The following is a 72,089-nucleotide window of genomic DNA, read 5'->3' as shown; positions in this document are numbered from 1 at the left end:
TAGTATTGGTCTCGATGTTTTATTCGACTTCCGAACACCAAATTCGACCCTTTGGAAATTTAAACGTTAACCTTTCGAAAATGGAAAATACAACCATTTGGTCTATACACTCAAAACGAAACCTTTTTCTGAAAATAAAGTCTTGACATAGCATGAAGTTCTATGCATTGTATGTTTTTTCTTTTAGTAAAAAGTCATGATCCAATAGCTCATGCATTTATTATTTAATAATCAATAGTTTTCCGATATTCTCGTACGAAATATACGTATACATATATCTTCTATTTCGGTACAAAGGTGTATAGTTTTTGATAAATTAAAAAGAATTCATTCACACTATAATCTGTTGCGCGATTTTTCAGCACAATTAAATGTTTGATTGGTTAGCTGCTTATAAAAAAATATTGTTATTTCCTGAAGGACAATTAATTTTAGCACTATTGCAATACCATTAAGTTGTCATTTAGTCGATGCTTAGTGATTTATGATTCTTAAGTGTTACAAGAATCTATGTTAGAACGGCACCAACAATTAAATGGATTTTGTAAAACAATTTAACAACTATTCGGTGCAATAGGTTACTTAAAGGATACTGATGAAATACATAGAACAAACTCTAATAGTACTTATAAAATTGCTTCCTGGAGATCGTTTACAACTATTTACGTTAGTTTGAAAATATCATTCTAAAAGCAAACAATTTCACAAATAAATAGCCATAGCTTTTATAAAAGCTATTTCTACAAATAAATAAACATCATAATAAAATAAAAAACATAATTTGTCATATTTTACAAAAAAAAAAAAACTTTTGTAGAAATAAACAAATATTTTTTTATTTTTTTGCTTAGGAAATATATTGTATTTTGAAAAGTACTGCGTTTTCAAGAAAATCTTGTTTAATTATATAGGTATACAAATATTTATATTAAGTACACAAATGCGTGGAACTTCAATTGCTATTTCAACCTCATCATTAACAGATTTAGTATCATCAAAATTAAACTACTGTGTATGCTGTATGTTTATATAAAATAACAAAACTCGTTAACTCTTTGGGTGTTTATCCAAACTCTTGCTCTTTCAAAATTACGTTCTATCTTTACTTTATACGTATCTTTCAAATTATAAACATTTACTTTGGCCCATATACAGTACAAATAAATAAAAAAGAAAATTTCCACTAACATTATTTAGGTAAAAATTTAAAACAAACTTCAAATTTTCAAAGTCGTTGTTAAAAGGATTTTAAAATTGAATGGATGTTCGTGTTTCTGTTTGATTCTTTTTTTATCTTACCGCTGGCCATTAACTATTGGCATCAGTAAAAGCGCTGTGCTAATAATATAACAGTAAATTTTTACATCACGGTTACAGGTACACGAAAAACATTTTTCCTCTATTTCATTTTTTTAAATTTACTATCAGTTTCCTCGGGAGAATTATGTAATAACTGATGGTCATTTTTTCAGTAATATTATATGACCGCTAAAAAAAAAAAAAAAAGGGTGCACGAAAGATAGGCCGCAGTTATATAAAAATATATTAAACAAAATATATATATATATATATATAAATACACTTATTTCATTAATTATTCAAATTGAGTTCAACTGTTATCCCAGAAAATGTATATAAGATTACATTGATGACTTCTGTAATCTAAAGTAAAAGATAACACGATTGTTAAATTGATAAAGGTTGGTTTTATGATAACGAAATATCTTTTTAAAATTTATTACTTGTTCACTTCTTAGATATTTATTTGAAAAAATAAATTTTATCTAGAAAAAAATAGAACAATAATAACATTGTTGTTTAACATAAATTTTTAGCAATATATAACTATTTGTTAGATTTTACTAATATTTATTTTTTAACATAAATGCGAATCTAAAAGGTTTAGTTAAATATTTAATAAGTTATTTATAGTTTATTACTATATATAGAGATTTCATACTTTTCTGAGTAAATAAAATTATTTTTAAAAACTTACTAACCCGAATGAGTAATTCATGATAGGTTTAAACTGAGTTTTATTTATTGTAAGTTAATTTTTCGTTATTTTGATTAAAATTTATCATATTAATTACTTTCGTAAATTTAATATTTGTAAATTTCCAGTCAGTTGTCGAATGTATTTTATTATCGCCATGTAATTTCGCAACGTTTTGATTGGAAAATAAATATGTTATTACCCGTACAACATAATAATATATTTGCAAGCGATTTCCTACTGAAAATATATGTTACTTATACTACATTTTCAATATGAGGTCGATTGGGGTAATATGAGACATAAATTGTTGGATTCTGAGTAGCAAATTGAATATTGTTGAACCTCGGCAATTGAAATATATAATAATATTATCTACTATATAAAATTGTTCCCATTCAATATTGGTTTATACAAGGATTGAATTTTGTAATATAAACATTTTTAAAATGTGTAAAATAACACCAAAGTTGATTTTATAATAAATATAAGGTACATTATACGGATTTTCAAGTCATTTGATAATTTATTAAAAAACGTACGTCCCTTGTGTGATTATTTTTTAAACCCATGACAAATTATCATTTAAAGTGTTTATCACTCTTGTTACTTTTTCTCATAAACTGTCATTCAACTAAAAATTTGAAAAACTGATTCCAAAATCAAATCAAATTCAGCATATTTTGTATAAAGTTTTTTAAATATTACATTTTTATGACAAACAACCAATTTAGATTTATAAATAGAAATATATTAGATTTTAATATATATACTAAAATTAATCAATTGACGATTCCAACTATTTTCAGGGGGTACATTAAATCTTATAACTAAACACCTTCATCTAAGAATATTATTATTATTATTATTATTATTCTTTCTTGGAGAAAAAATTTAATTTAAAAATGTTATTAACAAAATACTCGGTCAGGTTAAAAATTAATAACAGAAACAATTTACAAAGCGTTTATTAAAATTCTATAAAAAAAATACTAAGAAATCACCGTAAATATGACAAATGCTTGTCGTTTTAGAATAAATCATTTATGCCTACGAAGTAGAGTGACTAAAGTGCATTAAAGTTAGGTGATCATGAGGAAGAGATGTTAAAGGAGAAAAATGCAAATACTATAGTCCTTGTTCAAAACCAACAATGATGAACGATATAGGAATTAGAGCGGTACATTAAACTCATTTGAATACCCGAATGGACTTAAAACCGTCCACAACCATTTATTATAAAAACCATTGTCAAACTATTTTTTATATTCAACGTACACTGATTTTTAAAAAAATGAAATTTATATTTTTACGCGTGTGTTAAATTGAAAGAGTGAATGCAAAAAAGTGTGATCGGAACGAAATCAGTCTAAAGACATTTTTTTTTTTACTCTCTTCGTCTCTTATTACATTTGTCGGCATTTTATTTACTCTACTCTTTAACCAAATATTATATTTCTCATTCGGTTTCCATTATAATATGTTTACGTTATACTGTACTCTTAACAGTTTTAATACATCCCTACGTGGCTTTATATTTCGAAAATTTATTGAGAAACATTTGTCATTGAGTGATATATCTCAATGAAAAACTGATATTATTAAATTGACTATTTACACAAATTTGTCAACACTCATTCCATCTATTAAAAAAAACGTAAATTTTTCGTAGAAAATGAATCGTAATTTCATGAACACTCTTAATTCATCGGAACCACTCAGAATCAAAACTTTGATGAGTATTTATAAATGATGCTTCGTGTAAATAATAAATAAATGATAGTAATACATTACTGAGACCAAGAGTAAAAACCGTATTTTTATTTTTTTAATTTACTTTATTTGATAGGTAGTTTGAATTTATAGGTTTGCAGTTCAACAAAAACAAAATCATACTAAACATTTTTTTCTAGCCATTTGTTACATAAAATTGATCATTTAACAATTGAATACTGTTGCAAATTAGAAAAAAAATTTTAAAATACTAAATTCTACTCCTAAATTAAGTATAGAAATAAATTAACTACTTTAAAAATATGTTATGTTCAAATGATCTTGTTTTTTTATTCTACACTGCTAGTCATTAACTAATAAGTGCTAATGTACAACTCGTATTTTCATTATTATAACTTTTTTCTAATTTAGATTTCAATTATAAAGCATTTTTTAACAATTTATTATATTTGTTAGCCCACCCGTACTTCATTTTATTATAAGAAAAAATATATATTAAATTTTATAAGCCTTCAAAACTTAAACATCAATTTTGAATATTGTCAGTATATATTAACAAATTTATTATCAAAAATATACGATTAAGTGAGCTGTGCATTCATTAAGGTTTATCGATACGATACAGTATACTATTCAAATACGAAGTGATATATTTCTTCACTATAGAATTATTATGTTTACCAGAAAATTAATTCAAGTTTTTAGCAATTAATATTTGTTTCAAATAGCTTCATACATTCACACTATTCAAACGATACTTTATTTATGAAGTTACTTTAATTCTTCTTCATCTTTCTCGTCTTAATCCCAACTACTTGAGGTTGGCCACCCTTATTCTAAACTTCCACTTGACACGATCTCCCACATCATCTGTCCTCATATCGCATTCAATAGCATCCCTTTTTTGGTCTTTCTCTACCTTTTCTTCCTTCTATAATCTATAACTGTTCTTACAGCTTCCTATTCTTCTCTCCTCATAACATAACCAAACCATCTAAGTCTATTTGCTCTCATCTTATCCAAGATTGACGCTACCCCTATATTCTCTCTTATATGCTCGTTCCTTATCCTATCTTCTCTAGTCACTCCAATCATCCATCTAAGCATTCTCATCTCTGCTACACTCATTCTCTACTTTACTTTCTTATCAACCACCTAACACTCTGAACTATACATCATAGCTGGCCTCACTACAGTCTTGTAGAATTAACTTTTCAGCCTCATTGGAATTCTTTTATCGCATAAGACGTCATACGCTTCTCTCCACTTCAACCACCCGCACTTAATCCTGTGTCTTACATCTTCGTCAATACAACCGCTCCTTTGCACAACTGACCCTAAATACTTAAAACTTTCCACCTCTCCAATCACGTCCTCACCTATTGTCACTGATCTCCTCATTTCACCTACCTCGTGTTCTCCTTTGTCAAACTCGTACTCTATATACTCTATCATACTTCTACTTATTCTTAAACCCTGTTCTTCAAAAGCTGATCTCCACACCTCTAGCCTTTGATTAATTTCCTCCCTATTTTCTCATATTAACACTATATTGTCAGCAAACAATATGCACCATGGAACCTCTTCTTGTATTTCTCTAGTAATTTCTATGGAGTTATTTTAATAAATTAAAAATTACGTATTTTATTAGTAATAAGTTTGTTAACATCGGAAATCTTAATAAATATTATTAAGATATCTTAATTAATATTATTGAAACATTTTCCGACATCTAAAATTAATTTGCCTAATCGAATTTTTTTCAAAATTATTCTTTGAATTAGCAACCAATTGAAAATTTATTGGCTATTGGTATAGCTATATTAATATTGGTCGCTTCATTAGCGTTTAAAAGAATAACCCTTCTTAGTACCATATTGAAATTGCAGTAATTTTTTTTTTACCCATATTTCATATTCAGGTAAAATAACATTAAAACCATTTTTCAGCTATTTATTAAACAAATTAGGATAATCAATATGTAATTAATGGTTATAAGCAATATATCATTATTCTGAAAAGCTTATCTTTTTTGTTTTAAGTTTGTATGAAACCGTAAAAACTTTCGCAATCATTTATTTATAATTAGGATATCGATAAAATGATTAATGAACTTTAAGATTGATTAGTATTTTTTTTCTTAATCCTTAGAAAAAAAAAATCCGAAAAAAATAGTCGAGATCTACCATAGTGGGAAACCGACATAACAAACTCTACTATAGTCTGATATTTGTGGTTGTATAAAGAAAAAATTGAAACATTTTAACCAAAATTAACCGAATACTCTCTGAAGACAAGTCGTTTAGACAATCGTTTTTTAATGTTATAGCACACATCAAAATCTTTAATTTAACAAAAATTGTCAAACGTTGCAAAACATATTCAAAATTGAGTTGGAAAATAAAATTTGTATGCGTGGGTGGTTTTACTTAAATCCTCCTATACTTTGATTCAGTAGCATATAAAGAGGGAGACAAATGAAACCCTTCCCCATTGACAGCAATATTCATCTTTAAATTAAAGTGGTGAAAAAAAAGAAAAAAGTAACAGTTTTTTAGATAAATACAAATATATAAAATTTGTTCAGATTAAAAATTTAAATTGTAAAATTTTAACTAACTTGCTTTTGCATTGAAGAGTTTACTTAACATTTATTGATACGTTGAGGGTTCACACCCTCCCCTCTCACCACACTAACACACAGAAAATTAGTACCAGCTAAAGTTAATACTTGCAAAATTTTATAGCCAAATTAATATTAAAGGAATAAAAAGAATTATATACTGTACGTGTAATTCGCGTAATTTTATAATAATCAATAAACTAAATATATTTTTCTATGCAAATTTAAACACTGATGATGATTTTGATACGTATTTTTTAATTTTACTAACGTGTTTTAAGGGGTAAAATTTATATCGCGATTCATGAAAGTATTACTTCTTTATTGTAATAAAAGATTGGAACTACATAGACTTAGGTCTTTTAGCGCCTTGTACAAGAATTATTTTGTCTCCAGTACAGCCACACTCATTGATTATAACTAAATCCGCTGGTCCTATTTTTACCCTAAATAAAATCCGAAAAAAATCGGTTGCCTTCCCCTATTGTAAATTTATATGCTTGTCACAAAGTTATCAACATTTATTTCCTGATGAATAGAGAAGACATAAACAAGTATTTTCTTCGAAACTTAATTTATTACTACTAAAATTCAACACACGATGTCATTGTGATCAACGTCAACAACATCGCTAAATAAAAATACGCCGTTCAATTCATAAATGAACATCATCAACATCATTGGAAGTGCGAATTTATTTATTTTTCCTATTTAAAGGAATAAATATATTACAATGTGTATTAAAATCAATACGATAAAAAGTTATTATTTAATTACAAAACAAAGAAAGGAATAAACTTACTCCTAATTATCTACTCACTTTCGAGTTTACTTAAGAAATGTATTAAAAAGAAAAAGATTATAGAACCCAAAATATTTCTATATAAAATGTTCAACTCGTATAACATTAAGAACAAAGTGTTCAAAAAATTAGAGAGATGAATATTCAATTCAGTTTAGGTTTAGTACAAGAAAATTCTATACAGAAAAAATAATTTTTGAGATAAATGCATTTTTATGTTTTACTATTGCGTAACCTTTGATAGGGACAATTTAGTGAGCTCTGATTGGTTTCATCTAACAATGTTATCTCTCTACTTTTGATTTTCTATGTTACAATATTTTTTCTTTCTGTAACAATTTCAAACTTTCAGGAGCTCATAAAAATTTATCCCTGAATTTTAATGTTATAAAATCTAAATAATTACACTACATTATATTATAATGTTATTTAATTTTAAATAAAAACAATTTTTATCATACATTGGACATTAATAATATCATCCTAGTAAAATAAAAACGTATACGTTAATAATTGAAAAATGATTAAATTTGCATGATAAATGTGCGTCTCACAAAAAAATAATTTATAATAATATTAACAGCCCATATCTGTAATAAATTCTATCAACATAGTTAAAATCGTCATAGGTAATAGTCAACCAATATCTACAGTTGTAAAAGTAATATTTTAGAGTAAATATTTCTATTTTGGGATAGCTTAAAGTATTATATGTCCCTCTATGCGACATCAAATTCGTTTTAGTATAGTGGACTACTTACTGCGTTTAAGTTTACTTTTATCTTTGCTTTTTCCATTTTTCTTTTTTGTTAGTTATAATATTATATAATATTTGACATTTAATAAAATATAAATAACTCACAGGTAAAAATGAAACAATGAAAAGACCATGTCTAACAGTATTGTTAGAAATGTTACTAACTTCAAATACCTGTAATTCGGTAACGTAGGCAAATGGTTAACTGTGGTTTGCACACGTACATAAGTGCTGAAGGACGAAGAATCAAACCGTTTTATTTATTTTAAGGGCCTTTCTTTCGATAGGTCCTTTTTGAATTGAACTTTTCATTCAATCGATTTCAAAATAATCAGTACCTTTTATGATTTCATCTTGGTTATATAATTTTTGGTTAAGCGTTTTTTTTATCTTCTTTTTTATATATATATATATATATTGATTTTAAATATAAATTCAGACATTAAAATGAGAAAAAAAATTACCTGATTTGTCTTGCTGACCACTTGCTGCCGAGAAAAGTAAACATTTAGTGATGACCACTATCAGCACGTACGACAGATCCATTTTTAAAGTGCGTTGTGATTATTTCCCCTAAATGTTGTTAAGACATTTAAAAAGCTACGAGTGGAGTTACGATGAGGAGGGGAATCTGTGACATTTTCATAATAGTTACGATAGATTTCCTTTTGTGGCGACACAAAGAAATCCTGTGCAATCAACGAACGCCAACGGCGCCAGCGGAAAACTAACACGCTGATTTTCCTACCGCCAACGAAAAACGGATTTCCCGGCACGTAAGTACACACCGTTTTTTGGTCGAAGGGACGCAAGCGTAATCACATGTACAAGTGAAAATACATAAACGCAAGCGCGTTCCAACATCGCTGACGACGGTTGACGCTAATTTTGTTAAGAAGTTTCGACAAACCGTCATTTCAGAAACATTCGATTTACTATCTATTCATGAAGATACAATAAAGTCAATCATTGCTTTATTTTTTTTCTGTAGACGATTACCACGACGTTTATATATAAAATCTACCATTTCGCCACTCACTAATTTAATTGAAAAATCTAAAGCTTTGAAACGTCTCAAGATTTTTAAACATATTTTCATTAAATACTTGAAATGGTTTGCTTGCTTTTTTAGCTCTTATGTTGATTACTAAAATAAGTTTGTAATATTTAAAGTATTTTATGATGTAAAAATAAATTATTTTTAAAGAGTTCGACTGACTCTAAAATATGTATAAAAAAATTTACTGTGTAACAATCCTTTTGTTTTATAAACAAAACTTACTAGACCGATTTTACTCAATGATACGTCAAAAGATCACAAATCGTATGTAGTTGAAGAAATTACCCCATAAATAGTAAACATTTCCCAAAAACTTACGATTTTTAAAATCAATAAATTTCGACATTTTTTTCATTTTTTTTTTCTGAAAATTGCCATAACTTTTTGAAAAATGAATTTAAAAAAAAATTTTTTATATTGAAATCTTAAATATTTCCCTTTAATTTGATATAAATTGTTGAAAATCTGACCCTTTACCTGACCACAGGGGGGGATTCAAAATAGCAACTTCTGCACAAAAATTTAACTTTTTCAACTTAAGTTTTGAAAATGTTCCGGAAATACTCCGAGCTTCAAACATATGTTAAAATAAAGCTAATATTAAGTACTATAAGTTCAAAAAAAAAAAAATTCGTCCCGACGACTTATCTTCTATGTGCAAAAGGTTGCCGTAGTTAAAAAAACATGCTATTTTTGTGTTAAAATTCTTGGTATTGTATTTTAATTCTAATTGACATAGAACATAATGTTAAACTTATTTCAATTTTTTTAATTTTAACATTTGAATCAGCTTAAATTGCCAGTTTTATCAAAAATCGAATGCGATGATCGTTTTCCGATTGTTTGCCCGTGGTAATGATTTTTCCGTAATTATTTTTGAGTTAGAATTTTGCTCTTCAATAATCCACCAATTTCTTAAAATTTAACATTTTTTACATTTAACAAATCTACAGATTTGCATCAAATCGTTTCTTATGATAATGATTTTAATCACTGTCAGATATCATCTATACTAGTCCCAACTATGCCAAGCTCACACTGTTTGTTTTTGTTCATACCATTGGCCAATGCATAATCCAATGTGAATAATGGTCTAGAGGTAAATTACCCTCGTCGTATTTATCTGACAATAATGGTCCAGTTGTCACTATTAAAAGAATTGCTGTATATTTTTTAATATCGTAGTACACTTCAAGAGCTTTAATTTATTCAGATTAAAATAAAGAAGACGTTACCGAACATTTTCAAAAATTTAGTTGAATAAAAATGTATTATATTACGTGAATGATCTACTTCAAATAATTCTTGAACTTACGTTTTCACCTGAATATTATCCCTAGTTACAGTGTTTAAAATTCAAAAGGGTAAGTGTATTATTGAAAGAGCAATAGTAAAATGAAATATCGTCAGTATGTTTTTCTTTTTTTTATCATAAAGTATTCTTAAAAAACTTTAATTATTTATAGTTTTGAAGAACACAGATGTCCTAAAAAATTTTTGAAAATTGAAAACTAAGATTTTTTTGCGAAAATTGCGTTTTTTTGCTTTGGCGTTTAATTTTACTCAGTAGAAAGGTCGTTAGAACCATTTTTTTTATCATAAAGTACGTTTCAAGAGCTTTAATTTAGTTTACATCTAAAGAATGCAGACATTTTGGAAGTTTGAAAAATAGAAATGAAAAAAAATTATATGTTTCAGTAGTCTCTTTCAAATTTTTCCTGCCAGTTTTTCTTTGGATTTTCACAAAAAGCATACTAAAATAAAGTTTATTGTTTCTATTACATTGTATTAAAAATTTATTAGAATCAGAATTTTCAAAGTGATAATTATTTTAAAATACAGAATATTTGTTTTTGGTAATGCTATTTTTATGTTATCATAATTTTGAGATTTTTTTTTTTTTATTAAAAAAATTGAGTTTTTTCTTTAATTTTCGAAGATTATATCTTCAAATAGATTGAATTCGATTTATTTTGACGTATAGATCATAAAAATCAGTCCAGTGAGAGCTGAGAATTTATATGACAGACACAAAAAAAAACGCTCATCACGGTAAAACAAATACCTTGATTAATAAATTGATGTGAAGATGAGATCTTCACATCAAAGCAAAAAAAAAGTAATCACTCGATTTACCCAATATTGATGTGAATTAATGTGAATTTAAGTACAATACTCAATATAAAAAAAACTATCATATAAGTCGTGCCACTTTACATAATTAATTTTAGGCATAGTAATCAAATCAATCTTTGATTGTTAAAAAACATAACAATGAATTTTCACAATAAATCACAGTTCTTTGTAATTAGTATTTAAAAGTTTTATCATAACAAAAATAATAAACTTAAAGAAACAATTGAATTTTTAATAATGAAATAGTACATTTAAAAATTTTAAAAATGCTGTTATTTAAAACATAACTTGTTCAATAGTTCATATTTCTTAACAAAAATTGTAATGTTTTGTGGAAGTAAAACTTATAGCTTAACAAATTATCGACAACTTTTTTGTTAACTAGCTAATAAATTCTATACAATTAATTCTATCACATTTATAAAATTGATTTTTCAGCATTTTAGAAAATTGATTTCTTTCTTCTACAATGCCTTTTAATAACTAACATATAAAATAACACTATTAAAACACTGCATGAAAGTATATATGAAAGCATACAAGTGTTTATATCTACTTTCCATTCATCTTGTTCATGTACATTGAAATCATTATGTACCACATGTACTGGTCGACTATCCCAAAGATTACTTGGTGGTTCATTGGGAAAATTGTTGATTGATGTACGCAGCATATTAATGTCCGAATATATATTCTTAAGATAAAATAACACTTCCTTTTCATTCCATTCTAAGCTATTGTCAAAATGACATTTTTTACAATGTTCTCGAGTAGGGAACTGTACTTTAGGAAACAAGGGGTCTTCAGTCACGTCACCAGAAAGTCTTTTATTTACTTGATTGTGAGCTTTCCAAAGCCACAACACTGCATCATCAAATGTTGAGACATTGCCATGCATTGTAGTAGTCATTTGCATAAAATGTTCAGAGCATTCAGTACATCCAAAGAAATGTTTAACATAACCAGAAATACCATCTAGTATATCAACTCCAGAGAATTCATTTAAGTTCATATTTGCTGCTTGTACAGTTAGTGTATGAAACAGAGTCCATAATCCACATGGATATTTTCTATATATATGTTGACTTCCCCTGCACCCAATCCATTCACGTTGTGTCGTATATGGATTTAATTTTGACTCATAACTTAATATATTTTCACTAAGATCATCTCCTTTTATTTCTTTTTTATAAATAATTTTTTCCCATAACATTTTAATAAATTTTTTACCTTTTGACTTTGAGTTAGAAGGAAAAAATTTACTAAGTATTTCAAGATAATTTTTTAATGCTGACAATGTTTCACCAGATATAATACTTCGAGAAACTATTTCATGAGTTAAAGAATAACTTAATGTAGCTTCTAAATCTGATAAATACACAACATCAATATTATGATCTAATATTTTTTCTCTAGTAGGTAATAGACCATTACTTTTAGTAGAGACATCCAAATATTTTGGAAGAAATTTAAGTACATTATTTAATTTTTGATTTATGTGTTGGACCATTTCATTTTTCTTTGAACTACTAGTTAAAAAAATTAAATTATCGTTAACAAGTTGATACAGACTAGGATATTTTTTTGGTTTCATTTGATCAATTAAAATATCATTAGTACTTAATACTGATATAATTTTAATTTCTTTCATTGCACAATAATCAATGATTAATTCATTAGCAAGTTCATTTTCTGGAACATCTACAACTACAAATGTAAACAGAAACTGTTTATCTGACAAAAGTGTTCCTTTTTCAAATGGTTGAAGGTCACACAAATAAGTTATATTTCCTGATTTTTGACTTTCAGCAAGACTTTTGGTTAGTGCTTTTTTCATTTCATTTGTCTTAATAGATCTTAAAAAATCAATTCCAATATCCCCATACTTAGGATGTGGAGGAAAATATCGCACAGTAGGATAAGCCATTACTTCATAGTCACGACATATTTGACTATTCTTGGAATCTGAACAATCAATTGCACCAATTTGTACATAACTACTCCAATCTAAATCAAATAAATAATATTAATTAATTTTTTATAGCCTTAATATAAACATTTAAAAAATTAATATCAAATATAAGATATCACCTATTTATTCAGAAATTTAGAATTAATATTCATACACATAAATTAACGAATGGACACAAAAATTTATCCATTCTTTATTATTATAGTTATATTCAACTAATTATTTCTCCTTAACAACAATTAGTGTTTAATATATAAAAAAATTACCAGAAACTTCAAGTCCAAATTCTTTCCAGGTACTCGCAAATCGTATGCAATGTCCACAATATGCATTGTAAAATTCTATCACATATGATATGTTACCATTTATCAATGTATTATTAAAATTATTGCTGTCCAATATAACTAAATCATCAGTTTCATCATAAAGTCCTATTACTGCACCTTGTACTATTTGAAATGATAGGATTGATACAATAAAAACAATCCAGTTTTGAAGAAACATTTTTGTAAACAAAATCATATAGGCAAATGCCAAAACTGAAAATTTACATTAAATCATTATTTACTAAACAAAAGATTTAAGAAACACTCACAGAAATTAAAATATATTAAACCAACACAAATTAAGTGATTATACTTCAACCAATGTACAACTAACAAGATTTAAAATAAATTATTCTTAATCTAAAATTTTGAAACTTAAAAGTCCATCATACTTATAAAAGTTTAGTAAATAATTAAATGAATACAATTTATTAAGTAGTAAAAGTATTTATTATTGTTTTCTTTAAAAGTAAATTCACTGATCAACAACGGCCAAATGTATCTAGCAATAGCAATATTTCTGCGAATCAAATACAGCTCTACAGAGACCTCTATAATATTAATATACCACTTAATTTTACACAGTATGACGGTATAATAGTCCGATATATTTAGTAAAGTTTAACAAATTATACTATATTCTTATATATTTTTAAAACACTAATAGGATTTCCATGTGTGATAAGAAAAATGAAACATTGATAAGAACAGATCATGACTGTACTTCATGTAATACTTTCATATCCTGTTACTTCAGTTTACCTGAGTATCTAAAGTACACTAGTAAGAATAAATTTCTGACTAAGTCCAAATTCTAATTGTGTGTGAGATTAGATAATTATTGACTAGCTAAGTTAAGCTTTAATTATTCGCATAAACCTAGTTAATAGAAGTATTGTATTTCGTAAATAACAACTGTACTCTAAAAAATAACTAGAATTCTCAGAATTGGTTATAAGATTTATACATAAATAAGTTTATACAGTATGTCACCTATAATTTTTTATTCAGTACCTATTTTACAGTATTCTTTTTAAATCATTTTTACACTTTAGGGCTACAATAATAGTATAAATTATAATATTTTTTTTATTTATTTAAAGAAATAAAAAAATATTTAACTTAAGAAATTAGATTAAACAATTTTCAAGATTTTTAGAACATTTTAAAGTTTGTGAACATTTGAATTTTTAAGTTTATTTCACGATCTCATTAGTATTACTTTATTACAACTCAAAATAAATATTGGATATTGAAAAATTCTTAAATAAAAACATACCAAATTCATCCAATTAATCTAAAGTGTTTTATCAAAGTGAGTTACATAAGTTGCAATCAATATATGAAAATCACACTCAGATTTCAATAAAACGCGACATAATAATAGACAAGTACATCGAAAATACGTTGAACTGTTAACGAATCATAACATTTTCAAATAAAATATTATTGATAAATCAATTAATGAGAAATTAGGCGGACAATACAAATTATTGAAAATTCAAATGTATTATTATGATAATTCAGACAAAATTTATTTTCGAATTGAAATTAAATTTTTAGTAGTAAATAATTGAAACTATTTTTTTTTTTACTTGTGATAAAGTAAAACCAAAGAGGTTTTATTACTAAAATGATAATATTACTAGAAGTGTTTTTCATATTTAACAAGTACTCGTTCATTCAAATTATGATAATTTTCATAGAAAAAATTGTACCATTAACTAATATTTAGTATGAACAGATTTCGTTCTCTTCTATCCTTTTCTTAATAATAATACAGACGTTTAATATTGAGAAAAGAAACTTTAAAATGTTCTAAAAATTTAACTACAAACCATTACTAAGAAATTTTCCTACCTAGTTTTTACTTAAAATCTGCTCTACGATATGGGGCTATGTTAAAACTTCTTTAAACTGATTTCTTAAATTTTTATTATTTTAAATAAATTTAAAATATTGTAATTTATACTATTATTTTAATTCTGAGGTATAAAAATAAAAAAAAAATCTGTTTGTATACAAGGTATGCCACCATGATCTGACATTTTTGAAAACTTTAGATCCAGCAAATATTTTGCGTCACTTTTTTACAATATTTGTCTTTAATAAGAAAAAAATTAAAACTTTTTTTTATTTAAAATTAGCCACTTGTTAGTTTTTTTCTTAGATAAATTTTTGATGGGTCAAAAATAATTTTAAAACAGTATATATAAAATTACAAACTTTTTAATACATGCAGAACCAGTGGAATGCACAAAAGCTTATACTAGTTGGTTGTGTTGAGTTTACCACCCCCGCTACATACCCACTCTATACTGAATGCTCAGTAAATTTTTACTTACTTACGAAACTGTAAAATTATTTAAAAATAATAATAATAATATAAAATTTAAAACAATTTTTCTTATTAGAAACAATTTATAATGAAAAAAGAAAAGTAAAGCAAAATATTCGCTTCGATCGAAAGTAATTAATGATGTTAGAATGAGACATCATTATATATTTAAACTTGAGTATACCTATAGGTTTTACTAATACTCTTCACTTATATACATAGGTTATCATTATTTTTAAATTTTTTTTTATATTTTATATTCAAAATGTCGTTAATTTTTCTTAGCTTGTAACTAGTTATTTATTTTTAAATCTTTTTCTAAAGTTCTACGTTTATTGAATGGACCAAAAATTAATCATACATAGACAAAAATAAAATATGCATAATACTTATCACATACGTACTTGGAAATAGAAGTAATAGCAATTATTGATTACTTAAATTATTTTATTATATTTTTTAAACTAGTGGCATTTTTATAGTCGAAAATATGTCCAAAAAATATTTTTAAAATTATTAATTTACTTAAATGATAATATATTTGTGTAATCTAAAAGTATAACGTGTTTTGTATTTGTTATTTAAAATATTATATTTGTTTGGTGTATGTATATTAACAAAAATATGTATATCGTTAAACAAAAAGAATTAGTTTTTAAGAAAAAATTAAAAATCATTTATTTGTTCATGACTATTGTTTTATTAATTATAGTACGTACATGTTAATAGTTATAAGGATTTTAGGGAAACATTTTTTTTTTTTATTAAATTGTTTTCTAAGATAAAAATGTAGTAATTTATTATGGGTCTTAACTTTTAACCTTTATAAATTTAAATGCATTCTATAATATTCCATATATTCTAAAATTAACTACTCAATCCAATTTAAATTATTTTATGGGTTGCATTTAAATTTATTAAGGTTAGACCCATTATAAAATATTACATTTTTACCTTAATATAGAACACAAGTAATATAAAAAAAAAATTTAGCCTAAAATCCTTATAGTTGTTAATTTTTTTTATACATATAATCTATTATATATACATGCATAATATGCATGCAACTATATACTATATCAAACAATGATCATGTACAAATAAATTACTTTTTGTTTTTTTTATTACTATTTTTGGTAATCAGACATAATTCTAAATGCGGTTGTACATTGTTTGTACAGTTGGGAAAGTTTTTTGCGTAATTGAAAGAAAAATTTTGGGCATCTGAAAATTACTAAAATGATAAATAGAAGCAAGTTACATGAATACATCTTAAAAATATTAATATTTTAATTGAGTTTTAGAAGTTCGATGCTAAGCTGATTGTTTGGGTTTTTCCATGTTTTTTTTTTTTGTACTTGTTCATAAAAATTCTTATCTCTCGACCGATTTTGTTGATCTATGCGTCAAATGAACTCAATTTTAAAAATTTAGAAAGACATCTAAAAATTACGCCACCATAAAATATGGCTTTTTCATTTTTTTTTTTTTTTTGAATACTGATAATGATACAATTGTAATATAATAGAAAGTATTCTTCTGATCTATGGTGGTCATCGGTGTAGGGTTTTAAGGGTACTTAGCTTCACTAGAATTGAATCATTACTCCAAATGTTATATTAACTGTAATTTATTTTGATTGTCAATATTTTAAATATGGTTATCTATTCGATTTTAATTCGAAAAAAATGTAAAATATTCAGCCAAAAGATGATAATATAAATCGTACTGAAAAATTGTGCAATACTATTGTTTTCTTATTGGGTTAATAATAGATTTCTTGTTCGATACAGGTTCTTAAATTACCTTTTGTTAAGACTATACTTTACAATGAATGAGTAGATAACATAATAATTAAGATATATATTTTAGACATGTGGTTTTTGTTGTTCAATTAAGACGTTTAGTTCAAAGTTCACCGGTTTTTCAGTAAATATTAAAAATATTGAAAATAGACATAGATGTATTTAAAAAATTAATTAAGGTATTTTATTATGCATTAATAAATTGATTAATGTTATTAATGAAATATTGATGTATGACTAATAGGGGTGTGGGGGCCAAACTCTTGCTGGTCACTTTGTAAGAATTATTCTAGTCACTCCGAAAATTCAACCAAATGTCCGTATATGCGCTCCTAGTATTTGCTTTTTATAAAAGAACGAAATACAGGAAGGATTTTACCGTCAATGTAAAAAAAAATTGCTTTATGTTCATGTAAGATTGTGATTGATTTTGTAACAGAAGAGTATAGACTAAGCAATTACAGAAATGTTCAATATTTATATATTGTGTGATAAATAAAAAAATTTATCAAGTGTTTAATATTTGAGTGAAATTTTAAAACGTAGCAATTGTAAAATTAGAAATATACAAAATCTTGTTAAATTTAATAGATATACATCGAAATGTTTATATGGTAGTGGTGTTAATCACTGTCATATATCATATATAATTGTCCTAACTATGCAGCGATCCCAGTGTTGGACTTTTTTCCTTGGTATTATCATAATAACGTGTTCAAATTCTGAATAGAAGAAAAAAATTGTGTAATTATTTATTGGTCAATAAATCAGTTGTATAGCTAGAATTTTTTTTCGATTGTGCGTGGGAGAAATATATTATTAAAAAAAAATTTTTTTTTGCTCAATATACATTATAAAATACAATAATTCGGTCATGACATGAATTTCTAAGAGGGGGCGGTTGCAGTTTCATTAGTCCTATTGAGGTAAATAATTATCAGCATTTTTTTTTTTCTAAATTATTAATTTTATAAAACACCCCAAAATATGGTCGTTAAAGCCCAATTTTATCCTCAAGTGACCGTGGTTTCATACTGTTTAAAATACAAAAAAAATTAGTTATAATTTAATGTATCCCCAAATTACATTTTGATAAATAATTTCTACTGTGGTTGTAACCGTTTTATGATAATTCAATATATACTAATAAGAAAATACAAATTTTTAAACAATGACATGTAGTAAATTAATATTTTGTTCATTTATATATTATCTATAAATAGGGGAAGATGGGGTAAGATGACGAATTCAGTATTTTTCAAAATCAATCGCATGTAGTGCAACACATGCCGAATATCATAAATGGTATACTTTGTTACTCACCAGTACCACATATACGATAAATATAATCTTATCTGAACTAGTACTAACACATGTGCGCGCACGTTAATATTAATTGTGGTTAAATATTCATATTTTGTGTGTTTTGGCGTAATTTTTGAACATCAAAACTTTCGGTAGTAATATGCTTAGGAAAAATGTTCAAATTTCTCTTTGAAATATTCTAAAAGTATTACTTAATACCTAATAAGGACCCGTCCATGTTGTACTTCGGCAAATAGAAGATGGACACTATACTGATTTGTCTATATTTGAATATTGGAAAATAAATTCAATATTTTATTGTGACACGGGTGCCGGCGTTTCTGAATTTTCGCAATACCGCAACAACTTTGTCAGCCATCACTCTACTTTTGCGAATAACATTAGTTCGACTGATTATGACGGTGTACGATATTTCGATGGTACAAAGTCCAATAATGACAGTAATACTGTGTAGTCTTTCATAAGACGAATTAACGACGTCGGGGTGTACGCCGCCAATTTCGGTACACGATAATCCGATACCGCACCAGCTTACCGTCGCCATTAACGTTATTCACTTTCTAAGGTCAAGTGCCAAAAAAAAATTAATACGAATACATTTTTTTTCATAAGATGTATTTTGTTTAAAAATATATAAAATAGGGGTGCCAAATACAAGATTGTCCTAAGACGCCAACGACAGTTAGCACAGCACTGCATGCCGGACACCGTGTCGTCGACGTTAGCGATTTTATGCGAAGAGAACAATTTATTGCGTTCGTCTTTTCGGTTTTTAAATAATCTGTTGTTGTTCATTAATAATAAACGATTCGTATGGTCTCTACTATCTAAACCAGTACCGCCGACTACATTTAGGAGATGTAGTCGTTAAACAATTGTTTATCGTTATTTTAATTAAACAGTCGAATTCTAAATTTTACAATTTTTAAACAGTTTATTGCAATATGAAAATGCAGAAACTAATTGTGATAGTGCCGTTCTTGACAAATGCTGAATTTTGAAATATTTGTTTAAAATTGAAAGTGTTTTTATAATTTTTGAAGGTGATAACCAAAAACGGAAAGAGTTATTTAAATTATAAGGTATCTTATCTGTTAAAAAATGTGTGTCCTTTCCTATCATAAATTTCTAAATACGCCCTTGGTTACTATAACCGAAATAGATGTTTTGATTGTATTGGTATAATTGTTGGATCTGATTAAATTATATATATTTTTCCTTAAAACATCAATTAATTAATATTTTGCGTACATTTAAAGTTGGACTCGTAAAACTATATCGAAAATTATTATAAACATCTGTGCTAAAAACAGCTGTAAACAATAATTTATAAACTGCCGTCTGACATTTCAGATTTAGTTCCTTCCCATATTTATTTAAAGTAAATTATTCTATCTGTTAGCTTTTTAACGACATGCTTCAATCCCATTTTTTCTTCAACTTATATTCTTATCATACATAAATAAATTGGGACTATGTTCAAAATTGATATGTTGCTCGCTAAAATTTATGCTGATTTAACTGTGAAAACAAAATTTCAATTTGATTAAAATAAAAAAAACTCCAACTCACTATTTCTATCATGTTCAAAATAAATACACCAGATATAAAATAAAACATTATAATTTAAAGTAATGACTGGAGGTGAAGAGAGGGGTCGCTATTTTTATTTTAATTTAATTTAATTTAATTTTTATTTTTATTTTAACTCCATTGTTTGTTGAGTCCATGCCTTTAGTGTAAAGCTCATACAAAATTTATTGTATGTAATTCTGTTTTCTATTAATAATTAAATTTTTAGATCAGATTTACAGGGATCATGATCATGATAATTTCAAATAAATATTTTAATAAATAATGAAAATAAATTTATTTTTTTACCAGAACCCTTCAATTTTGGGACACTAATTTAAATATAATTTAACAATGATATAATTACCAATACATTGTTTAAAAAATCACAATAGTTGTTCATGTAAAAAAATACATTACTTATGGTAGTATAATAATAATAATTATACACGGGTAGTTCTAATTGAATGTTAAAAGTATAAATATTCAGAATAGTTTATTGATAGTATTTAAGTTATTAAAATACTGAATTACACTACATATTATTAAAAGAATAATTAGTCCTTAATGTATTATGTAGATATATTTTCAACTATTTCAATTCATGGACACAGTTAACATTTAATACTATTCAATAAATTTAAAAATGATTCTTATATGTTATTGAATTATTTACTTCAATAATCTTTGTGATCATTTACAAATAGTTCATTGAAAAGTATATCTTATATATTTTAAAGCTCAAATTTTCTTAGTTATTTCATTAATTTAAACATATTTAATCTATTATGTTAAAAAACATCATTAAATATATATTCAGATAAAACAGTATAATATTTTTTCTATAAATATAGTTTAGAAAATTAATTATAAATTTATACGATACACTATTTAATTAAATTGATATTAAGAATAATTATACAAGATCAAACAAATTTTCAAAGTTTCTATAAAGAAACTAAAGTAGGCACTTGCATTATTAATTAAATTCTTCAATGTTGATTAAACAAAATTTATTTGATTATATAAATACAATATTTCTTTAAAATTAAGGTAACTTTGTAAATGTAATAGACAAGTTATATAAGTGCACCAAAAGTTAAGACACAGTGGTAATATGAAGTATATTTTTATTTTTAATAAAATAATTATTTTTAGAATTTTATTACTAATTCTTTAAATAATTAATATATGTTATGATGTAATATAATTTTTATACTTGTAAATATTTAATCATAATAGTCATTTAATTAAATAAAAATCAATATTGTTTTTAATGTATATAATTAAGTTTTTACCTAGTTTTTGTAATTTTAAAAATATTGTTAAGATATTGGTTAATATTTTATCAATATTGACTTAAGAAATTAACTAGGATTCAAAATTAGGAAAAAATAGTTTTACAATTATTGTAATTTAACAACTAAAATTCAACAGTCTTACTAATTAATTTTGCCCTTTAAAATATAATTATCTAATAATTGGAATGTTTAGAATTAACAACATTTTGGCAACAAAATGAGCAACAATTAAAGTTTGAGCAAAGTGTTAGACTCAATTTAGCAATTTATAAACATATCTGTGGTTAAAATTCAGAAAAAAGATTAAAAAAACCCTATTACACATAAAGAAAAAAAAAATAAATGACTTTTTACTTATTATAAAATAATTGTCTACTTAGTTTCTATTTAAAAATGATGGTACAATGAATTAAAATAAATCATAGATATTTGATTAACTACTATGATTAACAGTTAACTATAAATAACAGCAATAAAATATCTTCATTAAGAACATAAATAAACTTAAAATTTATAATTAATATATCTAATTAAATTACAACTATATGTTAAAAAACTATTATTTTTTAAAATATAAAAATTCAACAATGTTACGTGATTGGGAGTAATTTGTTCTAATATAATAGCACAACCATCCTACATCCAGTATAATTCTTTTATTTTTGCTTATTCAACATAGATATATTTTGTCTTATTATCCAGGTAATCGTGATTCAGTGTAAAAATCTGGTTCATCTTCATCATAAGTCTTATCAGGTAGTTCATTACTGTCCAACTAAAACATTTCAGTAAGTTATAAAGAAAAAAAACATAAATCATAAAACATATTATAATGAGTAACACTTACTGCCCGCAATTCTTTAAAAGTAAACAATCTATCACATAATTGAGATCGAACAGGTATCATCATAATTAAAAAAAATGGAAATAATAAAGAAAGTGATGAAGACTTAACTATCCACAGAGTACATAAGCACATTAGCTGTATAGCAGTAAATAAATGCATTTTATATGTTTGAACCTAAAATAAAATTTAGGATTAAAAAATGACGATATATATTTTTATATACACAGTGTGTCAGATATAGCTTCAGGATTTACATTGCATCCTAATTATATTATAAGAAACTGTTAGCAATATTCTAACTATTTTGAATATATGTATTAATTCGATTTCAAATTACCCAAGTTGTTTCCTTACTTTTAGGTTTTTTTATGCGAGATAGACTTGCTGTTCAATAAAGTGTACTGGTGTTCAAAAAATTTTACAAAAATTAAGTGAACATATAGTTTGTGACGTATTTATAAGTTAGAAAAGTTAGGGAAGGTATGAGATATGAAGCTAACAAGACTATCATACAACAGCTCACACCTTGAAATACAAAAGATATTTGACAGTGTTTTTGGAAACTGATTTTTTTCTAACATGGAAATCACAGAGGGCGGCATAGGTCCGATATTATTTTTGATACAAATTTCGCAGGTTTTAAAATGAGTGACATATTTTTTTCATTTAATAAATAATAAAAATTATTGAGAATTTAAATTCTGAATTTATTTCTACACACATCGCACATTTTTAAGAAAAAAAAAATTACTAAGTTTCAATGATTATTAATAAAGTTGGTGAAGCAGATTAGGTATAAATATTTTTATTTTTAATTGTAAGAAATATTTTATGATAAAAATAATCGTAATCCATACCTCACTCCCATCTTTAATTTAAGATATTATTATTTGAATAAATAATTAAGTATAGTAAGTATCCAGTATAGTGGGATTGAAGAATTTTTTTTGGATTATTATTGATTTGTTATTTGATAGTGACAAAATTACTATTATAAAACACTTTGATGTGTTTTTGAAACAAATAAAAAATAATATTTACCAGAAATTATATAATTAATTAATCATAAATTACATTAAACAAGCTTTTTAATTTGAAATAATTTAGAATTATGTAATTACTTTGTTTTTATTCAAAAAATTACAAAATAAGGTTGGTTGATAACAACTTTTGGACTAGTATAAAGTAGATATAAAAATGAAAATAACTTCTCAAGTATTGGTCTAAAAATTGTTATTGACTAGAATAGAATATTGAAAATATTTTAAATATTATACTTATTTTGAGAGATATTATGTCTCTAATTTTTTGCAACATCATAAAAAATTTTGATATGATTTTTACACCCCTAGAATACTACATTATAATAAATTGATTATAGATTGGATTTTCAAGAAATGTATGTTGTCGACAAGAAAAAAATTCAAAATACTATCAATAAAAATTTTGCAACAATTAGTCCAGTTTTCAAACATTTATTTGAATATAATGAGAAAAATAAAATGCCAGTAGAGTAAAATTAGTAGTTTAAATATCAAATCTAAAATAATTTGAAAATTGTTTTCAACTAGTCAATTTCTGAATTATTTTATTTTCAAAAGTGTAAGCTTCTTATTTGCCATTTAAAAAATAGAGCTGATTCTTTTATAAAGTATTTGAGGTAATAGTTGGGCATAAAAATACTTAGGACAATAGTTATTAATATGAATAAATTTAGCTCAAGCTGTTCTAAAATGTTATTTAAATCTTATGAATAAGTTATGATTTTATTCATAAGATTTAAATATTGAACCTTAATAAATATAATAATAAAAAAATACAATGTAATTATAATAATTTTAATTTATAAATAATATTTAATAAAAATATATTATTTATTATTATTTGTATAATATTAAAAAATGCAAAAAAAATCTTATCAAGATTATTTTAAGACGTATTTAGTGGCTTATATTGAAAGAATCACACTGCGTTGTGAAACTATGTAGAGTGTATACAAATAGGATAAAGAATAACTAGTTAAGTATTAACAAATTTTACTTACATTTCTAACAAAAGTAGCATCTGAATGATATTTCACTGGCATAAATATTAACTTCAAACGCTCGAAAAATTGTATACCATCAATAGACGATATTCCCATATATAAAAAGACACCAAAAAGAACAGCCATTGGAATTAATCTTAGTAAAGGTGCCATAAGTACAGAGCCACCAACCATCATCGATACCAACAATGAACTAACTCTTTGCTCTAGCAAATAAATTAAATTTATAATATTTAGCTGTTTATCTTGTAATAGAATTAAATTTTAGACATTTATTTTTTAATATTTATAGGTTTAAAACAAAAAATTATCAATCAAAATGTATTGCGTACTCAGCATTTTCTAACTAAAAATTTAGTGAAAAAACAAATAATTTAGTAATAGATAACTTATAATTTTTAAGTCCTGTGTAGAACACCATATAGAGTCTGTAATTCAATTTAAAAATGAAAAATAATAATACCTTTAACTTCTATTATATGAGGTTTTTGTCCAGGAGCATGTGTTTGGCTCATTATAGTTAAAGCAGCAACATGAGCTACAGATCTAACAGTTGCTGCACTCATCCAAGGGGCTCCAATTAAACCACAAATCATGTTAATAAAATTTACAAGGACAATGTCCAAATGGAATCCACTACCTTTTTTTAGTTTTCTTTCTTTCTTATTAATTATTAATCTACAAATACAGCAAAACCTTATTATTCAGGATTCTATTATGAACATTAATGATGAGACAGGGCTATATTGGAATGTATTACCAGACAGTACCAAAGCATCTAAGGTTTTAGAACTTTTGGTTGGTTTTGGCACTCTAGTATAACCCTGTTTATCGTCTGGGAGAAGCGCATAATGCACTGCATACACTCTTCCGGTGCGAGGCGTGGACCAGCGAACGGGATGAATTGGAATCCCAACCCAGGAAGGGTGGTTTCTCGTCCAAACGTTCACTAAATCGATAATGAGCCACAAAGAGGATGCAGAATGCCTGAGGCAGAGGCTGCTTCAAGGTCCAGGATGACTTACGGCGCTGGTTTCAATTGGCGCCGTAAGGATTTTGTGTTGTGTTTCTATGTTTTAATGTATTGTGAGTTATTTTTTGCCAACCCTCGCAAAATCCTGACCCCACCTCCATGTGGTGCTACTTGGGCAACGGACCCCACTCAAGGGTCTACCTATGGGGAGGCCTCACCACATTGTGAATTAGCCCGAAATTAATCAAGAGCTGATTTGCAACGTGGTGTGGCCCCCTCCCGTAATCCGGACTCCAGAGTGGGAACCGTTAGGAAAGGTTGGCAAAATAATTTACAAAACACAAAAATAAGAACCAAAGGCACCGGTCTAAACCAGCGCCTCAGGTTCTCCTGTGCTGGGCGCGCGTGGCTGGCTTTGTCTCAGGCATTCCGCTTCCTCTTTCAAGACAGATTCGGCGAATGCCTAAACGAGCTTACACGCCTCCAGGCTCCTCAACATCAGGTCTACCATGGACCCGACTCGGAGCATGGACTCTAGACGGGACTCTAAAGAGTCCTGCTCCTGGGCCCATGTCTTGCACTGGAAGAGGGTATGCAGAGCGCTGTCAGCCTCTCCCGGGCGTTCCGCACAGTGGTCGCACAATGGTGCGGCTGCTTTGCGAATATGGTGTAAGTATTCATTAAAGCAGCCGTGCCTAGGTTATACTGTAGTGGAATAAATTAAAGTTTATTCAATAATATAACACTATAATTTACTAACTCGCTTATATGAGTTTCCATGTAAGCTAAAATATAAACAAGTAGTGCTGGCACAATAGCTATAAATGGTAGCCAAGGATCTATGTGTCCCTCAAGTCCATTTGGAGATATAAGCCATCCACGAACAGATGCATTTGAAGGTTTTAAACCTTCAGGAACACTAAGCTTTTCTGTATATGTTGATGGATTAAAGTAGTCTGTTGCTACCATTGAAACAATAGCAATTGGCACACCAAAATCTCCTAATGCTCTACGGATCTATAAATTTAAAAATAATTTTAGTATGATAATAGTTTTTAACTTTTACTAAATTTTAAAACTATAATTAATATTTCAAAAAAAAAAAACAATTGTTATAATAAACATAATATAATATAAAAATAAAATTCTTTATAAAACAATTTTTAAAATAAACTAACACTTCTTCCAAGAAATTTGCTGTTTCTAAAATGTCTTAGATAATAAGCAATGAAGAAAGTCCCAAGGGCTAATATAGTACACAACAATGCTGTATTAGGTTGATTGATAGGTAACTGCGGATTTATTTTTTGATTTATATTTTCTGTAGCACTGCAATTTATTTTTCAATGTTAGTAGTCATAATTAACAAATATAATTAATAAAAAGTATTATTTAATATGAAAATTCAACCACTAACTTAAAACTTACTTTTTCATTAAACTATTATTGAAAGATGAGTTTTTTGAAAAAATAGGACTATTCATTTGTGTAATTACATCTTCAGTACAATATTTATCTACTGATAACAGAGGGTGTTTAGAAAATACCTGTAGAAAGCATCTAATTTAAAAATATATCGTTATAGAGTTATAATTCATCAATGATTTAACTCCAAAAGAAGATTAACAACATATTAAATATATTTTAAAGATAAGATTTTATTGCTGTAGGATAAGAAATACATATCCAAAAATCCTAATTAAATTTCAAAAATGTTTCAAAATATTGAATTTTTTAAAAAGGTTTTATTAAAAAATAGATTTGTTATTAAATGTATCACTTTTTAAGCAAATTTGCGAATTTGCAAAACTAAATTACAATTTTTAAAGATTTAAATGTATTTACTTACCCTTAAAAAAAAAAATATATATTTTTACTCTGTGGGCCATGATAAAAAAAATCACTCTGTGTACAAAATACCATTAAAGGCATACCCTTAAATGTCAATCACATAATTTAAAAATTGATTATTTTTTTAGGGTAAGTAAATAAATTTAAACCCTTAAAAATTGTATTTTAGTTTTACCTAATACACATATAATTAAAAGTATCAAATTTTATACTTTTAAAAATATTTTTCTGTCTATAAAATGTTGAGAATAGTAAGTAAATAAAACTAAGCGTCAAATTAAGTTAATGATAGGCCCAGGCACTGATTAAAAAAACATTTTTTGTGATCAAAGTAGTACTTAATTATAGATGATAAGCAAAATAAATTTTCAAGATAAATTCATAGGCCCCCAATGTTCAGAGCATATCGCAAATTTACTTAAAAAGTGATACATTTAAAAATGTTCTATTTTTTAAAAAATTCAACATTTTTAAAAATCTTTTGTAATATTACTGTGTTATATTAAAATATATTGTATGTTTGATGTACTATTTATGAGTATTTGGTTTATCAACAATACTTTGTGACATTGAATATAACTATTTTGTGTTTACGAAACTTTGAACTATGTTGTTTAACCTCTTTCGTTGTGAAAACATCAATATATTATTTTTGTTTGAATAACTAACATTTAAACATTTAGATAGACTTTCCCAAATATATATCAAAGATATAAGTGATGAAAATATTTCTTCTGTGAATCGTGTAAAGACTTTTACCAATACACTTCCTTCAACACAGCTTACTAAAAGTGAAATTACTGCCAACCAAATTCCAACATATAATCTCATTGCCAAAAAATCAATATTGTTATCTTGACAAAACTAGAAAAAATATTAATAACATAGTATTTGACTACAATTTTATTTAAATTATTTAGCTTACATTGAACAAGGATTCATCAAATAATAATAAAGGTCCAGTTGTGCCAATTATCAACAATGGTTGACCAGAAAGTAGGGAAAATATAACACCAGCTAATGAAGTAGCTACCAAAGTTTCTGATATTCCAATCATATTTTTTGTTTTATCAGCTAAATTTAAAAATTAATGTAAACATAAATATAGACATAAATTTTTAGTATAATCATTAATGTCCACATTGTTTATGCATGTATAATGATAACTTAATTAAGGGTTAATACACATATTGTAGCTCAAAAATTCTAAAAATCAAGAATTAAAAAACAAAATTAATTTAAACCAAAATCTAATACAACGGAAAATTTTCTAGATTTAGACAGTGATATTTTTTGTTTTAATGACATTAAAACTGACCATTTAAAATATTAATTTATAGGTAAACTATATTTTAATACTCACCCAAAAGTCCACCAAAGGTAATGGCAGCAGATAAAGCAGCAAAATATATAAAAATTGCTCCAGCTATACATTGTAAATTTATCCCATCAGTAAAATCTGACATATAAAATGGGAATCTACGTTTTATATCTTTTACTAGACCACCCCATGGTTTTTTTGTACGTTTTAAAGGGTCATCTTTCTCTTTTTTAGAATGTTCATCAACTTTTGATACTAAAAGTGTGTTCGCTGAATGATGATTAAAGTAAGAATTAAAAAAAGTACAATAAATCATGATAATAACAATGATTACTTTTTTGAAATGCAGCATGTATTTTTCGTTTTTTAATTTGTTCACTTTTTTCTTTGAGTTCTCTAAGAGACAAGAGCTCTTCACGTTCCCAATCACATGGTGGTAATACTATACTACTATCTAGAAATTCGTTTAATAGACTTATCAATTCTTTACGTTCAGTTGCTTTGTAAGCTTTACAGTGGAATTCCTAGAGTAAATAAAATTATTATATTAGGAATTTACTGACACAATTAATAGGTTTATAATATTATTTTCTTAAAAATTTGTAACAGTAAATTTTCCCAAATATTTATAATAATTCTTTAATTAAGTTGTGCTTTTATAGCAGGGGTAGACAATTAGTTTACCTACCCCTACTTATAAAAAAAAATTTTTTTAAATAAAAAATTTGAATGTTGGATCAGATAGTTAAAGACAAAAATTTCAAGGACCAGAAAAAAAATTAGTCAATAAATTTATTAAAATTAAAAATAGATATCATAAAAAATAAAAACAATTTTGGTGTTAAATATTTTCGGTGGGACAATTTTTTACCCTCTGGGAGTCAGATTTGAATCACAAGCTACCTATTGACAATTCATGTTTTATACATTTCTAGAATATACGAAGTGAGTCACTGAAATATGACAAATTTAATGGCTGTTTTAAAAATTTTTAAAAAACATTTTAGAGAGTAATGTAGAGTAAAAGTCTAACAGTTTTTCAAAAAAGGAAGTACGTAAAATATTTTTTAGATCAAATGTGTTGGATTTTTCATATTTTTATGATTCAATTTGTATATCAAATGTTATACTAAATAATCACTCACAGAGTTTGACATCAATGTTGACATAGACCTTCCAACTTCATGATAGTCTATATCTTTTGGATCAGAAGGTCCCAGTAATATAAACATAAATCGAACAGGAATAGTTACTTCAGTTAAGGATGGTATAATAATTCCTTCAGCTAAACGAACAAAAGCTGCAGTCCTCTTTTTTAAAAAATCTACAGACCCAACTAATACAGTTGTAGCTTCAGCACCAAACGGTATTCGTTTTAGGATACTTTCCTTTTGTACCCTTTTAATCATATCTTCTACTGATGAAGTATAAGTTTCTTCTTTCATATCAATTGCAGTATGATTTTTCAATAAGTCCATTCTTTGATTAACATTGATATTATTGTTATTAGTGAAATTATTTTTTGGACTTGAATGCACATCATGATGAGATAAAGTATTTTTAATTTTTAATTTGACATCATCATTTAAATTCTAAAATAATAAACTACAATTAAGTATTGTTATGTTATACAAAATTGCTGAGAAAACACTACTAAATTAGGAAAAAAATGTACTCTAAAGCCTAATTATTTTACAAACATGAGATATAAGAATACTTAGAAAAATTGAGCATAGAATACAATTAAGTTTAGATAAAATTAAAGCAGGAGGTGTAAGTTATTAAATAATATTTTTGATAAAAATAATTGTTAAAAAAAAGCAACTTCAATGTAACTAACTAATTCTTGTCAATTAAAGGGTTTCTTCTATACACTCTACAATAAAGAACATTTACAAAATTCTTATTTGTTAAGTAAAAAAAATTGAGATGCTTATTTAATCATAAGTGAATTAATTTACATTGTTTGTAAGTGATGCTGACCGCATAGCTAGAATTTCTGCTTCAAATGACTGTCATAAAAAAAAAATAGACAATTCTTTTAAAATAATCAATTTTATAAATTCATAATTGTAAAATATAAGTAAATTTATACAAGAAGTTTTAATATAAGTTAATAGAAAAACTTGTTCTCTCAGTTCAATAATTAGCCCTTAAAGATTTAAAAAAATTTTTTGTTGTTATTTAAAAATATTTTTAAGGGTAGGAGAAAAATGTTCATTTTAACTACGGTTTTTGTTGTAGAAAATCCAAAGTTTTGTGCATCATTTAATTAGTTATTCTTATTTATAATGTTAACATTGGCAATTACCAAACTATCAAATTAATTCAGTAAAAGCAAATTAAACAGACTTTAAAAAATGTAATTTGATGGTATGAAATGTTTGAGTAACCAAAATACATGAATATTTTTATATATATTTGAACAGTAGAGATACACTGATTCCGTATATCCTAAAATTTTAAAAATTAATCAAAATAATAACAATTAGAACCAAACATTTTCATGTCTCTAGCTTTTAACCTTTATGATGTTTAAGTGCATGTTTTGTAGCCTATATACAATTATATTAAACTATTACCGTAAGACTAGAGTAGCTAGCTGTATTTCTCCTTATAAACCGGCTAAACTTTTCTCCATCTTGTTGAACATGCCTGTGTCTAAGTAACAAAAGACGCATGACAGCTGCTTTGTCTTCTGTGTTTATCAACTCTTCAACAGCCATTTGTTCAACAACTCTATATATTATTCCAGGTAAATTATTTTCTTCCAGATCCAGTAGTATAACTCCTGTTAGAGTACACCAATAAAAAATAAAAAATAAAGTTTTAAAAAACAAACGTTTTTAATTGTAATATTTTTTAATGTAACAAAATAATTGTATAGTTTATACCTGATTCTAATGATCTTCTAACATTGAGCAAAGAATGGAAGCTTAACGAAGCTACATGAGGACGGCCCCATCTATCTGTACCTTCTTCCACATCTTCTTCATATTTAATCCATCGAGCAGTTTCTTTCCATTCTCTATCTTCTTCATTGCCTTTAAGTTCATCTAATTGTACAAATACCTGTAAAAAAAATATAGTACTTTTAAGTTAGGTTTAAAGGTTGCAACATAAAATGTATCATTTGGTATTCTAAATTAAATATGCAATATTTTATGATAACCTTCTCATGACACATATGCCACAAAAATTGTAATTTAAAATTAATTTTAAACATATGCAATACCTCATGTGGACTATGATCAATATATTTCTTTAATATTTTTACAGGTAGTCCTGCAATTAGATTTCTGTCTAAATCACCATTATATGAAGCTATAAGAGAATTCTTATTTTTGCCACTAAATCTTCGTTTTTCTTTTCCGCAATCATACCTATGACCTATATTTTATAAAGAAGATAAATTATATGACATAGTATGCATTTATTTTAAATATTATTAGTAGAAATCGATTCATGAAATACTTTATTTTTTTATTGTATATTATTCTTTTATTAAAAAAATATGTATTTAACATTTTAATAATAAAGTATTGTAATACTTGTTAAATCATCTTGAACGAATTCATCTAAATTTTCTTCCATTTGCAAATCTTTAGGAATAAAAACTTCTCGTTCACTGTATTTAAGTCTGTTATGGTTATGATGGTGATGTCTGTTAAACATTTAAAAAAATTACTAAATATTAAATTTAAAAAAGACAAATTTTTAACTTTTTAAAATTTTAATTTTTAATAAAACTTTACAATAATAGATTGAATAATATGATAAACTAAAATTTTCAGCTTAAAAATTTTTATTTCTAAGAAAACTTCAGTTAAACGATGACAGTTATGTTACTAAAATTTATTATATTTCTCATGTAAAATAACCAAACAATTAAAAATAAATAAATGTTATTTATATAAATAAAAAAATTTGTACATTGTTTAAACAAATATATCTATTAAAGGCATATAAATAAGTTGTTATCTTTACCTAATGGTCATTTTACATTAGGTAAAATATACAGGTTGTTCAGAAGTAAGGAAACAGATCAATTGTTATAAATAATGAGAACAATAGAAATCCGTTTCCTTGCTTACTGAACACTATATAGAATAATTAGAAGTCAAGTAACCAGGAGGTGTACATATAACAACCATACAAATAAAATTTGATTTAGGAAAGTTATTGAAATTTCTAAGAGGTTTACACCCTTTAAGTACTCTCAATGTCTGCCTATAAATGTCAGACATTTTCATCCATTCTAGCTTATCTTATTTCTATCAGGAAAATATAGAAACTTTAATATCTTAATAACTGTTTAATGGACTTTTTTTAAATTAGTACTTTAAACTATAAAGTGGTATTATTTTAAAATTTAATTATGGAAGTAAAAAAACCTTTAATTATAAAAATATTTCTCATATCAATATCTTACCGATGTTTGTGCTTCTTCTTTTTTACACTATTATGATGGTTATTCACTTGGGTTTGATCAAGTTCTCGATGTTCAATAATAGCTTCATCTTCGTTTTTCTCATCTAATATCAAAAGAAAATCAATATAATAATAGTATACTGCAAAATAATTCCTAATCAAGTTGAATGAATTTCAATTTGAAGTTAAATAATAAAATATTATTTTCAATTAATTTTAAAAGATTTCTTTGAAAATTTCACATTTTTTGTCTATAGTAATATGAGTTCAACCAAATCAATTAATTTTTCAAGATTTTTAAACATAAATGATTTTTCTTTTAAAATTATAAGTGTATATAATTTTTAAAATACATATTATCTATGTATTAACCAATAAAATTTTTTTTAAAAACCCTATGAGCCTCATTAAATTAATTTAATATTAATTTATGATTAACGTGTATGAAAGTAACTATATTTTTCTTATAACATTTAAGTTGGGCAATTTATAAAATATGATAATAAATAATTTGTTTTTACACTGAAGACTAAAAGAAAACAATAACCATCTCTGTTCTTCACATTAGTCTGTTACGATTGACAAATAAATTTTATTCTAATGAATATACTTATTAAAAGACTATTTGATTATAAATAAAAAAAAATGCATGGCAATATAATTTAACACTTATTCTATCATCAAATTATGAATTAGTCTTACAATTAAGTGGATTCGATTTAATAATAATTAATTGTATGTCAGTAGTTTTTAAATAAGAAATGTTAATTAATTAATTGATGTAATTATACAATCAAAAACAATTTATAATTATATTCTACTTGCAAAGAAGTATTAAGCTTTTGGAGACGGTAGCTAAATTATGCAAATCCTCTTTACTAAACGCGAAGGGACGACGTTTAAAAAAAAAACGTTGTTATAAAAAAACACTATTTAGTTTTTAGATTATTATATTTATCCCTAGATAAGCCACTAAATGTATGTATTAATAATTTATTAAAACACTTTAAATAGGACTTGAACAGTTTAAAAATATCTTAAAATCTTACATGTATTTCTATACATTGAAATTTTTCTAAAGAAATAAAACGTGTTCAAAATTTTTAAATATACTTTAAAATAAATAAAATAGATAAAAAAATAAGTTATTTTAGCTTTCAAAAGTGTTTTGTGAATTTTTCATTGAAAAAAAATAATAAAAGAACAAGTATATTTAAACAATAAAAATGTTATTTGATGAGGATCTAAGTCTAAAGAATAATTTTATTCGTTGATACTTTGCAGGAACTTTTTGTATATATTCCCAACACTGTAAATTACAATACAGATAATAAAATACAGTTTCAGGACTAAATGTAAATAAAAATAACTATCCTTTATTCTGTCTTTAAATTTTGTAAAAACCATGTTTTGTATTACGTCAGGTACTTTAAATTCCGAAAGGACGACCTAGTTTAAGAAATATTATTTAAAAGTTTGTTATCATGATAAAATGTTTATTCAATGTATATTTTAAATAATACTTATAATAATCGTCCTTTATTGTTTTAAAATGTAAAAAGGAAAAAATAACTCAATTTCAAAAACCCGTTTAACAGTGACAATAATTCATAAATGTAAGGCGAAGAAAAAGTTTATACTTCTGAGCTTATAAGATTGTTAAAAAATTCACAAATTTTATTTATTAATATAACTTTTTTATAAAATTAATCACAATTACAAACTTAACTAACGAAAGACTATAGAAGAACTTTAAAAATATCGGTAGCCACTCAAGTAATAAATTATAGTAAATAAAATTATTAGTTATAAATATTTAAAGAAATTATAAGAACCAGTATAGTTCATAATATACGAATATATAATAAATATTTATGGAGATCACATAAAAATGTAACATAAAATCAATGAAGTTGAATAAATTGTAAAATTTCTTTTGTGTTTGTACAGAAGTAATGGCGAGTATTTCAGCTAATCCTTGTATTTTGTGAACATCTAATAATCTTGTAGTTTTTATAAAACAATTTATCTATTTATAAGTTGTATAGATATCGTTATCCCTCGTAAATCAGTTTTAATTAGAATATTGAAGTTTTTGATATCAATTTTGAAATAACATCGATAATTTATTAATACACAGGATATACTCAAGCTTGCATTTTACAACTCCATTCATTTAAAAATGAATCATGTAAGAACCAGACTAGTGTAATTTTAAATATACAAAGTGTACAAAAAGCATGGAAACAGTTTAATTGTTTAATCAAACAATGAGAACAATAGAAACCCGTTCCCTTATTTACTGAACACCTATTTTTGATATTATTTTTAAGTATTAATTCTGTAGTGGGACGGTATGGCCGAGTAGGTACGCGGCAGTGCCTGATGCGCTCGGTCACTTGTTTGCAGAACGAATCATCAGTTAAGTGATTGGAGTCTTTCTCTCTGGCGATGGACTTACCATCCACCCTGGAATATGCATAGTTAAGAAACTTCCTCTTAAAAGTTTAAAAATATTGAATACGTTTTTTTCCAAAAATTAAGACTGAGACTAGACTCTAAATGCTTATAATTTAGTTATTCTTCGGTTTAATTAAATAAAAATGTTTAATTTTTTTTTTAATATTACTGCAGATTTAATTTAAATTTTATATTATGTTATTCGGGTAAATTTTAACTATTTTTTTTAAAGATAATAAATCATGTGCTTCACCATCGAAATATAATAATTGTTTACAATACAATTGGCTATGATAATATGTGCATCAATTAAAATGTTGAAAATTTATCTATTTCATCATTGGAACGGCATGAAATGAATAGTGTTTTTATCAATTTTAGTTTTATATTAATATAAATATATAATAAAAATTGATCACTTGTGGCTAATTATTTAAAATTAAAATTATATTAAAAATATTAATTTAAAACTAAAAACAAAAAATTTTGAAAGTATTCAACTCAATAAGCCACAAAAAAATTACTAAAATATCGCGGATACGTATTTCGGGAACAATGTTACCATTATCAACGCTAAACACATACTGACTGTCAGTATGTGTTTAGCGTTTAAAAGATGCGTAATTAATTTTTCATTGTATTTACCACAGATGAATGTTTCGAAAATTTCTGCGTTAAAACCTATTGATTTTCAGGCGACATAATATCAAGTTAGCTAAACAAATCTGTCGTTAAGAGCAGTTTTTAGGAATAATTGTTAGTAGCAGTGGCGTATATAAGTGGGGCGATAGGGGTCTTTGGACCAGCACTATAAATATTTTATAAGGTCGATATTCAAAAATTATAGCTTAAAAGCTTTATACCTTTTTTTTTTTGTCATCAAATTATTTTTAGTAAAAAAGTTTTTTCTAGCGTACCTAACAAAGTATAAAAATTAATTCACCCACCCCCTAAAATTATTTCTAAGTACGCTTCTGATTAGTACTAAATAAATATGGCTCTACCATTTATTACCAATTAAATTTAAGGATTTTTCAGATATTTTAAATCATTTTCAAATTACTCACCTATATTGAACTGCACACGCTTGTCTGCTGAGTCTTGTCTAAAATAATGCTCAAAATGAGGTGGTTCGTACATTGGAGTTTCACATTCACTACTTAAAAGACCATCTGATTCAATTTCTACAGAATGATTACCATTTCCAGCCATCAATGAGTGTGTTTCACCACTGTTACTATTTAAAATCAAACAAGTTAATTATTAAAAATATGATTGTAATACGAGATCAAAAGAATGAGCTCATATTTATTTATTTGAACTTCCAAAATTATAATAAATAAAATAATAACAGATTTTAAGCATTATTCTGGTGTTGTTAATTTCAAAGAATTAAAAATGATTGTTAACTATATTATTTCATTTTATTTGATTTATATATATGAATTAACCTGTATATAATCCACAACAACTATTGAAGTCAAACACCCCCTCCCATTATACAACCACCGAATAAAATTACATGAAAATATTGATTATTAACAAAATGATTAGAAAATACAATCTAGTACACTAATTTTTTTTGCATATGAAATTTTTTCAAAGTTATATTTTTGGTACTCGAATACTGTTAAGTCTTCAAAATATTTGCATTATCTTCTATATATATACAGAATGTTCAACCATGTTCTGACATCTTTAATAACTTTTGAACCAGCAAATATTTGGCTTTACTTTTTTTAAATAATTTGTACAGGTTCGGACTATGTTAAAAATATATTTTTTATTATTTGTCTCTAATAAAAAAGAAAATTAAGATAATTTTTAATTATTACTTATATTTTTTCGAAATTTCAAAGTAGCCATTATTTAGCTTTTTTCTTAAAAAAATGTTGATGGATCGATGATAATCTTAGAATAAGTACTTATTGAGTTTCAAGCGTTTTAATACATAGAGTAGGTATGTAGCACAAGTGGAGAGTATATACACCAGTGCAAACTGTACCCACTCACGCTATATACCCACTCAATATATTAAAATATTTATAATTCGATAAGTACTTATACTAAAGTTGTTATCGCCTCATTAAAATTGTTATAAGAAAAATGCTAAAAAATGTCTATTTTGAAGTATGACAAAAATATAATAATGTATTTTTTTCTTAAAAGAGACAAACATTAATAAATATTTTTTTAACGTAGTCTAAGCTGTAAAAATTATTTAAAAAAAAAGTAACTATGTAGATGTTCTATTGCTAAGCAAAACACTTCAAAATCGACTATTTTCATCGAAAGTTGTATGATTTTTGGGTAATAAAACCTAATATTTTCTAAAAATCGAGATTTTGGAAAGTTTTTATTTTTTAAACTTAATATTCATTATATTAGAATTAATTTAACAAACGTTTGACAGACACAGATTTTTTGGAACAAAATTTAAAACAAAAAATTGGTATGATTTTTAAAAAAAGTATATTGAAAATTGGGAAAATTGTTTTATTTATTACCATTGAAAATCTTATTTTAATTCACGCATTATTTAAATAGTTAAATGATTTATTACAAGTACAAAAAAATACATGATTATAGCTTTTAGAGGACAATGATTCATAGACGGTCAGTCATCGGAAAGTCTTTCTAATTAAAAACAGGTATATAATAACTGTATGTAAACAATAACAGTGTATTTCTTTACGTATTGAGCACTTCAAAAAATAAAATTCAACGTATTTTGTAGTAATAAGTGATAACGTTTCTGAGACAACCCTACGGGACATTGATGTTTGCTCCACAAGAAAAATATTTTAATCTACACTTGACAAACACATGTTATCATGAAAAAAGTGAAATTTTTTTCAATTTAAAAACAGAGATAATTACATTTATTGATAAAATATTAGCATGCCCCCCTCTCTAAATACGTCACTGTAATCTAGGTCTATTTTAATTTTTTAATTTACGGTCTAGGCTTCATATTTTAAAATTTATTTTGGTCTAAGGATTCAGATCAGTCTTAGATTTAATTAATTAAAGCTGGAATGGTTCATATTTTTTAAATAATAAAAAAAAGTTAGAGAAATACGGAGAAAATCTAGAGATAATTATTTTTAATTATAATTAAAAGTAAATATGTATAATAAATATCATACATTAGATATAGAAAATTGTATATTCTATATGTACTACACACTAACTAAAAATTGGCATATATATGTTGGCGAAAGTATTTGCAAACAATAAAACGCTTTCATTTATAATTTTAGTAAAGCAATAGACATGAATAAAACGATTATGTACATTACTTATTGAGCATACGTTTTTGAAAACAAAAAGATATAGTTTCATGTGCAATCTAAACAAATTTATTATATAAGGTAATCAGGACTGGATTAAGGAGGGACAAGAGGGGATAAGTTCTAGGTCCATATCGAATTTTACTAGACTAGTCATGATTAGTGACAGAATTTTTCTGGTTTTTTTTTTGTTGTTCATCACTTTTCTTATGGTAGTGATAGTTTCCATAAGGGTCCCATCTCAAGGTACCGTCATAGGGTCTATATAAGTATTAATCCGGTTCTGAAGGTGATATTTAATTTATTATTAAATACAATTAGGAATAAAATGCATAAAATACCAAACACCGCTATATTTTTTTAACGATGTCTTAAAACGAAAATTTTTTCTATAATACTATACAATTCTATCACAAAGTTGCACAAATTTGGGACCTTTCAAGGTGGCTCAAATAAAATGTATAAATGTACATAATTCTTAGCCATACTAAAGATTGTTTCTCTATGTTATAAGTTTTACTAGATTGATAATTACATTTTATTTAGCCATAATCATTCCAAAGGTATTGTATTTTATCCACTGAAATGAAAAAATTCACTTTCATTTCGTTATTAGAAACTGTTTTTTATTTAAAATGTTAGAAAAGAAATCGTTATCATTTTAGCTTCTTTTATTTAATAACGGTCATGATATAACACACTAATTAAAAAAAATACAATACGACATTTTATCTCACAAATATAATAAAATGTTCAGCCAAAATAAAAATTTATTTTTATAGTATTCATAATTGCTAATTTTTTAGGAAAATGTAGTTATAAAATATACGAAACGCGTTTAAAAATACAAAAATCTATCTATCCGTTAAATAAAATATTAATATCAAAATAAGAGTTGCACGTTTCATGTTAATGAAATTTGGAACACTTTATAAGTAAATTTTTACCTAGAAGTACGACGACTTGTGGTAGGTGGGCTCATCGCACTATCAGAATCAGTAATATACTTTTCATCCTCGAATTTATTTAAATTCTAAAATAATACGTAGGTTTATTTTTAAATTATTTCAAAATCGATATTATATATATTTCAAATATAATTTGAAAAAAATAAAATTAATACCTCCGTGTCCGAATCTTTTATCTGTAACGAAGTAGTAGATTTCTTCCTCTTAGACTTCGCAATCGATTTGAGAGGTATGTGCACATGTGGTCGACTGTTATTGCGATGAACTACAAACAAAATTATATTGACTAATATACCAAAGGTTTTTTAAAAATCGAGACGAATACCAAAATCAATACATATACTATGGTATATGATAAGTATGCATAGTGATCCCCGATCGTATAAATGGGACGGTCATTATATTATTATAATTTAATTACAGATTTATATTGTAATAAGCATTTAAAGAAATTACTGTAATGGTAAAGACCTAATCTAAAATTTATGACCTCAAAATAAATTAAAAAATATGATTTTTTAACAAATTTCATGAAATTTTTTTTACTTAAGGATACATGGTATTCTGTATACTATATAATTTTGTTTGAAAAAAAAAAAGATAATTAAAAATCAACCATGAGAATTCACCTTGTCACAAATGTTGCGAAATGTCATTGCTCTTACATTCAGGCAATTCATAACAGCTATGTAGATAATAATAGAAGTGCGTGACATCTAATATTATTTTGTTTTAAAGTTTGACGTTATTACTTCAAATATAGTTATGTTTAAGCATGTATTAAATATATAACAAGTTAATCAGAAGAAATTTCATGACGCTGCACATTGAACTTATCCATAAGCAATAAAAACTTTACCAAAATCAATTGATTTTTTAGTTATATTTTGTAAACTTTTAAATTGAAAAATAATGTAAATCTAACAATGCTACCACCCACCAATAAAATCGTCTTCGCTAAGACGTCTATCGTCGGGCTTTGGAGATCGTCCACCATCAAATTTTGATAAATCAAATCGACTTGCATCACCTTCACTCGAAACCCCTGCAAAAACACGTTCCATTTCTTCATCCAAATTTCTTTCTTCATGACATTTTGATTCATCATTTAGAGATTTTATATGCTCGTCCTAAAATAAACAATTATTTGTTTTAAAACAACTTCAAAATTATAAGAAAATGATTTTAACAAATAAGTCGACAATTATTAGTAGTTGAGGTTTTTTAATTATTAATTTGAATATTTCTATGAATTATATTATAATTATCTACATAAAATAAAATATATGGAGANATTTCTATGAATTATATTATAATTATCTACATAAAATAAAATATATGGAGAATAAAATAAAATCTAATATGTATATATATATATAGAATTTGAATTTTAAAAATTAGATAAAAAACGAATTAATTGTCCAAGATTATTTATAAAAATTTTAATTGCCAAATAAATAATATATACTAACAATGTATATTTTTTTTTGGTAGTTGGAAATACATTAAACGTTATACGCTATACCGGCTTACCGGTTATACCCAACTGTTTGATTACCAATCGAGTGTTCTACTACAGAGCTAGCTAATTTGCAAATTTGTCAAGGTAATAATAGTACCTCATTTATTTTTAAAAGTCTTAACCTAATTATTTTATATCATTAAGGTATAAGTAGGACTACTTAAACAAATACAATACATTTTAACAATGATGCAATTTTAAATATATTTTTAAATAGAACTATTTCAACGTTACATAATCTTACACTTTTCATACAAATTTTAATAGCTTCTTCTTCGACTTTGTTTGCTATATCACAACGTATCAGATGGAAGAATAAATTAATGAAACAAAATTTGGTTATCAAGTATAAAAGAATGATTAGAAAAAGTCTACTTCTAAAAAGAGAGATTCAAATATCAATAGACATAACGTAAAATTCAATACATTAACGTTCAATGTAGGTACTTGTAATTAATAGTTTTGTTTACAGTTATGCCTCATAGCATTATAGTAGTATAACTAATTGCTATTTTATGAAGAAGGTAGATAAATATATTATTTTAGTATAATCTATACATGTATGTAGATTGCTCACGTACCACAATTAAGTGTTTAATGTATATTATTGTAACTATTGAGCAAAACAGCATTTTTTTTTACCTTTTTAACTAACTATATATTACAATTAACCAAAAAATGCGGATAAGAACTCTATAAATTAATTCATGAATTATATTCTATGAAATATTCTTTATCAATTACTTTATTAACTACTCAAACACATTTCATGCAATTTACAGAAGTAAATAAAAAACTGATGTTTGTAAAGGAATAGCAATAGCTGAAAATAAATTAACCAAAAACACAACACGTTTAATTTTTATCATTTTAACTTTACATTATCAGTTACAAGTATCTGACCATGTAAAGCACTATTATGTTTTGAAAATAATAAGTATTTTGTTTTTAAAGCTATATTGAAATAGTTGACTCACTAATAATTGTTATGTTTTATGACAAGTATTAAAATATTCAAATAAAACCTATGGATTTATTTTTTTCTGGAGAAATCGAGAAGTATTATAATTGACGACCAAAATAATTTTCATATTTAGATTTAGGTTTTATCATCTAATTTTTCAGGATACTTTAAGCAAATTGAGAAGTTTTAAATATTAAGCTTTGTTTCGTGTAATAAAATAATCAATAGTGATGACAACATAGAATTTTTGGTAAATAATAAAAACAAAAATAAAATATTGTTCAAATTTTTAATTAAATAACAATATGCAGTAGCATATTATATTATTTAATAACTAATATGAAAAACTCTAGTTACGTTTTGATTAAAATTATTTTTTATTACAGCAATAATAATGGTAGAAAATGAGAAGTACAAACCTTTTTGAAAAACAAAATATATTAGAATATAATATATATTTTAATGTTGATATATTATATCAGCAGTGTCATTAATGATATACTTTTGCATTAACGTTTATAAATAAATAATTGAAACGTCTAGGTCAAGGACATGAACGGTCTGTGATTCTAAAACATTGAAATCAATTTAAAACGCTTAGCTATCGAACACTATTGAGTTCAATAAACGAAACCTTCATTCTCTCCTTTCACGGCCAAGGTTACTGGACTATTTTCAAAGACCGGTTCAGCGAAACAAATTGGCGAATGTTTCTTCTGTTGTTATTTCATGAAAAGATATCTTAAGGCACAACAGCTCATTTTTTCTAAGTGTTCTCAGCGCAATTTGTTGTTAAGGTGCACGGTTGGGTTGGCATATAATATATAAACTCTACAATTAACTTAAGAAATGGTATATATTATTTTGAAAATTACTCAGAATAGATACCCCAAGAAATAATACTTCAATCTAACCTTTAAGCGTTTATTAAATCTCTATAGAACAACTAATTTATTGAACTTTCCTAATAATTTTATCAATTTTTTTTGGTAATTTGTTATTTAAATCAACTTACAACATAATAACAACAAAAATTTTAATTTTTTATTTTAGTTTATAATTGAACATTATAATTATTATTATTAATACTCAGTATTGACTCAATTTTATCGCAACACAATTTAAAAAAAAAACACATTCTAATGGTGGTGTTGATAAATTAAGAAATTTAGAAATTAAAAAAAATAAATGAATTATCCTGATATTTAGATAATTATTAGTGTTTATAATTTTAATAATTTTATGTAAAAATTTATGAGTGCATTCATAGAATTAAAAATTTATTACTTTTTTTAAATACAATTAAGTATTTAATATACAATTTTTCAGATAATTATATTTTGTTACTACGTATTAAATATCAACAGTAATATTATTATAATTCAATTTAGGGAGTTTACACAAATAAAATTCAAGCTACTAAGTTTACACAAAAAATATATATACCTAATGTTTAATGTAATTAAGTTGCATACAAATTCTTAAAAAGTAAACAGATTTTAACTAATTCGATGCTCACTATATGTTTGTGCTATATGATACTAATCATTAGGGTTTTATAAATTAACAAACAATTCAGAAATAATAATACATTAATTTTTTGTATGAAAAATTAGCCGTTTAAAAAATTGTAATTTATTGTTTAAACAATTAAATTTTAAAAATATATTATTATAATGTATATGGTCAACTTTTAAGATCAATAAATAATCAAAATTATAACACACTAAATAGACAAGTTCTCGGAAATTTAAAAAGAATCTAATAGGCATTAAATAGATTAGTACATTATAAATAACTAAAATAATTTTAAGCCTTATTAGCATGTGACCAATTTGATTTAAAATAATAATAAAAATGTCTATAGGGTTATAATTAAATATATAGACAGAATTCTTTAAGTGTGAAACAATTCTTTGAAGTATGCGCGATAACTAACGTAACATTCTTTGCAAAGGATGCAACAAACGTTTCAAGGTCATTAAAATGCTGAGGCCGCTCGATAATAGTTATAGCCGTTCTATAACCCAGTGTCACCAACGTGGCAACTCAGGTTAATAAAATAAGACGGATACAGGTTTTTCTTAAATTAGGGTATTTAACGAAAACAAATTATTTAGCTTCTATTATAATTATTAGTGAATTAAATAAAATGAAATATCAAAAATACCAATTACAAATTTAGTTTCCGAAAATTATACAGAATTGTTAAAATTTATCATCCAAACAGATAATAATATCAAAATTTGGCAATATTCGTTAAAAAAAGGAAAATCTAGACACGTATAACTAATGTATTTAAAAATACTTATTAGAACTTGTACGTTAATAATGTAATAAGAATTGTTAACGAGTTAATATTTACAGAATACTTTTTGAGTTTATTATTTATTACTTATTTAGTTGATTCTAACTCAAGTGCTTATAATTAAAATACAAAAAAAATGATTTGAACAATTATAAATACCCGAAAACGTATAATGAATTTATTATTTAATTAATCATTTTGATTAATTTTATTTAATTAAATTCAAGTATCTAAATAATGACATACATGGAAAATAAAACTAGGTTCAAATTTTGAATTTATTGATCAATGACGTCAATGGCGTCCGTCTTGATATGTCCAATGAATAAAAAGAAAAAGTATTGTTTGAATTAAAAGTGCAAACATCGAAGCTAGAAATGCTTGATATAGATCAAACTTTGTTTATGGAATTATATTTTTAACGTAGTGAAAAGAAAGAGTTCCTTTCAATAAAACCAGCGTAATTATAATATTTTAAAATTTATTAATCACATTCTACATAAAGTATTTAGCATTACTGTAGTTAATTATTGTCTTGATATAAAAACTTAGTAATAGTTCATGCATTCTAGCTTAAATTTAATTAATAATAATCCTACTATTTATTTTTATTCAAATATGAAAGGAATATTTTAACAAATATAATTTCAATGTTAATATTAGAAAAGACTTTCATAAAACTTTTTTCTATATTTTTAATGATAATTTTTTCTACCTTGAAATTATAAATTTAAGTAAATAATGAAAATAATATTTATATAGTTATACTCTCTTTACTGATATTTTGATTGAAAATTATACACAATAGTAAGAAAAAACTATATTTTTAATTTAAAGATAATATAATTTCAAATTTTATTTGTCAATAAGTTGATTCTTTAACGTACAAAATCAACAAAAATAACTTCAGACAATTATATGTTTTGTTATAAGTTCTTTATGAATTAATTTGAGATTTTTGTATGACGCATTATTAGCTAAATTAAGTTATTAGACTTATACATAAACGTGGCCTTTCTATCTATTAATATTACGTGAAAATATAAGAAGCGCTTTTTAAATTTCTGTATAATCAACTATGAGGGAGAAAATATTGACAAACCAGCTTAATATTAGATTTATGATAGTAAAATGATGGATTTATTATTTACAATGCTATTTACTGATAGCAAAATATTATATAAAATTAATAATTTGATATCCTTGAGTAAAAAGTAAATTTACTAGACAATCTACGATTAGTAATTTAGCTATTTAATTACAATAATAACGAATAAAAATTTTAATCCTATAAAATATTTAAAAAGCAAAAACTATGTAATTATAATTTTATTTGTAACATAACATGTTTAATATGTATAAGTACTATAAATGTATATATACAGAGTGATTCCTGTANCATGTTTAATATGTATAAGTACTATAAATGTATATATACAGAGTGATTCCTGTACTGCGTCTTAAAATATATTTTTATATTCTTGCTTAACAAAAGAAGAATTTTATATAAAAATAAATCGTACAAATATATTCAGATGTAAATAGAAACTGACCTTATACAAACTGTGGTCTTATAAAATCAAAGATCTTTCGCTGTATAAATACAAATAGATAAGTACTTTAAATACATCAAAAGATCTTTTAATGTTGTGATTGCTAAGTGTACTTAGCACCCACAAAAATTTTAAGCTATTATCTCTTTCGTTAAATTTTAAGTTTCGAATCTTATTCTATTATTTAATATTTGTATTAGAAGCAAAAAAGTTGATAGCTGATTAATAAATGATTTTAATTAAAACCCCTATAGTAATATAAAAGGAATTAATTGTTTCTTTACATTGTGTTAAAAATGATAAAGCATTTTTATTTTAACTAAAAGTCTACACGCGACACTATATGTATACAGATAATCAATTACCTGCTCCACTTCGTCGAACATAATGTATTAAAATCTAACAAGGTAAATTTTATCATGAAGATTCCAAGAGATTTAACAAGTATAACAACTAAAGGTTTTTCAACGTGTGATATAATGAAAAATAAATTAATAGTTTTAGAAGCTAAAAATGTAGATGGTAAAATAGAAATTTCAAGAGGTATAGATGAGATTGGCATTTTTTTAACTTCTGAAAAATTCCTGGGATGTCAATTAAGTACAGTATTTTTTTTTTATTCAAGGAATTGTTAAAGTTAAGTATAATAAACATATATCTCTTTAAAAACGATAATATAAATACACAAAATAAGAGTTTATAAATAGTAAAATTAAAAAGTATACAACATCCAGAATTAAAAAATAAAAATTTATTTATTTATTAATTATTAATAATATATCACAATATCTAGAAAGATTACAAGGTCTTGTTATGAAAAACTTTTATGGAAATCCCATAGAACCATATAAAATAAAAAAACAATAAATAACAGACAAATATTAGTCTACAAGAAATTGAATTTTTAACACAAAAAAAAATTGTTTGATTTATAAGCGTATTTTTGAAAATTATAAGTAGTAAATGAAACAATCGTAATTGTGTTAAAACACAATTAATTTTGAGTTCCAAGTTTTGATTTACTGTTTGGACAAATTAATATTCAGTTCTGATTAAATACAATAAACTACAAAATGTAAAAATTATCCCCCTAAAACGTCAATGATAATTTTACACGAGATAATCATTGTTATATTTTTAATCGAAAGTGTCATCATCATTAACTATATATTTTTACATAATTGCTTAGTTTAAGTTTTTCTTTTTTACTTCTATATTTTCTCCGATGAAGTTGGAAATATTATTTAAACGGCAATACAAAAATATTAAAATTAGTTGTTGTGAACAAGGTTAAAGGTAAATCATAAATATAAATAGGTTTATATTTTTTTGGCAAAAATGTCAACCATTTTGATGCAAATCTAATATTAGTATATGTTATACACAGATGTATTTTGTGATTTTGGCAAGCTAAAATGACGGAATTGACAAAATAACAATGTAAATTTACTTGAAAAAATCAGGTAGCAACAATGCAAATATTTTTTATTCAATAAATTAGAGACACAATATTAAAAGGAAAAGACTTTTAAAATGTTTAATTAAAATAACTAACGAAAGTTTTATATATGAACTAATTGTTGATCAAGGGGTTGACCTCGAAGAGGATATAAAAAACGAATTTTTATATAAATTGAAAAACAATATGGTATTCAAAAAGAGTTTTTCATCAAGATACTAATATTTCTAGCAGTATGTTACTAAATAATAATTAATTTAAAATATTAATTTATGATGCAGTTTTTGGAGTTCAGTTATAATTATTTTACTTATAGCTTACATTTATAAGTATCATGCAAAATTTAATTGACACTAATCAACAATAAGAAAGTTGTATAATTCAAAGGAACGCCGCTGTGATGTTTATGAGTAATTAAGAGAACGTTATTCTAGTCTAATTTACATTTTAACTTTGTTCTTAAGTATTAAACTTAATTTTAATAACGAATAGCTTGGTAAGAAGATAACAGGAAATCGATAACCTATTTAGTGCTTCTCATAAACAAAATGTAAAGATTTAAAAATAATTATTCCAAATAATAATATGTATAATAAGAATTAATCATCACTTAATAAGTCATAATATGTCTTGAAATTTCTTATTAATTTATCGCGAAATGTATTGTATTGTATTTATATATATAAGCCTTACCTGTAAATTAATTAGTCCAAATGAAGTATTTGGTTGTGAAATATCTTTATCTTCGTTTGAACTCATAACGATTGATTATCTGTATACTTATTGGGGTTATTTCAAATTAAAAATTATTTTAGATATTATTTGTGAAGTAAAAGTAATTAGTATAAAGATTTTTATTAAGGAATCTTTTTTCTAGGCGATCTTCCTTTTCTAGCAGGTTGACCGTAAGAATTCATTAATAGTCGTACCGGTTTCCCTTCTGGTGATAGATATACTATTTCTGTTGTTTTGGAAAAAATATGAACCTACCTAAGAAAAAAAAATTAAAGTAATTAATATATTATTTTTATAAGATATAAAGTTTAAATAATAATACTATATATATATAATTATTATTCTTATAATTTATAAATATTCTCAGGCCGAAGGAATTTTAGTATATCCAGATTTTTGTAATTTTATATTGACTTTAAGATCACATACTAAAACGACAAACATTTTTTAAGTTTTTAATCAGTATCATATAACTCAAGTACCCCCAAATTATGTCTGGATGCATTTTCTACTTATATCCAAAAAATATTGTTTAATATTCCGACTTATGGCGATTTATAATGTTTCATAAATTAAGCGTATAGTATTAACAATAGACATTTTTAGAAAGAGCAAAAATTTTATTATGGTCAATTTTTTTTTCAACTGCAATAATGCAATAAGACAAATTTGAAATTCAAGTAATAGTGCCGTAGTTAGATCGTTATTATTGAATTAAAAGGGTCATAATTTGATTTGGTTCATAGTAAAAGCAAAAATGAGTCAAAGTTTATAATATCAGTAACAAAATGTAAGATTAATTTAACATTTATATGCTTTCATAACAATTTCCAAAAATATTTTGAAGAACAATTGGACTAGAATTAACTAAAACTAGAATCACTTTTTTTAAGATTTAAAAAATCTTAATTTAGTGTTATTTATGTTAAATTATTTTGATACAAGTTAAACGACCTTTTAATTAATAATTAATTATTTTAATTAATAAATTTATTATTCATTTTTATAGTAATAGCTTTAAAGTTATTATTTTGTACATTTTGTATATTTATATATCAAGCCTATCTTAAAAATTCAATAAAAAACTTTACATTGTGATACTTAATACCAGGATTCTTACTGTTTTTAGTATAAATAAAAATAAATTTGATTTGTAAAGTTAAACCCTTTTTCCCGTAGCAAGCACGTTTATGTCTCCTATGTTTACACAGATGGTAAAATAATATCAAATAGTAAGTAGTGGAATACTAACTATTAACACGCTGTTTTCAAGGTTTGATAGTTTAAAAGTAAACTGAATCGATTAGATAGCTTTAAATATAAAAAAAATTATTAAATTTAAAACATTATTAAACAAAAAACATGATATTTTTTATTACGCCTTTGGACAACTTTATTAGTTAATCATTATCAATTATACAATCAGTTAAATATGATAAAATAAGTGTATAAGATAAAAGTAAATTAAAATAATAAGCTAAAATTAACAAAAGGTGCCATCGATGACACTTTCATTTATGGTTCACTGATTAATTGATTTTTTTTATTATTATTATTACATGTAGAAACAAAAATAATTTCTATTAGATAACTCTTTTAATGAATTACATTTCGAGTTGTATAAAATTGTCATGTAATTGTTAAAAAATATATTTAAAGCAAAGTAAATTAATAATTGTTAAGTTTTCAATTATTATTGTGTAAAAATTAAGTGTGCCTATGATACATAGGCACGATGGAAGGGCAAAGCTAACAATTTAGTTGCTTAGCACCCCGCTATTAAAAAAACCTTACAAGCATGAAAAAAAATAAAGGTTTTTTTTTTAAGAGAAATCCGCAAAAAACATTATAAAATTGAACCCCGAAATTCCAGCGACGACACTTTTGAATTATTAAAACGGAATTGTTAAAAAACATGTTTAAAACTAAGTAAATAATTTAAAAGTTTAAAATATCTCGTGAGGCCAATGTTAATTTTAAAATTTTTGAAAACGCAACAACCATGTATTAAAGCAGAAGTCGGCAATTAGTTTTTGAAATGACCGGATGGTTTTCAAGGCCAGGAAAAAAAGTTTGATGTAGCCAATAAATTTATTGTAATATAAAATTTGTTTTCTATATACATTATATTATTAAAATAAGAAACAAGAAAGTAAAATATTATTGGTGGGTCATTAATTTCCATATGTGGTCCGTATTAGACCGCCTATTTCTGCATCATAGAAATAATTAAATGTGAGATAACATAATATTTATGATAGAATTCATTACTAGTATAATTTTATATATTACCATAATAATAAAAAAAATCAAAGATATTAAAAAAATACTATAAAACAATGAATTCATTAATTCATAATATTACACTATTGTTAAATTATTTGATGACTACATATAAACAATTAAATGCGATTGAAAGTATTCTTACTTAATTTTTCAATAATTTAATTTAAAAAATATTGTAAAAATGGTAACATATAACCTAATTATTAAAAATGTGATTTTTTTTTCAATGTCAAACAACTGTATCAAATCTAACGCCATTAAGCGATTATTCGTCAGTGTTACAGTAAAATTAATATTCACTCAATTTTATTGAATTTTACCGTTTTAATAAATTTTATATTTAATGATTAAAATTTTGACATTTCTTACATGATCAAAAAAAATAATTTAATTATTTGTACTATAATAAATTTACACAAAAATCGTTATTTTATTAAGGATAATTATTACGCCATATTAAAAACGTAAAATACTAAATATTTAACAATAAATTAAAAATAAGATAAATAAAACAAAAAATATAAATCATTATTTTGTATTAATTACTTCAAAATAGGTGAAAATTAAATCTACTTGTTGTTGTAACTCAAATAAAAATTATCATTGACTACAAACACATGTAAAAAAATTTAATGGATAGTATGACTTACATTAATGCTTAATTTTACCAAATTCAAAAAAAAAAAAAACATGTCCCTTTTTTAGTATAAAAAATTTTGATAATTCTAGTAGATATATTCAGTGATTTAATTTGTGTACTGGGAAAGATATACTTAAGAAAAATCTTCACAATTTAATTTTTTTTGTTTTTGATGATCTATCCCTCTCGTTCTCCTTAATTATACTTTGAAAATTACACAAAAATATTATACTCAAAAAGTCGCAAAAATGTCATGGATATATACTTTGGAAATTTTTAATAATTTTTGTAGCTTTTTGAGTTAAATATTTTTTTAGTTTTAAATTATTTGCCCTTATCTATTATCGTAGGATAGAATATATTTAGTATTATAACCAGATTTATGTAAACCGAGTTTAACTGTCATTGACATCGTGACATGAAAATAAACAGTAATAAACGTAATGAACATTATAATTAACTATTCGTATTTATATGTTTACATGAAACTAAAATTTTTATGTAATATCATTTAAAATACTTTTTGAAATCCATGATCTAAAGACAAAAATTACTGTAGTATCGATATATACCAATATAATATTCTTAAGTAGTCATAAATTAATTAAAGAAAACTTAGTGTATTTATATCAGCAACTCAGGAATTATTTTAGTTAAAACGTTTCTTATGTCAATGGTATTTAACTAAAGATGTAAATAAATATACCGTGTAAGTAATGTATTTATAATTAATGTAAATGAAAATATAATTAAAATTATGAGTTTAACTAGTTTTACTAATGCATAATTGGTATTGATTTACATTTAAAATCTGTCTGCTAAAACAGTTCAATTTTAGCAATTGTGTGATAAGTAATGTTATCGATTATGTCATATAATGATATAACACAAATTTATGATTAACTGACTTTTCGTTATATATTTAGTTTTTTATACACAGTATTTAAAACCCATTAGTTTTATCAGTTAAAAGTAGCTTAAAATAAGACAAAAAAATTTAATTCTGGCTAAATAGAAGCCACTATTTAAAACTAAATAATCACTTATGTAACTAGATTTTCTTAAAATTGTTTACATACCCTAAAAATATTTTATTCGAATGTTCTTTGAAGGCAGGTCAAGTTTAAAACTGACAAATTTGTGTAAGTACAGTTTCTTTTTGCTTATTTTTCGCGCGACAGTGGTAAGTTATTGAAACAAATAAAAGTAAAAATTCTTGTACATGTAACTCAATAAACCTCTAAATAGTTACTATCTTAACGAAAACAATATAATTCTCACAAAAGAAATTTTACACGTTATTGGGTTTATACAGAATGATTATTAGTGTCAACTGAGAGAAAAAAAATTAAATATTGTTGTCATATAAGATAAAGTACATGATATATTGCTACTTTAATATGATCAGAATGAAGAGAAAAAAATGAAAACAAAAAAGTTAAATAAAAACCGATTCAACTGAATGCGATCGACCCACGACTGCATACCGCGGACAAGCTGCGAATATAATGAGTAAATGTGGTGCGGACCTGGGCAACGGATCTGCAGGGTGAAACCTGCGGATACGATGACTAACCATGTTAGGAGTAGGGTAGTGGTGGCGATGGTCCGGGTCGGCAGCGTGACAAGAGTAATAAGAACAGAAGCCGCATGTTCGTCTGTCGTCGGGTATTGTCGCAGTCATGCGTAACACTTTCGTTAACCTGACTCCCATAAATTCACTCAGTCGAATGCTATCTACCAGCAGAACTCAATCAACATTAGTTACACATATTACACAAGATAGCGTTACTTATAAAATAAAATTAAACATTTAAAAGTAAATAGACAGGGATGTATTTAAAAATTTTTGATAAAAGGGCACAAACAACTTTTTATGTGGATACATTTTTTTTTTTAATCAACTATTTTTGTTAATATTGTTACATAAAAAGGAACAAAAAATACCACATACATTCTTAAAAGATATATTGAACAATTTTTTCAACAAAACAAAATTTGGAAAGCTTTTTTGAAAAAAAAAATCATTTTAATTTGGATGTAAAACTAAGAAGGTATTGGTGTTTGCTCATAAAAATTATCAACTTTTACTGGAGCGATATTTATGACCTATAAGTCAAGAAAGCCCTCAATTTTAGAAACTTAGAAAAATATTTCAAAATTTAGGAACCGTCAAAAAAATGACGATTTAATTTGTTTAAAAATTACATTTTTTAAAAATAGTGTAATTATTAAATTAATGTTCAGTTAGTGTTAATTAATTATTACTAATTTAGTATTAATACTAATATCAATTAATTAAAATAATATTGCAATTAATATTTTGTGTTAATGTAAAATTATAAACTAGTAGAATTTTTGTAATAAATTATTTAAGTTTATTACTAAAATAAAATATAACAATTTAATAGCACTATAATCGATTACTAGTCTAACTGAGCATCGTGCTTATTAAAATATAACAATTTAAACTTTTTATTTGGCAAATAGTATTATTTTAGACCTTGATTATATGTTTGCAGTAATGTTTGTAGGTAGCTGAGACCTTGGGGTAGATGTTGATCATAGACTGCAAGACTAACATAAAATACTGATAAAATATTTTTAGGTTAAGGGCATTTTTATTTTTAAGATAAATTTTTATACAGCTTTTATGTTGTTTTGTGTGATTAATTAATTTTATAATTTGTCTAAAAAATTCTATAAATTCGTAACAAATTATTGAACCAAGCTTTATATTTTTCTCTTATAATGAAAAACCAGGTGATGATGATGGGTTATTTCTCCGAAATATAGATTGCAATTTATATTATCTGTAAATATATTTTCAGAAAAAAAATTCAGCTAAATAAATGTAACAAATTTAACTAATTTTAAAACAACATTTATTTAGATAAATTTTTAAAAATATTTATATTAGTGGGATACTTGATATAAAAGAAATAAAAATAAAAAAATTTAATATAATTTTAATGTTTTTCATTATTAATTTTATAGTATATTTTTAGTTACTGTAACATTTTTAATTGTAATATCTGAATATACATATCATTTTAATTAATAAAAAAAATTATAGTACAAAAAACAGCCATTAGTTTTATAGTATAGTTTTTTGGTTAAAAGATTGTTATTGTTTGATGTTTGCACATCTAAAATTTTCATTTTCAATAACATATTTATTAGTTGGGAGAAAATACGTTTAAACCCTTTAAGGTTGTTCTTGAATACAATTTTTTTGTCGAATACATACACTTACAATCCGTAAGAAATTCAAAACTATGTTTGTAGTTTAAAAGTTAGTTAAGTTTTAATTTAAAAGAAATCAATATTTTAAATAAAAGTGTAATGGAGGCTCTAGGTAAATTAGAAATGCGGGATTTAAAATCTAATCAACAAGCTATTGATGACATTATTTTTTGTGATACCAATCATATTAATACTGAATTAAATTATTATTTTTTGATAATCGTCATATAAAATAAAAAATGTAAAATATATCAGACAATTGACCAATGTTTTATTATTTTCACAATATTTCAATTATTTTAATTATATTAATGAAATGCAATGTCAGGTTGAGATTTCTGGCAAAAAGCCGAATGGTCTGAAGTCGAGTAATATAAGCATAACTGGGACGTTAAACATTCAGTCGTGTATCTGCTCCGTTGTGTTAAGGGTCCTTTCTTTAACAGTTTTATATCGAATTTGTAGTTACAATGTCCGTAATAAAGAAAGATACACCAATGATGCCAGCATTGGGCGACCCAGTAGCTTTTGCAAAGGATTTTTTGGCTGGAGGTATTTCAGCTGCTGTATCCAAGACTGCTGTCGCCCCTATTGAACGTGTAAAACTGTTATTGCAAGTACAACATATTTCCAAACAAATTGCGCCGGAAGATCGTTATAAAGGTAAATAAATCCGAAAATTAAATAGCCCGAAGAAGTTAATGAAAAATTTACTAAAAATTGGGATTAAAATAAAAATTTACTCATTAGGTATGGTTGATTGTTTCATTCGTATTCCTAAGGAACAGGGAATGACTGCATACTGGAGAGGAAACATGGCCAACGTGATCAGATACTTCCCGACTCAAGCATTGAACTTTGCATTCAAAGATAAATACAAGCAAGTATTTTTGGGTGGAGTTGACAAAAATACCCAATTTTGGCGTTATTTTGCTGGTAATTTAGCATCTGGTGGAGCTGCTGGAGCTACTTCTTTATGTTTTGTCTACCCATTAGACTTTGCTAGGACTAGGTAAGTCCTTTATTTTATTAAAAAAATATCATCGTACAATATATGTTTTTATAAGTTTAAAATTTTTAAAAATAATAAAACGCATTTCACTCAATAGATTAGCTGCTGATGTTGGTAAAGCTGGAGCAGCCCGAGAATTCAATGGTTTAGGAGATTGCTTAACTAAAGTATTCAAATCTGACGGCATTGTTGGATTATACAAAGGTTTTGGTGTATCAGTTCAAGGTATTATTATTTATAGAGCTTCATACTTCGGTTGCTTTGACACGGCCAAGGGTATGTTACCCGACCCTAAATCTGCAGGCTTCTTGGTTTCTTGGGCTATTGCTCAGGTAATTCTATTACTATAACATAATCAAGTAAATAAAACAAATTTAATTCATGTCATTCAATCATAACTATACATTTAAGAATGTATAGACAAGCTATGATATTGTTTTAATCAGTAATGAAATTTTGAATTGAGCCTAATCGTGTGTTTAAAAGCGGGAAAACAAGAAATGAATTGTAATTATAGACAATTTCAGCAGTACATAATAAAATTATTAGTTGTAACGAGAAAAAATTGCATTTAACAAAATTAAAAATTTTTAACGAACAAACAGCAAAAGAAAAATTTTTAATAAAAAAAAAATACTTTTTTTACTTTGAAAATTATTGAATCATACTCGGGTTACTTTAATTGCTACAATATTTGGGAAACTTTTAATGATATCTTTTTTTATAAATTTCGTGTAGCACAAAAATATTCTTTAAAGAATTTTTTTGAGTGTAAGGATAACATATTCAAATTGCTTTTTATTTAAATTTTGATTAATTAATTATTAAAAAAAACATTTATGTCTTTCTAAATATGATATACTTCAGTAAAAGTGTTAAACATTGCTATCATGATTAGCATTTAAATTCTGAACTATTTTATTATGTAATTTTCACACAATTATTTTTTTTATGAATTAATTATATTGTATTATTTAGGCCGTAACAACTGTTGCTGGCATTGTTTCATACCCCTTCGATACAGTCAGGAGACGTATGATGATGCAGAGTGGTCGTGCTAAATCTGAATTAGTTTACAAGAGCACTCTTCATTGTTGGTCTGTAATTGCTAAGACTGAAGGAGCTGGAGCCTTTTTCAAAGGAGCTTTCTCCAATGTTTTAAGAGGAACTGGTGGTGCTTTAGTATTGGTATTGTACGACGAAATCAAGGACCTTATTGTCTAAGATAAATTAATTCCATTCATAGTAACCAATTAATAAGTTAGCAAGGATAAATCTAAAGATTCTCTAAGTTATATAAATGTGTATCATGTCATTTGAATATTTTGTATTATAAAACATCATTATTGTTATTACCTATGTAAATAAAAAATATAGTTGTTACTTATTTTTGCGTTAAAATTTAATTAGTATTATTTTAAATTTTCTTTATATTTTTTTATCTACAGATAGGTACTTTAAGTAATTCTATTTATATAACATTTTTTGCCTGGCGGATGATCAGCTATATGACTTTCAACAATCTTGTACAATATTGTCAATGCCAACTTAAATTTAGCGCCCCATATTAGTCGATACCAAAATAGATATTCAGTGCCACAAATGAAATTAGAAATTAACAATATTACAATTTGTTACGTGACACGACAAAATAATACTTAGAGATAAACTTTTAAAACTTCTATTATAATATAAATTATAATTATTTTAATTATTTAATGCATTTATAATTATATCTGTGAATTTTTTATAGTTAATCTGTAATGCTAATGTGCCCTTAAGAATCAATATTTTTAGACATATTTTTACAATAATACACTTAATAAAAAATTACAAAAATAGTATGATTTATAAATTACATTAAAAAAGCTATTTTATAGCTCGAGTTTACTTTAAAATTAATCATCACTAGGCTCGTACTCCAAATCTTATCTTAAAAATTGAAGAGTGACACATACAAGCATTTTTTTTTATTAAAAAAAATATGTGTATATATACGTATATTTTCAATATATAATTATTCATGTCATCGCGAGAATATAACTCCAACTTGTTATAGTAAATTTTTACTTATATAAAAAAATTATAGTTTAAACAAACATTTAATACAAAATAGACTATAATGTTCTTTTGTACATACAATCAGGGCCATATTAAAGATAAGGGGTTTTTGGCATACCTAATGTTTTTAGGATCATCCTCAAAATAATAATGATCATTATAAGTTTTCAACAAATATAGTATAAAATATTTGTTTCTTCATATAACCGTTAAATGTACGATTATAAATTTGTATTTAAATTATATTATTAATTATTTTTAACCTTTAAGTAGTATTTAATAAAAATTTTAATTTCTGTATTTATTCTCATTCAGTAGGGTAATTTTGTATAGGTGGTTCAGTATAGTTTTGTATAGGGAGATTCACCCTTTTAGTATCTCCGTTACAATTTTTTTAATTTAAAATCCTAAGGAGGTCCGTAACACCAAAACTCCATGTGAATATACTACTGTTGTTCTTAGTAATATAAATATTTCTAACTTTTTTGATTCACAATATGTTAACATTATTTTTAGGTGTCGATCTTTAATATTGAAATTTGCCTCTAAGAACTACTGGGGGGTGCAACTATATCTCCCCACTACCAAAGCCATCCACGAATACAATTCTGTATTTACCTGAGTATTTCATTATCTAAAAATTTTCAAAATTTAATATTTTAATTTCACGACAGTGATGATGTGGATATAACTTGTTACGCAGTTGGCTACTCTCGTGATAACAGGCCACATATTTGTGATAATATTATTAATGGAAATGGATAAAAAGTATATATTAAATCATTGACACATAAATTAATCTTCATCTACATTTCTATAAATTTTATATTTTTCTTTAAATTGTCCATTTTTATAAATCAAAGTTAGTAAATTAAATAAACAAATTTATATTCGGAACATCATATTTTTTTTTAGAGAAAATATTTTTTTAAATTTTGCTTCTTACCTAAAAAAAGAATTAGATATTGTGTTATTAATTTTAGTTAGTGTGTGTGTTAATAAGTAAGTATATAATTTAAACAAATTAAATGATTTATTTTATCATACACTTTAGATGGAGACTTATCCAGTTAATGTTTCTTCTTATATCAGTATTTGATTGTATAAGATCTAAACAAAAATTTAAAAAATACTTTCATTTATAATTAATGGCATTTAAAATATCAGTATGTTTGGTTTTTTTTGTTAACTTAAATTTAGAACGATATGAGTGAAAAAAAATTTAAATCTAAATTAAGAAGTTCAGAAACTACTAAACGTCGTTCAGAAGAATCAATGTTATCACCAGATTTTTCTCAAATTGCATCGGTAATTATAATATATCACATTTATAATTATAATTAATATTTAGGCTTAGAAAATGTTTTCTATATTTTATTTTAGATTAAATTTTTTTTTTATAAAATCAAATTTTTATCAAAATTAAAAATGGTATCAATAAGGGTGGTCACAAGATGTGTTAATACATCAAATATTGTGCATAAGTATTATGTTGTATTATAGTTTAGAAGCAAACAAAAAAACCATTTGGCAATATTAAATTTTATGTACCTTACTCAAATTTTTGTGTTGATCATGAATTGACATTATGTATTTTTAATTAAATATAAATAATTAAAGGCTCCCATTCAAAATTGTTAAAGCATAGTGTAATTTATAAATGTTTTGAATTTGTTTCATAATTTTGTGATGTTATAGCAAACTATTGTACATGAACAAAACCGACCTATTTGTATGGGAAGAGGCATGGCTATAAAAAGAATGACCCAGCAATCTTTAGAATCCAAAATGCAATTATTAAGTAAAGATATGGTATGTATATCTACTAATAATAATATTTATTTTTTTAGAAAAAAAGTTTAGGAGTTATATTTTATATTAATAAATATTGGTGTTAGTAATACACATAATAAAAATACAGCTTTATGATAACTATGGTGCTTCATGAAAACTTCTAATCTTTTTTCTATCTACATATTACTCTTCTCCAATGAGACAAATTTTATTGTGTATTCTTTGATTGGCATATCAATTAAAGAAAAGCATTTGTCTCTTTGCTTTTCTTTCAACATGGCTCTTCACATACACTAGTCAACAGGCCAAATATCAATATTAAATCCAATATTAATTTAAATATCTATAATATTATGTAATTTATTTTAATAAGATTATTTTTAATTTTAGGATTTTTCAAATTCAACCATAGAAAAACATTTCAATCAATTAAGATGGGAAAATGCTAAAAGTAAGTAAATTATCTTAAATATACTTCATTAAAGAATGATATTTAAAAATAAATCACAATATTTGTGTAGAATAAATTGTGGAATATATGTAACAAACAGTAGTATACATACAGGGGGGTTTTCATAGTCTAACCCTTCCAGAGCCAAACATTTTTTTTAAATTGTGTTTTAATATTCCATTATTGATTGTTATACTCATAATTTAAGTATTCAAATATTATTATTTAATATTAATAATTGTTATTTTATAATAAATATTAATTACTAAGTCTTTTGTTTACTAAAAATTCTTCACACCAACTCTAAATGTAAAAGTACAAATTAACATTTATTTCATGGACTTGGCTATTTTAAGGATAAATAAAATTTATAGATATTGTCTATTTATAACATTTAATTTGTACCCAGAAATGAATTGTATCATTTATGAATGACGAAAGAAAAGGTAATGATAATGTATATACACATTTTACTCAATAATATATATATTATTATGATTAATTTTTGTTGTAAATGTTTATGAATATTTATTATTATTATTACATATATTTTTATTATTTTCTTGTTTAATAACAATTTTATACCAATTAACAAGTTGTTTAAAATATTTTTTTTGATAAGTAATTTAAATAATTTTTAAACCTCCCTAACATATAAAATTTGAATGTACGTCACTGGTAACAGATAAATCTAATAACTTTAACATAACATATCTTTTTTTTTTATGACATAATTGGATTACATTCTAAAATTAGTATCAGTAATTTTTTTCTGTTACAAAAAAATATTTCTTAAAACTGTATTTTATGATACATAATATTTACCATAATTTTTTTTTCAGAAATTGAGGAAGATAATGAAAAAAAGTGGGGTTTTTTTTATAACAGTAGTCATAGTAGCAAAAAGTAAAAAATAAATATGGTATGACAACTAGTTTAATTGTGAATGTAAATGTTTTAAAAATAATGATTTTTCAATTTATTGACCTGTATTAAATTTTTAAGAATATCATTTTTATTATACAAATTATCATAATTATTACTATGAATTATAGACCAATGGTGATATTAATAAGTATTTTAAATCTTTATTTGAATCAATGTGTATATTATCATTTGTAATTTTAAATATATCTGTGATTTTTTTTTGCATGTTGATAAATTAAAATAATTAATTTGTAAATTCCATAATTGTTTTTTCTGGATAATCTAAAACTTTTTTATTATATTTATATTTAAAAACCTATAAAAACCATGACATTGTATTGTAACCATTTTACTGTGATTCATTTTATACATATATCATGTTTTTTCTATTTCAAGTTTATAGTGATATGTTATCAAATTTATAATTTGAATTATTTAGAAATAATTTGTATTTGACATGTGGTATTAGTAGCACAATGGAGATAAGTTTTGAAAAATTGGTTGGTTGATTTTAATATTATAGTATGATAAACAAAAAAACAATTTACAGATGATTAAAATATGGAATTATTTATTAAATAATAAATTATAATAGAGTTTATTATAAAAGGAAAATATGACTGACAATTGTGAGTTGTATCTCAGCAGAAGTACCTGATGGGGGGCACTATTACAGGTTCAAACATGGCAATATATAGTTTACCTTAAGTATTATAACAAGTGACTCATTTTACTGATTAGTAATTGAAGTCCCCTACCTTTTAGCAACAGAATAACCACCCGTATCAGATAATAAAACATTAAGAAACTTTTTTTTGAGGGAAATCGTAATGGCCATAAGAAATTTTAAATTTAAAAATTCTATATACACATTGTTTATGTACATTGATTTATAATAAAAGTTTTATAGATGTAATTTCTAAACTCTTCTCTCATTGCACTACTTAGTAAAATAAATTTTAAGAATATTTGTATTTCATATAAAATGTTGTATATTTGTAAGTAATTTGTTAAATTTTATATTTAAGTTTTATAAAATAAAATAAAAAATTATTGCATGTTGTAAAACATATATTTTTTTATTAAAAAAAAAAGATATAAATTACATTTTGACTTTTTAAATGCTAATAAATTATTTAAAATTAAATTAAATTGTAATAAATGTTATTTTAAATGTTTTTATAAATTTTGATCACCTGAATTATTAACTAAACAATAATAATATTTGGAACAAATTATTTATTAATTCTTACCAGAATTTAAAGGGATAAATAAATAAATAAACTTTTTGTTATAGAGAAAAAGGAGCTAAGTTAATTGTTCACTTTTTTTGTTATAGAATCTAATAAAAGGACTTTTATTACATATTATGATCCATGTTTTCTAAGGTATAACGCACTAATAAAAATTATTATCAAACAAATTACAATTTATCTAATACTTGCGGAAGCTTAGATTAAGATATTTTGAGACCTGGTGTTAAAATTTTAATTAGGCCTATGTAAAAGAAAAAGTTAGAATACTCGAAGTATTAAAACGGCTTCAATACTTTGGGTAATATAGTAAGCTATACATAAGTCCAACTAGGGAGCTAATGGGTGCTAGCTAATAAAAAAAGTTGAAATGTTTATATTATGCTATGTTACGAACCTTAATCTTCAGGTCAAACTGACCCAAACCGAGCTCATCAATTTGTTAATCGAACCAAATTAACTGAATATTTTGTCTCGGGCCAATTATTATTTTTTTAAGAATTTCAGGTGAAATACTTACAAAAAATTAAATATGTTGAAAAATGATACAATTATATTATTCTCTATCAATCTCAGCGTGATATTTGATTGTACTAATTGGGTTAACAGAGGAAAAGTCCGATTCAATTTTTTTTAATTTATTTAACTTGGCATTTAAAGTTTAAATTTTAAACCGAACGTTCCAAGTTTAGTTCAAAAATTAAAAAGTTCTAATATCATAACAAAATTATCACTATTATTAATTATACAATTATATTATATATATTACTATTATAATTTTATTCTAGTTTTACTTTTGGGACCCTATCCTTCTAAGCCTCCATAAATCTATGCTTGAAAGGAATTATTTAGTATTTGGAAGGACAAAAGCCACTCAACAAATTCTTATGGGCAAATTTTAATATTAAAGAGTAAAACCAAAAAAAAAAATAGTCGTTAAAAAAATGTTATGCCAATATTGGTACTTATAATATTTTATGTTCTTTATTTTATTTAATGATTATCATCATATTTTCAATGAAATATTATTGTGATAGCTTATCAATATACTAAAGAGCAATTCTAAAAAAAATTGGTGGCGCCAAAATTTATGTAGCCACTCCATACCAAAATCTTAAATTCAAAGCTCAAAAGGCTCTGATACTTGATATGTGTATATTTTAAATAATTTTGAAAATGGATGACAAAATATTATTTAATTTTTGTGGTTTGTTTTATTTGAATATTAAAATAACGAAAAAGTTGCTCTAAAATATTATTGAATCTAATACGAGAATAACTGTTACTTTCATAAGATTAAAGGAAGTAAAGAATATCTTAATGCTTTCTGCATAAAGAGTTACTATCATAGATATAAAATAATTATAATATTTATATCAAGTTGATTCGCATTACAATTATTATGCAACCGTTTCTTTAATTTGTTGCTGATTAAAAACTTTCTTAACTTAATTTACGTAATAAGATATTCATATTTTAACAATTTTTAGCTTTGGTACAATGTCGAGAAAAAATAATTTAACTAGGATGTGTAACATTTGAAAACATTTTCTTCATTTTTCGTAAGTACAGTAATATCCAAAACATTATAATTTTAAAATTCGCAATTTTCGTTTTTTTTTTTGCTGAAAATTGCTATAAACTTTAAAAATTGTTAAATTAAATCAAACATTTTTTTTAAGATCACCTTAAATGTGTTAATTTTATAACGCATATATTTTTTAAAATCCTACATTTTACTTACACACAACAGACCCTGTGGAATGATAATTTTCCATTTTTAAAAAGATAGTTACCCTAAAAAAAAAAATTTAATTAATAAGAGTTCAGTATTGTTAGTTGTAAATATTTAGAAAGGATCAACCTAATAAGTATATTGGGAGTATTTTCAAAAAAATGCTATTCAAGCTACCAATATCTTATGACACATTATAATTTTAATTTCAAAACTGAAATTTTAATTAACTAATGAAGATCAGGATAATCAAACTTTTTTGACAACATTCACTTGGAAGAGTTTTAAGCTATTAACACAATTTTATTCTTCAAAATAAATTCACACTTTGTAAATATTTGAAATAAATTTAATATTTTAATACTGGAATCGGAATACAATATGTAGTAATTCTTTATATTATAGGGTTTGGTGAAAAATCGAAGAAAACAATACATTTTTGGGCATGAGATGCAACGCTCTTGTTCTTATTGTTGCTGTAAATTGACGTTAAAAAATGGTTTGTCGCTATTTCAGTACCGTACTAGGATATGCAGTTTTTGTCTTTCTCTCTCCTTTTAGTTATCTACTCGCAATAGTTTTCATATATTTTATTAAATTTATCGTGAGAACATCGCGTGTTGGCCTTTCACTTTCGTCGCATATAGAGCTCGTGGATAAAACAACGTAACTGGTTTAGGGATTATGCAATTGATAATACACAGACGGGGTCGAAGAGATCGAGTATTCTTATTAGCGTCCACAGCAGTGATACGGTTGTTTAGTTCAAAGTGTGGTACTAGATACATACTCCGGTAAACGATGCAAGACAAATCGATGGCCGGTAAAATCATGTACGGCTGTTTAGTGTTCGCCACCGCACTCAATTTAGGTAAGCGTTTGTGAAGATTTTATTATAAATAGTGTTTTAAAATTAATAATGCGCGTAATATTTTTTTGATAAATTAAAGTTTTATAAAATGTATATATAAAAAATCCAACCATCTACTTTTGTGGTGTATTTACCGTAAAAAATATTAAAATTTAAACTATGTAATTACTAGGGATGCATGTATGCATCAGGAGTCAGGTACTCATTATTGAAATATTTTTCAATATTATAATTATTAAATTCATAGCATTTATACCACATAATAAGGTTTTATTAAAATTGTAAAGCGTTATGCTTATGTGTACCAAAAGGATCCTTATATGTTGTGTTGACCTGTGAATAGCGAATTCCTATAGTTAATAACTAAATTATGTTTGAAAACATTTATTTATTTCATAAATCGAATAAATAAACAAAGAGTCACTTTCAAGTTGTTATATAGATACTGAATGAATTATGTAGACACGAATTTTTACATTAAAATGTTTAAAAAAATCCGCCGTTCTTTTTATTTTATAAACAATCACTTGTTTAACCCAACTAAAATCATAGAAAGTTTGGGGTTACTTAGTTATCACTTATGACAATTTTTGATTCGACATATATTATGAAGAAATAATATTGTCAAACTTAGGTGCGTACAAGAGAGTACAATGATCCTAATATCAATTGAATTTTATTAACTCTTTATCATAAAAACAAGTTCTCTTTACCTTTTGTTTTTAAACTGCATAAATCTAGTCAGGGAAAATTTTATTATAATTAGAGTGACTAATAGAGTCATTCTTTTCTGACCTCCGTAATCAGTCTGGCTTAGAAGTAGACTACAGAAAAACATGATGTATGAATAAACATTCTATGATGTACAATAAATTGTATACTTGAATAAGTACCTTATAAAACATGGTGCATAAAAAAGATAATATTCGTGTAGATAATTGCAATATCTATTGTTTCTTATTTTTAAATTGTTAGATTGATTTTAATAAAATTATTATAATCACATTTCTATTGATAGTTTTTAGTTTTTGTACCAGGGAAACGATGTATAAAATTAGCGACCTATCAATCTACTTTTTGATTCTTCTAGCTTTGTATCTATTTCAATTCACTCTTTCCCATAATAAATGTTTGGTTTTAATTTATCTTGATTGTAAATTTATTTAAATAAAAAAATAATATTTAAAAATAAACGTGTTATATTAACATGTCTGTTTTCGTATAATTTGGGTAAAAATATTTTTGCTAAATTATTTAGCTGCACTCTGTCACGAAAGTTTAAATGTAAATATTATTATGTGTTAAAAACGTGAAAGAGAAGTTAAATCAGTTAAATAAGCGTTTACAAACCTTGATAATTGAAAAATATAAGTCCAATAGGCCTAAGCCAAAAATAATTTATTACTCAACTATCTTCTAATCATCAATTAAGTATCAAATATCTTTCAATTAAAAAATAATAACCTTTATTATAATTTACGTCATAATTATTTTATAAACTTAAGATTAACTGAAAAATCAGATAAATATAATTTTAAATTGATGTTTACCTTGTTTTAAAAATTGTGAAAGTTTGTTCGTGTATGTATTATATTTTTAGCCATGTATTTAATTTTCAAAGCTATAATTATTATATTATCAAAAATGGAAACAAGGATAGTATAGTATTAAGTGAAAAGTAAATGTCTAAACTTTATCATTACATTGAAAACTTGTTTGTAAAAATATGTATGTTTCATTGAAAAATATTTACAAAAGGGACAATTTTCTACAAAAAAAAGCCAATAAATTTGGCTTTTTTGTGATTTTTGTCTAGAAGATTTTTACTCATTTTTTTTAATTATTACTATATCAACATAAAGTTTTTTCCCTACAATATTCTGTTTCAATGTTTAATGAAATTTATTATTTGTTGTTATTTTTAATTGATAGGTTATATTTATATTAATAAGTGTCTTTTAATATTAAAATATACCATAAATAGTTCATATCTTTTTACTAAAAAGAATTATTTTTAATTACGATATAATTTGGAATGTTATTTTTTTGTTAAGTATATCATCTCATGTTAAGTACATGAGATGATATAGTTATAGTATAGTATGATGTATTTGATATCATATTTCAAAAAACTTGAAATAAAAGCATTTTAAGAGATTATCAAAGTATTAAAAAATGAGTTAAATTTTTAATAAACTATTGTAATTTTAATATGTGAAGTAATGTTTGTGGTCAAATTATTATTTAGTGAGAGTGAACTAAGAACTCTCATTTAAAATGAAAAATTCTGAAAATACTACATCGAGTTATTAATGAAATATACACAATACCACGCATTAATTAACCACAGATAACGTTATGGAATTGTAACAATGGCATACATGAGGATGGTAATTAATAGTTTCGTTCTCAACAGTCGTCTCTCATAACATATTGGACAACCTGAAACCTATATGACATAGTAGTTTCCGTGAAAGCTTTCGTGACGGAAGTGTTCTCAGTTTGTTATCAAAAATTACGTCATAATGAGCCATATAATAAATTATGCAATTGTTTTATTATTGTTGATACTATGATTGTAGATAACTCTAATCAATGTTAATACTAAATTTTCAATTTTTATATAATTTTAAGAGACTTGTTAAAATCATGTATATTGTTAACACGATTGAGTTTCTTTATGTGAACAAGTGTTTATGAAAAAGTATTCAGCTAAAAAAAAAGAAAAATACTTTGTTTTTAAGAGAGATAGAAACATCCACTCATGACTAGCAACAGATATTTTATTTAAGTTACGTGGAAGTGCGTGACTTTAAACTAGCAATGATCGCAAAAGTAATGATTCTATTTGTTTTGTACTTCACTTTAAAATGTGTTGTACGATATTGACGGAATACTAGCAGTTGTCTATTGAGATTGGTCAGGTCAGGTTATAAAAGGATTTGACAAAAAAAAAAAAAATTAGAGTTTGTTTGATTTGAACTCAGAAAATAACTTCCTCAGTTTTGAAAAGGTTTTTCTAACAACAAAAAGTTTTTTATTGTCTGTAGTTTTTGCAAATACCTACAATCATGATTGTTCGGTCATAAAATTCTAATAAAACTTGATCTAAATGACTCTTTAAAATGTTGATATATAATTTTGGGAAGTTTATAGTTCTTTTATTCAAAATTTTACTTTGAACTTTAGAAAATTTACTGAAATTTAAATTTAATATGTCAAATCAATGGCAAAAATTGTTTTATTCTTCAATTAAGAAATAAAACAAAAATCGATCAATTTAACATTAATTATCAAGACTAATTGGTAATATATTATTATTTTGACTGTGTAAGTGAAAATGTGTAATTGTAATGTTTGAGGTGGATAAATAAATGTTTACAGTTAAGAAATGTATAGTTTACAAACTATGAATAATTGTTTAACTGCATTGTAAATAAAAAAATCAATTGTTTCTGTATATAAGTTTTTATTTCGTTTTTCATGCATCAAAATAAAATAAATTAAATTATAAGATGTTATCGTTGTTATATATTTTTAGTTTACTCATTTTACGTTTAATATCATTTAGTCATTATTTTACAAAGATGTATGTTGAATACGGTATTGTATAAAATACTTATAAGTATAGGGTGGTCAAATTTTTTGGTGGATTAAATGTTGTATTATTACATTAATGGATTTCATTGAACGGACGATACAATTTGTATCTTTTAAAAATATATTAACTGAATGTAGCTAAAATTAGTACAAATATAATCATTTAACACAAAAAGTTTTTAGGTGTCATCATAAAGTTAATAGTGATACTTTTTTACCAAAATAGTTGTTTTTTATTGAATTTCCTATAACAGGGGTGTAAAATTTATTGAAAGGTTTCCTATTTATATAAACTATAATAATAGCATTTAAAAAATTGTAAATGTTATTTTCCGTCATTTTTGAATATAAATTTTTTAATGTATTTTAGGGGTATTTGCTTTAAAAGATAAACCAGAGCAACGTTCTGCGGGAATTACACCAGTTCAATCAAAGAGACAGACTGCGACTCAAAATGATGACTTTGACCTTCAACAAGCAAATGTAATATGATTAAATGAATTTTAATATTGATTTAGGTTTAAGCAGTGTCGTTATTTTTTCGAAAGGTTTCTTATTATTTTAGGTTTAAATACTCGGTATTATTTTTTCAATTGTTACTTTGAAAAATAATTGTTGTATACTTAACGTTAAAGATATTTATTGTAATATTTATGTTTTTAGATTTCTCAAGAGTACTTAGATTTCTTACAACAACAATCAAATGGCGAAAGTAATCCAATACATCAAACACAATTCAGGCAAAAAAATCAACAACCTATTTTCGGCTCTAGGTATTATTATTCAATAATTTATTTTACATAGATATAGTTACTAACAAAAAGTGCATGCCTCTACTTTAATCTAGTTATAGTTAATCTATTTTTTTATAATCTTGTAGAGTACTGAATAGTGCTTTCCCACCAACCACTACAACTACGACTACTTTATCGCCATTTGGTGCTGAACAAGTTCGACTTCAACAAGAATATGCAAGTCAAACGTTATTAGAACAACAGTCTTTATTTCTCAGACCTCGAGTTCCTCCAAATCAGCCTTTATCTACCCAGCCACAATTTCAACCACAACCATTAATACCTAATCAACCATTCCAATTCCAGTTATCACCATCTCAACAGCAAATTCAAACCCGGTTTCCTGTTCAACCACAACCTCAACAATCACAATTCCAAGCACAAGCATTAGAGCAACAACAAAATACTTTTTTGCAATCAACTGACTCAAATCAAAATTTTGATTCCCAACAGAATCCCCAATTATTACCACAAAATGATAACTCATTTTCTTTTGCTCAAATTCAATTTGGCCAAACAGAACCATCACCAGTTGAAACTATTCAGCCCGCTACAAGTTTTAAAGGTCAGAGATCTGTTTCCAAACCCAAATCAAATAATTTACCAGAACCTATTACTCAACAATCGATTGAATATACTACAGTGAATCCAGTTCTTTTGAACGCTCGCTTATTACAAAACGCAGTGTACGTTCATCACAATGGACAAATATATAAGCCTACTGAAGAAACCGATCAAGTCGTTTATATTCCTAGAAAAAAATTTCCATCGATCACCACGACTTTTGCTCCTTGGACAGTTGTTGGTCGTAATGAACAAAAAGATGATGCAGTTTTTATTTCAAACCCCACATATGAACGACAGAAATCAATTGTTTCGACTCAAAGACCCATTTCAAATCAACAAAAGTCTAGACAAGAAAGTAAGAAATCGAATAAAGCACAAATTAAACCTATTGGAACAAGGACTGAGCCCCCACCAAATGAAACTGCACCTGGTGAGTTGTTACCAGACAATTTCTTTTCTTCACTTTTAACTCAGTTTCAACAAGAACCAGCACTTGTATTCCCTAAAGCTCGGGGCAATCAAAGGTCAAAAGCTGTAAATACTAATACACATAATAGCGAGACTTCTAGGTATATACCAGACAAAAGCCAATTACAATTACTGCAATTTACTGACGAACTAAAATCACTAAGTAATTCTGAATTAAAAGTATTAGACGATGCTGGTATTCAACTTCCTATCAACGGACAATCTAGACAAGCATTTCGTAGTCGTCCAGTGCCTCAGCAAGTTGAATTAGATCAACAGCAAAGACAATACTTAGCTTCTCAAGGCATACGTAATTTGTATAGAGTGGATTATGATGAGTCGGGTAACCCATTGCCTTTAACTTATGTTTTAGCTTTAGATAATCGTACGAAACAAGATAATCAGCAAGAATAATTTTAATCGTAATGTCTTTTTATAAAAAAATCTTACGCCACTATGTAGATTGATACTTAGATTGCTATTATTGTTGTAATGATAATATGTAAATAACTGATTTGTAATAGTTGTGCAATATATTTGTTTATTTATTTTTTTAATAGGTATTTGAAATAGATTTAATGTTTGAAATACACAAAATTTAGTTCTTTTTTCGTTAAAAATATTATAAAAATAACATTATTGTTTTTAACATACATACTTATTTTGGAATAATCAACATTTCAAGGGATTTAAGTTCTTAAATTGATGTATTTAATAATTTTATCGATCTCTAAAAAAATATATTTAAAGTTAAATAATAGTAAATTATCAATAGAATAATTAAATTTTCTAAAAAAAAATCCTGTAAATAGGTATCCACGATTATTAGTTATTTTTTCAAGGCTTTTCGAGCTAAATATTTTTAATGTTTTTTAGTTTTAAATTAATAATATTTTTAATATATTTTTAATTTAAAATAATATTAACTACAAGTGATCAATTTTTATTATATAATTATGGTGTTCTGCCATTTTGATCATAATAAAGAGTTAAACAAATTGAAGCAGATTAAGACGAAAATATGCCTAATTGGAGCTGATATTTTTTTTTTCAAAAAATGTAATAAGTTTCATATGACTCCAAAGTTTGTTAGATTACCAAGTAAGTCAAACAATAATAATAATTTTTTCAATGGGTAAATTTCGCTTAGGAAAAGTTTCTTAAGTTAGATGTAATGAGTAATTATCGTAATAGAAGTAGATTGGAAATGGGGGCTTATCAATTACATTTAAAACTTTCTAATTTTCTAAGTCAATCACAGTTAGTAATCTCCAAACAGAAGATGTACTAGGTGATTGAACATAAATTTGAAACGAAAAAAGAAAATTTAAAGAAAAAATTTCAAAATTTATATTCAGAACACAAAAATAAGGGCCAAAGATAAACACACTCATGTTCAGGTTTCCGAACAATTTAATCCCCAGCTGACTACACAAAATGGCAGCTTTTAATAGTATGATTTACAGATAAGTTAATATTTGATGAATAAAATAGATTTTGATAAAGAATTGGGGGTTATAAGAGAACTAGCTAAATTTAATGGGTATAACGAAAATTTAATTTCAAAATTAGTCCGACAACAAAGGTTGAATAAAGAAAGAAGGCCAGGTAGAAAACTCACTAGCGTAGGTGAACAAAAAGTAATTAGATTACCCATTTTATAATATCCGGGCATCTCAAATGGACTAGCTAGAATTTTTAAGAATTTTGGTATTACTTTATTAACGTAAAAGTAATAATTTAAGAGATTTATTAGGTAACCCTATAGATAAAGTAGAAGAAAGGGGGAAATCGGGCATTTATAAAATATAATGTGAAAGTTGTAATAAACGTTACGTAGGACAAACAAAAAGAAATATAGCAGTTAGGTTTAAAGAACATTTAAGAAACATTAAAAATCAAGA

The 72,089-nt window shown here is 25.0% G+C and overlaps 6 protein-coding genes across 17 annotated transcripts in view; 3 read left to right on the top strand and 3 right to left on the bottom strand.

The window, feature by feature from the left end:
• LOC126893590 (locomotion-related protein Hikaru genki) overlaps positions 1-8,695 on the bottom strand; it is a 54,847-nt gene extending 46,152 nt beyond the window's left edge. For both annotated transcript variants that reach the window (XM_050663945.1, XM_050663946.1), the window contains exon 1: positions 8,377-8,695. In XM_050663945.1, coding sequence (XP_050519902.1) covers positions 8,377-8,458 — 82 coding nt within the window. In that variant the 5' untranslated portion in view covers positions 8,459-8,695. The remainder of the gene's footprint in view (positions 1-8,376) is intronic.
• Positions 8,696-11,319: 2,624 nt separating this feature from the next.
• On the bottom strand, positions 11,320-16,168 carry LOC126893553 (sulfhydryl oxidase 2-like). 4 transcript variants are annotated; one of them, XM_050663869.1, is made up of 3 exons: positions 16,149-16,168; positions 13,347-13,619; positions 11,320-13,115 (listed from the first exon to the last, which is right to left on the bottom strand). In XM_050663869.1, exons 2-3 carry the CDS (start codon positions 13,600-13,602, stop codon positions 11,551-11,553), a joined length of 1,821 nt encoding a protein of 606 aa, XP_050519826.1. In that variant the 5' UTR covers positions 13,603-13,619; positions 16,149-16,168; the 3' UTR covers positions 11,320-11,550. The 4 variants fall into 4 exon arrangements, with proteins under 4 accessions (XP_050519826.1, XP_050519823.1, XP_050519825.1 ...); XM_050663866.1 differs by lacking the exon at positions 16,149-16,168 and adding an exon at positions 14,686-14,924; XM_050663868.1 differs by lacking the exon at positions 16,149-16,168 and adding an exon at positions 13,701-14,299.
• A 6,168-nt stretch (positions 16,169-22,336) lies between these two features.
• Positions 22,337-52,970, bottom strand: LOC126897080 (band 3 anion transport protein). Of its 5 annotated transcripts, none has more exons than XM_050670491.1 (24): positions 52,486-52,967; positions 48,439-48,735; positions 40,880-41,069; positions 40,095-40,204; positions 39,919-40,004; positions 36,746-36,915; positions 33,220-33,322; positions 32,339-32,451; positions 32,023-32,177; positions 31,682-31,859; positions 31,370-31,578; positions 30,749-30,799; positions 29,933-30,379; positions 29,122-29,311; positions 28,830-29,042; positions 28,392-28,540; positions 28,136-28,330; positions 27,044-27,162; positions 26,794-26,944; positions 26,376-26,632; positions 25,106-25,320; positions 24,640-24,848; positions 22,596-22,769; positions 22,337-22,523 (listed from the first exon to the last, which is right to left on the bottom strand). In XM_050670491.1, exons 2-24 carry the CDS (start codon positions 48,502-48,504, stop codon positions 22,443-22,445), a joined length of 3,831 nt encoding a protein of 1,276 aa, XP_050526448.1. In that variant the 5' UTR covers positions 48,505-48,735; positions 52,486-52,967; the 3' UTR covers positions 22,337-22,442. The 5 variants fall into 5 exon arrangements, with proteins under 5 accessions (XP_050526448.1, XP_050526447.1, XP_050526450.1 ...); XM_050670490.1 differs by having other exon boundaries at positions 28,830-29,057; positions 52,486-52,965; XM_050670493.1 differs by lacking the exon at positions 48,439-48,735 and having other exon boundaries at positions 28,830-29,057; positions 52,486-52,966.
• A 2,066-nt stretch (positions 52,971-55,036) lies between these two features.
• Positions 55,037-57,051, top strand: LOC126897081 (ADP,ATP carrier protein 2). The gene is made up of 4 exons (XM_050670495.1): positions 55,037-55,315; positions 55,403-55,664; positions 55,762-55,996; positions 56,643-57,051. The coding sequence occupies exons 1-4, from the start codon at positions 55,123-55,125 to the stop codon at positions 56,886-56,888; spliced, it is 936 nt and encodes a 311-aa protein (XP_050526452.1). The 5' UTR covers positions 55,037-55,122; the 3' UTR covers positions 56,889-57,051.
• A 1,448-nt stretch (positions 57,052-58,499) lies between these two features.
• On the top strand, positions 58,500-63,687 carry LOC126907887 (uncharacterized). Of its 4 annotated transcripts, XM_050689559.1 has the most exons (6): positions 58,502-58,727; positions 58,926-59,033; positions 59,424-59,537; positions 59,910-59,970; positions 60,380-60,416; positions 60,813-60,888. In XM_050689559.1, exons 2-5 carry the CDS (start codon positions 58,932-58,934, stop codon positions 60,403-60,405), a joined length of 303 nt encoding a protein of 100 aa, XP_050545516.1. In that variant the 5' UTR covers positions 58,502-58,727; positions 58,926-58,931; the 3' UTR covers positions 60,406-60,416; positions 60,813-60,888. The 4 variants fall into 4 exon arrangements, with proteins under 4 accessions (XP_050545509.1, XP_050545516.1, XP_050545525.1 ...); XM_050689552.1 differs by lacking the exons at positions 60,380-60,416; positions 60,813-60,888 and adding an exon at positions 63,641-63,687 and having other exon boundaries at positions 58,500-58,727; XM_050689568.1 differs by lacking the exons at positions 60,380-60,416; positions 60,813-60,888 and adding an exon at positions 60,041-60,324.
• Positions 63,688-64,487: 800 nt separating this feature from the next.
• Positions 64,488-70,769, top strand: LOC126907869 (uncharacterized). The gene is made up of 4 exons (XM_050689515.1): positions 64,488-64,756; positions 68,727-68,839; positions 69,020-69,129; positions 69,237-70,769. The coding sequence occupies exons 1-4, from the start codon at positions 64,687-64,689 to the stop codon at positions 70,597-70,599; spliced, it is 1,656 nt and encodes a 551-aa protein (XP_050545472.1). The 5' UTR covers positions 64,488-64,686; the 3' UTR covers positions 70,600-70,769.
• Positions 70,770-72,089: the final 1,320 nt, after the last annotated feature.

The sequence above is a fragment of the Daktulosphaira vitifoliae genome, unplaced genomic scaffold (assembly GCF_025091365.1).
Source record: "Daktulosphaira vitifoliae isolate Bord-2020 unplaced genomic scaffold, ASM2509136v1 Scaffold_1, whole genome shotgun sequence".
Lineage (NCBI taxonomy): Eukaryota > Metazoa > Arthropoda > Insecta > Hemiptera > Phylloxeridae > Daktulosphaira > Daktulosphaira vitifoliae.
Note: the sequence above shows the minus strand (reverse complement) of the source record. Positions and strands in the feature narration are given on the sequence as shown.

Excerpts from the sequence above, each read along its gene's own strand:
- LOC126907869 (XM_050689515.1), top strand. The coding sequence starts at position 64,687 with ATGCAAGACAAATCGATGGCCGGTAAAATCATGTACGGCTGTTTAGTG. Across the intron at positions 64,757-68,726 it reads CGCCACCGCACTCAATTTAG|GGGTATTTGCTTTAAAAGAT; the intron begins GTAAGCGTTTGT and ends AATGTATTTTAG. Across the intron at positions 68,840-69,019 it reads TTGACCTTCAACAAGCAAAT|ATTTCTCAAGAGTACTTAGA; the intron begins GTAATATGATTA and ends TTATGTTTTTAG.
- LOC126897080 (XM_050670490.1), bottom strand. The coding sequence starts at position 48,504 with ATGAGTTCAAACGAAGATAAAGATATTTCACAACCAAATACTTCATTT. Across the intron at positions 36,916-39,918 it reads ACAAGTCGTCGTACTTCTAG|TAACAGTGGTGAAACACACT; the intron begins GTAAAAATTTAC and ends GATTTTAAATAG. Across the intron at positions 33,323-36,745 it reads GCGTGTGCAGTTCAATATAG|ATGAGAAAAACGAAGATGAA; the intron begins GTGAGTAATTTG and ends TTTTGATATTAG.
- LOC126907887 (XM_050689548.1), top strand. The coding sequence starts at position 58,932 with ATGAGTGAAAAAAAATTTAAATCTAAATTAAGAAGTTCAGAAACTACT. Across the intron at positions 59,034-59,423 it reads ATTTTTCTCAAATTGCATCG|CAAACTATTGTACATGAACA; the intron begins GTAATTATAATA and ends GTGATGTTATAG. Across the intron at positions 59,971-60,812 it reads AAGATGGGAAAATGCTAAAA|AAATTGAGGAAGATAATGAA; the intron begins GTAAGTAAATTA and ends TTTTTTTTTCAG.
- LOC126897081 (XM_050670495.1), top strand. The coding sequence starts at position 55,123 with ATGTCCGTAATAAAGAAAGATACACCAATGATGCCAGCATTGGGCGAC. Across the intron at positions 55,316-55,402 it reads GCCGGAAGATCGTTATAAAG|GTATGGTTGATTGTTTCATT; the intron begins GTAAATAAATCC and ends TTTACTCATTAG. Across the intron at positions 55,997-56,642 it reads TTTCTTGGGCTATTGCTCAG|GCCGTAACAACTGTTGCTGG; the intron begins GTAATTCTATTA and ends TGTATTATTTAG.
- LOC126893553 (XM_050663869.1), bottom strand. The coding sequence starts at position 13,602 with ATGATTTTGTTTACAAAAATGTTTCTTCAAAACTGGATTGTTTTTATT. Across the intron at positions 13,116-13,346 it reads ATTTGGACTTGAAGTTTCTG|ATTGGAGTAGTTATGTACAA; the intron begins GTAATTTTTTTA and ends TATTTGATTTAG.